At 43.1% G+C, this 72,089-nt stretch overlaps 1 protein-coding gene across 1 annotated transcript; it reads left to right on the forward strand.

The window, feature by feature from the left end:
- Positions 1 to 41,232: 41,232 nt before the first annotated feature.
- Positions 41,233 to 58,351, forward strand: KBTBD8 (kelch repeat and BTB domain containing 8). Its single transcript, XM_089676033.1, has 3 exons — positions 41,233 to 41,489; positions 50,493 to 51,607; positions 57,593 to 58,351. Exons 1-3 carry the CDS (start codon positions 41,233 to 41,235, stop codon positions 58,051 to 58,053), a joined length of 1,833 nt encoding a protein of 610 aa, XP_089532159.1. The 3' UTR covers positions 58,054 to 58,351.
- The last annotated feature ends 13,738 nt before the right edge of the window (positions 58,352 to 72,089 follow it).

A 72,089-nucleotide genomic window follows, 5' to 3' on the forward strand; every position in this document is an offset into this window, starting at 1 on the left:
ACACTCTTTGCCGGCTTGGAATTATTCTTATTTTCATCCTACTTCTTCTTCTTCATCCTCATCCTCATCCTCTTCTTCTTCTTCTGAGGATGAGGATGAAGAAGAAGAAGAAGAAGAAGTAGGATGAAAATAAGATTAATTCCAAGCCGGCAAAAAGTGTATCTGCAGAGCTCCTCTAAGTGTATCTGCAGAGCTCCTCTAAGTGTATCTGCAGAATAGAGGAGCTCTGCAGATACACTTTTTGCCGGCTTGGAATTATTCTTATTTTCATCCTACTTCTTCTTCTTCTTCTTCATCCTCATCCTCAGAAGAAGAAGAAGAGGATGAGGATGAAGAGGAAGAAGAAGAAGAAGTAGGATGAAAATAAGATTAATTCCAAGCCGGCAAAAAGTGTATCTGCAGAGCTCCTCTAAGTGTATCTGCAGAGCTCCTCTAAGTGTATCTGCAGAATAGAGGAGCTCTGCAGATACACTTTTTGCCGGCTTGGAATTATTCTTATTTTCATCATACTTCTTCTTCTTCATCCTCATCCTCATCCTCTTCTTCTTCTTCTGAGGATGAGGATAAGGATGATGAAGAAGAAGAAGTAGGATGAAAATAAGATTAATTCCAAGCCGGCAAAAAGTGTATCTGCAGAGCTCCTCTAAGTGTATCTGCAGAGCTCCTCTAAGTGTATCTGCAGAATAGAGGAGCTCTGCAGATACACTTTTTGCCGGCTTGGAATTATTCTTATTTTCATCCTACTTCTTCTTCTTCTTCTTCATCCTCATCCTCAGAAGAAGAAGAAGAGGATGAGGATGAAGAGGAAGAAGAAGAAGAAGTAGGATGAAAATAAGATTAATTCCAAGCCGGCAAAAAGTGTATCTGCAGAGCTCCTCTAAGTGTATCTGCAGAGCTCCTCTAAGTGTATCTGCAGAATAGAGGAGCTCTGCAGATACACTTTTTGCCGGCTTGGAATTATTCTTATTTTCATCATACTTCTTCTTCTTCATCCTCATCCTCATCCTCTTCTTCTTCTTCTGAGGATGAGGATAAGGATGATGAAGAAGAAGAAGTAGGATGAAAATAAGATTAATTCCAAGCCGGCAAAAAGTGTATCTGCAGAGCTCCTCTAAGTGTATCTGCAGAGCTCCTCTAAGTGTATCTGCAGAATAGAGGAGCTCTGCAGATACACTTTTTGCCGGCTTGGAATTATTCTTATTTTCATCCTACTTCTTCTTCTTCTTCTTCATCCTCATCCTCAGAAGAAGAAGAAGAGGATGAGGATGAAGAGGAAGAAGAAGAAGAAGTAGGATGAAAATAAGATTAATTCCAAGCCGGCAAAAAGTGTATCTGCAGAGCTCCTCTAAGTGTATCTGCAGAGCTCCTCTAAGTGTATCTGCAGAATAGAGGAGCTCTGCAGATACACTTTTTGCCGGCTTGGAATTATTCTTATTTTCATCCTACTTCTTCTTCTTCATCCTCATCCTCATCCTCTTCTTCTTCTTCTGAGGATGAGGATAAGGATGAAGAAGAAGAAGAAGTAGGATGAAAATAAGATTAATTCCAAGCCGGCAAAAAGTGTATCTGCAGAGCTCCTCTATTTCTGACAGTTCTCTGACAGCTTCTTCACATGTACAGCGGTTGAAACATCTGTATCCTAAATGGAAACTAATAGATACAATGTTTCAACCGCTGTACATGTGAAGGAACTGTCAGAGAAATGTCAGAAATAGCGGAGCTCTCTGCAGGGACACTTTTGCCGGCTGATCGGGAAAAATCCGATTCGCGCACCCGAAGTAGGCAAATATTCGGATTCGACGCGAATCGAATTTTTCCTGAAATTCGTATCGAATTCCGGTTCGCCTGGTTCGATTCGCTCATCTCTATTCCTAACGCATTACCCAGTCCATATCAGTATAGATATCCAGCATGATATTTTTCCCCATTGAGATCTGATGCGTTTTCTGTTGGAGATACAACAGCATGTACTATATAGTATTGTGTGTTAATATCACTTGACCAGTAGATGGCACTGTACACTAAGGTTACTAGTTGTGCATATGTGTAAAACTTGTTGGTTCTCTCTCTTCCTTCCCCTCTTCAAAAAACCAAGATGTCTGCTGAAATGTGTTCTGTATGTTTGCAACTTAAGCCACACAAGTAAAACGGAGTTCTGCCTCATCACAAGCTACCAGTGTCTTCTCTAACACATAACCAACATTTTCAAAGTGTTCCTTTAATTTTTTTGAGCAGTATATGTTTGTGTTGATTGAAACCGAAAGTTCAGTTGGATATCAATTTAAATGTCATTTGTGAAATACATACCCCTTATATAGTGTTAGATGAGAAGGCCTTGTTTTGAATTTGTAGTAGGCTCAATACCAAGAATGAAGTGTGTGTTTGCAAGAAACACTACTCTAACCAATAGCATGTACTGAGCTCCTTTAAAATTAAAGGTGACAGATGGTTTGAGAATTGTATATAGATCCCTCTGGTAGGTTTCCCCTAGAAGATGGGCTAGATCAGTCATTCTCACTCAGGGTTCCTCTAAAGGTTGCTAAGGGTTCCTTGAGCTGTGTCTGATTGACGTCCTATTTGATGGTGCCTACATACTTCTGGGGACAATGCCACATGGCAAAGTCAGAAGCATACCAACGATCTTTTTAACTATTTATAAAGGTGGCATTCTGATCACTACTGTGAGGGGGACTTCTTTTTCACTGACCACCAATGTTTTTTCCACTGACCTGCTAATGATTAATTGGTTTTAGCAGGAATTCCACAAAAAATAAATTGTTTTTAGGGTTACTTAGGGCCAAAAAGATGAGAAAGACTGTGCCAGATTCATCAACCCAAAGAAGGGCTAAAGCCTAGTACACACGATCAGACAAATGTACGAAAAATACCACTTTCAAAGCGATCGTCATCGTGCAATAATCTGATCGTTAGTACACAGCTTTCGTCCGAAAGGGACAAGCATGAAAATTTTGCTTGTATGATACCAGATTGTATGATTTTCTTTTAATCAGTACAGTTTTCGTCTGAAAATACAATACAAATACATTACATCACTTTCGAATTTTTATTCTGTCGTACAAGAATTTTCGTAACTTAAGTAACCTCTCATTTTCGATATGAGACTAGCATGCAAAAAGAAAAAACTGACAATCGATCCGATATTCTCATCATGTGTATGGGTTTATTTTTTTGGCAGATCCAGAACATGCTGTTAAAATATTTTTTTCCAGTTGTCCTAGGAATCTTTAGGAATCCAACAGGAAGTTCTCATTCCGAATGGAAGTCTCTACCCAATTGCTGTGCCTGCTGTTCTTGCAACACCTACAGGACTAAGCAGCTTGCAAACAACAGTTGATAATGATGATGATGTGCTAATAAATATAACAATAGACGTGACAACAAAAAGTAGTTATTTTGTGTGTTGGCTACATTAACTATTTTTGCTGCTATGCATGACTCTCTCTCATTTTATTTTTTTATCACCTCTCAGGGCAATTTCACAGCCCACACCAATGCGACTGGGGAAATTGGAAAAGCTGAGAATCGATTACAAGGACCTGATTTCTATTTGATTGTACACGGTCTTCATCAGGGCTCTTATCCTGTATTGTGCTCTGTTATCATGAGCAAAACACCAGAGCTGAGATGATAATTGCTGGAGGGGGCTGAGGCTTTGCTCCTTAACGGCCGAGCAAATCACATGATTGGGCAGATGTTATTAGGCGACTCTCTTTTAAAAATTCAATTACAACCCTATTAAGGTTTCATAGGCATTTGTAAGCGCTACCTGTGCTGATAATAGGCAGAGATTCATCCATACCAAGATATCCAGGAATGCTGGCAATAAGATAAGACAGAGCGAATCTCAATTATAACTGAGATATTTAAACAATGTTGGACTCTTTAAAGTCATTATAGTGTTTAAAAGGAAAAATGCAAATTTAAAAAAATAGGGATATATATATATATATATTGCACATCAAATATGAAATGCTAACAAAAATTAAACATTAACGCTGAACTCCAGACAATTTCCCCTTCCAGCATAAATCCAGTTTGGTAAAAATTGTAATAAAAATTAAAACAAAAAGCAGCTGTGGCTACAATACTCACCTTCCCTTTGGCACTGCCTGTCACAGTGTCAGTGCCCTGTAGTCCAGTCCAAGCGACTTCAACATCCCTCCCACACACACACACTGTTTTAAATCGAAAAATATATTTATTATTTTTTGGCAATAACATGATGTGGGTGGATTTCACAATCTGTGTCACGCCCCCCCCCCCCTCCAGCTGGAGTCTTAGAATAACATGGAGGCGAAGCCTCCATCAATCAATATGTAATATCCCTCCCCCTATTGTGTTTAGCTGGTTAGTGGGCGTGGAGGAGAATGGAGGGAGTGGGCTGCCATTTACTACTGTGTATGCGCCCACATGTGTGACGCTATATTCACATGGGCTACTCAGATGTGATAGGGAGGAAATGCTCAGCACAGAAACTCACTGAAAAGTGAGCATGTGCAATAGCTGCCAACACTGCTCTGCACAATTCCCAGCTGTACTGGGTACATGGACAGAAGGGGGAGACAGAGAACAGCAGGATCAACCAGGTGTTTGCATAATACTGAAATTGAATCCCATAGTGAATGAGTGAGTATGAACACCATGTAATACAGCATTTATTGATAGTGTTTTTATGAAGTGAGTTTAATGACAGTTTAACTCCCCTCCAGACCTGTTTAGGTCATTTTTGTGTCTTTATTTTTAAATACCTTGTGTGGAAATTAATACTCTTCTAAAACCACCCTCCGTGTCCCCTTCCAATGCTGTTTCCCAGTGCAGGGGATAGGAGATCCAGTGCTCCAGATGTGCCCAAGCTGGCCCAAGCCTACTGATGTGCCCAAGCTGATGTCATCATTCCCAGCTGTCTACTGGATTCTGAGAGGACCCCATTGCTGTCTGACCCTGCCTGTGTCTGATAGTGGGGGGGCTCTGTGGACTCTGATGTTGGGGGGGGCTCTGCAGACTCTGATGGTGGGGGGCTCTGTGGACTTTGATGGTGGGGAACTCTGCAGAATCTGATGTTAGGGGGCTCTGCGAGCTCTGATGCTGGGGGTCTCTGCGGGCTCCGATGGTGGGGGTCTCTGTGGACTCTGATGTAAGGGGTGCTTTAGGAACCTTGATTAAAGGGAATTCTGGAACTTTGATGTAAGTGGGGGCTCGTTACCAGAGACCCCTTATATTAGAGTTCCCCTTACACCAGAATCTGCAGCGTTTCTTCTTGCATCAGAATTGCCTCCTTACATCTGAGTGTTCCCTTTAAATTAGAGTTCCCAGAGTTCTCCCTATATATCAGATTTTGCAGATTCGCCCTTTACAGTGAAAGAGAACTCTGAAAGTTCAGATGTAAAGGGGACACTCTGCAGATTCAGCTGTGAAGGGGAAACTGCACATTCAGATGTGAAGGGGGAACTCTGTGGATTTTGATGTAAGGGGGGACTCTTGTGATTAAATACATATGATTACAAATGTTATTTATTCACAAAATATATGTATAGTGTACACTACAAAAAAATTTTCATTCGTCACCAAACTGTTTGGGTTTGGCTTGAATTAAAGGCGGCAACTCTACCCAAGACAGCAGGAAGGGAACCAGCTGCAGAACATGTGAAATAGTCCTGCTGTGGGACCACAATAAAGGGACCACGATTGGAGTAAAGGAAAGGAGGGAGTCAGGGGGCCCTTCATGGTTTCTTGCACTAGGGCCCTGTAGGTTCTAGATACGCCTCTGTGTTGGAGGGAGATGGAGTTGGCAATTTGGCAGTGGCCTGGAGAGTAGACTTAGGGTATATATTAATCAAATGAAGGGTAGGGAAGAAGTGGTGCAAGAAAAGCTGGAGTTGGGCTTTAACCTGACAGAATCCCTTGCAAACAAATATAGTAGAACTTGTATGGGCTTCTGGGTGGGATGAAGCCTGTTATTACAGCCTGTGAGGTGCAATTTCCCTTTCATGTTTCAGCAGGTGTGGAATAGACAGAGAGGTGCTGGAACCAGAGAACACTGGTCTACAATTTCATGGGCTCAGATCCAAGGTTATTCAGAAGGTAAAGATGCTGGAGACTACATGAATTTAGATTGGAGCAGTCAGAAGCATAAGATAAAAAAGGATGAAAATAAAATGCCACTCAGCAAGTAGACAGTGAGGGACATTTACTAAAACGGGAGCACTCAGAATCTGGTGCAGCTGTGCAGGGTAACCAATCAGCTTCAAACTTCAGCTTGTTCAATTATGCTTTGGCAATATAACCTGAAAGCTGATTGGTTTCTGTGCACAGCTGCACCAGATTTTGCACTCTCCAGCTTTAGTAAATAATGCCCAGTGTTCCCTGCTTCAGTTTAAATCTAGAATTTTTTTATTTGTTACTGTTGTGTACCTACAGTATATACAGTACATCTGTAGAACCAAAGGGGTTGATTTACTGAAAGTAAATAGGCTGTTCACTGAATTTTCACTTTGCAAGGGAATTTAAACCCTAGAAGCTTTCCATATGCCACATCCAAATTTTACATATAGAAAGAATAAGACCCTCTACGGAAATTAGGAGGTATAAGGCAGACATTATAGGCACCACATGAGACCACACATGATTATAAAACTGTATATATTTTATTAAAAATATTATAAAATTGGACACATATCAAAATATACTGTATACCTTATTTACAAAATATGAGGATCACCCCCAGAAAATATAACCTCCTCATAACATGTGATTAACATGAACACAATACATAACATTTTCATATTTAATTAATCTTTGCATTTAGCTTCTCCTGGACCGTATATTTATGGAGGTAAAACATTAAAACTGTAGAAGACATAATATACATTCATTTTCAATCCATGAATAGTATACAGATATATAATAAAGAAGCAATGGAAAAGGCTTACATGGGTGGGACACATTGCCAAAGGAGCCTGACGTGGAGAGAAGGCGTCCTCCTACGACTCCTGCAGCGGCAGGTAAGTATGGCACACGTCAGGATGCAAGCCAGGTGCAGGACCGTGAGTGCAGCGGCAGGTAAGTATGGCACACATCAGGATGCAAGCCAGGTGCAGGTGCAGGTAAGTAGACAAGCCGGGTCAGTATTAAGCGGGCAGATCAAATACAACGGAGCAGGCAAGCGGATGGTCAGGGATAGCCGAGGTCGGTGCAAGCGAAGTTCTTTCTTAGTCAGGGTCAGATCAGAATACAAGCAACAGGATCAGGTAATAGTGCAGGGACGTTGTAGACCAGAAGGCATTGATTGTACTGTAATGCAGGTTTAAATAGCCCACCAGCGGTAACGCGGACTCTACTGCGCATGCACGCACTTCCGCGCTTCTGTGCATGCGCACCCACACGCTCCCGCACCTGCGCAATCGCATTGCTGTGACCCGAAGGGATCTGTCGCCGTCACACGGCTGCACGGCTACAGGGTCCCTGACAGTCTTACAGGCGAACATAGGAGAAACCAAAGGAGACTCCTAGTAGCCAGACAGACAGACACTGATACTGAAGCCAGTCAACATCACTTTAAAAATATGAATAATAAACCGACAATGCTATAATAGCTATTTCTCATTCTTACTCCCAGGATTCATGTGCACAGCACAGATCACTATTCAGTTCCAAAGGTACTTATACAGAGTCTTCACACCACACGCTTATAGATTTTTTCAACACGCAATCCTCTTAGGAAAACAAATATTCTATTCATATTGTGAACACTGTGCACCTGGAAGTAATTTATAAAGAATAAAACTACACTGCTCAAAAAAATGAAAGGAACACTTTGAAAATACATCAGATCTCAATGAGTAAAAATCTCATGCTGGATATCTATGCTGATATGGACTGGGTAATGTGTTAGGAACATAAGGATGCCCCATCTTTTGATGGAAATGAAAATTATCAACCTACAGAAAACTGAATTCAAAGACACCCCGAAAACAAAAGTGAAAAAATGATGCAGCAGTCTAATCAATTTTGCTGAAATTTCATTGCAGTAACTCAAAATGATACTCAGTAGTTTGTATGGCCGGGGCATGCTGCTAATGAGACGACAGATGGTGTACTGGGGTATTTCCTCCCAGATGTGGACCAGGGAATCAGTGAGCTCCTGGACAGTCTGAGGTGCAACCTGGAGGCATCGGATGGACCAAAACATGATATCCCAGAGGTGTTCTATCAGATTTAGGTCCAGCGAGGGTGGGGGCCATTCAATGGTATCTATTCCTTCATCCTCCAGGAACTGCATGCATACTCTCGCCACATGAGGCCGGGCATTGTCGTGCACCAGAAGGAACCTAGGACCCATTGTACCAGCGTAGGGTCTGACAATGGGTCCAAGGATTTCCTCCTGATACCTAATGTCAGTCAGGGTGTCATTGTCTAGCCTATAGAGGTCTGTGTGTCCCTCCATGGATATGCCTCCCCAGACCATTACTAACCCACCAACAAAATGGTCATGCTAAACGATGTTACAGGCACCATAACATACTCCATGGCTTCTCCAGACCCTTTCACGTCTGTCATATGTGCTCAGAGTGAACCTGCTCTCATCTATGAAAAGCACAGGGCACCAGTGGCAGACCTGCCAATTCTGGTGTTCAATGGCAAATGACAATTAAGCTCTATGGTGTTGGGCAGTGAGCACAGGGCCCACTAGAGGACATCGGGCCCTCGGGTCACCCTCATGAAGTCTGTTTCTGATTGTTTGGTCAGAGACATTCATACCAGTGGCCTGCTAGAGGTCATTTTGGAAGGCTCTGGCAGTACTCATCCTGTCCCTCCTTGCACAAAGGAGCAGATACCAGTCCTGCTGATGGGTTAATGACTTTCTACGGAACTGTCCAGCTCTCCTAGAGTAACTGCTTGTCTCCTGGAATCTCCTCCATGCTCTTGAGACTGTGCTGGGAAACACAGCAAACCTTCTGGCAATGGCACGTATTGATGTGCCATCCTGCAGGAGTTGGACTGCCAGTGCAACCTCTGTAGGGTCCAGGTATCGCCTCATGCTACCAGTAGTGACACTGACCCTAGCCAAATGCAAAACTAGTGAAAAACAGTCAGAAAAGATGAGTAGGGAAAAAAATGTCAGTGGCTTCCACCTGTAAAACCATTCCTGTTTTTGGGGTCATCTCATTGTTGCCCATCTAGTGCAGCTGTTGTTCATTTTTTTAACACCAAACCAGCTGAAACTGATTAACAACCCCCTCTGCTACTTAACTGACCAGATCAATATCCCAGGAGTTTAATTGACTTGATAGTATACTCTGACTAAAAAGTGGTCCTTTAATTTTTTGAGCAGTGTACTTACTATAGTTTCCCTTATACCTTCTACTCTTAATTCCAACATATATAGATGGGATGGCTTACTTGTATCTATTTAGATGCTGCCAGATGCTGGCATACTCAGCGCCCCCAGAAGTTAGTAGATTTTACCCAAATTGGGTAATTGTCAGCTCCTTATGAAACAACATATCTCTCAACGTATCGGCTTTTTCCTGGTAAATCATCATCCCATCTATCAAATGTGAGGAATATTAAACATCGTTAGCTCCAATATATATGTGGTAGTCCATCCTCATAGGTAGCCCAAAAATGAGGGTCCGACCTAGTAGTTGAGAGGACACAACTGCAAGCCGCGACTCCCTGATGGGGGGTGGGGATTTGCAAGGGAATTGCAAAGCTCTTCTGACTTTCATCATCCAATCATGTGCAAGCAAATTTAATTTACAAAAATACAGCTTTTTTTTTTTTCCTTGCTATTAATTGAATATTATTTCAAAGTGTATTTTTGCCACATTGACTAAGCTAAGTAAAAATCTTCTTCCAAGGTGAACCAAGCATATACTGTAAATTCCTAATATTATCTCTGGATCTACCTCGCTTTCTGCCAGGTGTTGCTTATGCATTGTTCCACCCAGCATCTCTAAAAATTAACATGTAAATTTGGGTGGACTTACCCCACAGGAAAAAAAATAAACACTTCTTATAATTGCATTATAATTTGCAAGCTCAGATCTAGTCTGTGTATTTCAAGAGTCAGTTGGTGAGTGCATTCCAGCATTATCTTGTACGAGAAAACTATGTCTTAGGAGAGATCAATACATAACAAGTAATTGCTTTTCTATTAAATCTGCTTTATTGCTTCATAATCAATTCACAAAGAGTATAATTGCTTTTTAGAAAAATAAGTGATGCATGACAACTTATTGTAGGCTCTTTGGATTTTCTCGAAGCATCCGAGGGAAAAACAGCCAATTATTACGGCGCTATAATACGAAACCCAAACATACGACTCTGTAGAGACATTTTGAAAGAATGTTAACGAATGCTGAGTAGAGGGAATTCCTATGTTCATTGGCAGTGACAGGATACATTTTTATAACAAGTTCAATCCATCGGGTTTTTTTGCTTTATAAACAAGCATTGCGTTCTACAGAGCCACGTCGTCCATTTCAATTTAATTGCAGATTGGAGATTTGTCTTGGAAATACCACTTTGTGAAAAGGGAAGAGGAAAAAATAAAATCATCCTTTCAATTTATATCTAATCAGGCAGACCATAGTTGATAGATCTAAAGGAGATTTTTACAATCATAGTATCAGGTTATGACCAGCTTTAGATTTTTATTAACAGCTAATCTCTGATTTTAGGGCCCATTCATACCTATGAAATCAATGGAAAGAGAATGTCAATGCATGTTATAATACACATTCCAATGCACATCTACGTGTATAAAGAACACATGCCAGGCCACATGGAAGAGAAATATATTTACAATATATTTTGAAAGAAAATTGTATATACATATACATATAATTACAATATATTGGCCTACGCTAATATATTTTAACATGTATTCTAAAAAATGTAAATTTAAATATATTTTCTAAAGTCATATATTTAAAAATATATTTCCTGACAGACTCCATGGCAGCATACGTATGGGCTAGTCCTGCCCTCTCTTCTCCTATAGGACCCCACTCTCATAAATCCTTGTTCCTCGCCACAGGCCATGTTCCTTTTTTGTCCTCCTCCTATAGACCTAGTGCAAGTCTTACCTGGTTCCCGCATACAGAGGTCCGTGACCAAGGCCTGGTGAGCCTCTCCAGGAGATGTGAGGTGACATGCCACCTGTCAGTTCCACAGGTCCCCAGCTAAAGGCGGGGTATTGGACACGGCGGATGGTGTCGGGAGTGGTGGAGCAGGTGTCCCCTCATCAAATTCCAGTGTTCCCCAACTAATAGCAGGGTAGAAATGGGCGAGCAGGAGTCGGCGCCTAGAAGAACTCAGGTCTGCCAATGGCGGGCGAGTGGCACTTGGGCCAGATAGCCTGCTAATAGAAGGTGGCCATGTAGCGCCCCAAACGGACGAGGCGGTCTTCAAGTCAGGCGGTCCTGGCTGTGCGGGGTTGGTAAGCAGTGTCCTTGCCCTTGTTCAGGTCTCATTTTGTGCTCCTTATTGTCTTTATTTTTGTTTTCCTGGTGCTAGTTGGTGCCTGGAACGCAATGCTGCTTCCTGATCCGGAGCAGTCTCCAGCGTACTGCGCATGCGCGAGTTGGCCTCAGAACAAGGCTTGGCTTTGCACATGAGCAGTACGGCAAGATGGCGGCGCTTGCGCATGCTCGTGGATATCCCAGGGTCTGGCGCCTACACAGTATGGTGACATCACTGCTTTGGCGGAAAATTTAAACAGCTGTCAGAGCTGTTTTCCTTGGGGAATCCTGCGGGCTGAATGCGGCAGCTTCCCCAAGCACTGTGGTCCACTGTGAAGGTCAGTACCTGCCCCTCCTAGTGGCCTGCTGGGATTTTGCATGTTATGTTTTTTGTTTTTTACAGCTTGTTTGCCTTCGCAGCTGACCCAGCATGGATGTGTCACTGCCTCCTTGTGTCCAGCCCACAAGGTACGGACGAAAGGCTTTAGCCCCTTTATCCCCCACTGGCACTTTTCTGTATTCCTCATTCTATGTCTTTTTTTGTTTTTCTCTCTCTCAGCCCTTCTAGGTCTGATCGCCACTATACAGCGCACGATGACTGAAGTGCGTCCAGGTCTTGAAGTGCCATCATTTGTCCTCTAAATCCGGATGCCACAGGTCTCCTTCCAGCTCTAGACATCATCGGAGAAGTTCTCACTCCTCCTCCAGGCATCACGTTAAGGGGCACTCCAGCCGCTCCAATAGGAAAACTTGCTGGGGGTGCAATTCTCAGGTTCCTGATGACAGGTCATTATATGACTCCTGTTTTGCATGGGTGACCGGCGAGAGAGAAAGCACCAACCAACAGGTAGAGGCTTTGGTAAGACGGGTCGTTCAAGAGTCCCTGAAAGAAATTGGGACTAGTCACATCCACAGACCAACGATCAGGGTGTGCTTCCCTCCCAAAGATCCTGGGTGGGTCCTAAAGAGGGATTGGAGCCTTCACAACCTAACCACCTGTCAGCCGGAGCCTCAGATAGTGAGGCGGAGAGTGAAGATCTGTATGTGGGCTTCAATTTCGACTTGGTCTCGCCCCTAGTCAAAGTGGTCAAAGAGGCCCTGAAGTGGGAAGAAGCCGTGGAGTCTCCCCCTAAACACAGGAAATTCTTTAAACATCTAAGGAAGGATCATCCAAACTTTCTGTTCCTGGAGGAACGCGGGGAAATTTTCATGGAGGAGTGGAGCAATGTTGATAAGAGGGCCTCCTTAGTGAATAAAGCAGCCAAGCTTTATCTGTTCAAGTCAGAGGACATCAAACATCTAGAATTGGACCCTCTGGTGGATGCAGCCTTGATGAGACTAGCCAAGCACATTACCTTTCAAGGACAACCTGGAAAGGAGAATCGATTTCAATCTCAAGCGAATCTACACTATGGCTGAAGTGGCTTGCAAGCCGGCGCTTGCCTTAGCGGCCTTGTCTAAAGCTATGGAAGTGTGGTCGGGTAACGTGGATGCAGCCATCAGAGGAGTTCCAGAAGAGGTGGCCAGGAATTCAGGTATTTAGGAGCGAGGGTTGGCATTAGCCTTTCTGGGGGAGGCCTCAATCGACCTTACCCGTCTGCTGGCTCGGGTTATGCTGTCCTCGGTGACAGCCAAGCGTGCGTTGTGGCTTCGGCCATGGTTGACTAATCCATTCTCTAAGCAGGCATGGTGCAAGATCCCCTTTGAGGGTTCCTCCCTGTTTGGGAACAAACTGGACAGAGTTAAAGCCCGGGCTACAGGTGGGAGGTCCAATTTATTGTCCCAGGATCGGCGTCTACTAGGCCAGAAGAGGGTTCAGCCCAGAAGTCAAGGCTCAGAACGAGCTAGGGAAGCGCGCCCCTACAAGCTGGGCCGTAAATTCAAGAGAACCTGAGGAGAAGCCGATCATCTTTTCAGAACTCCTCTAAGGGCTCGACCTCTGGAGGTCGTGAGGCCACAAAGTCCTTTTGAGATTGGGCCTGCTCAGGCAGCCAGGAGGGGGCACGTCTTCACCGCATGTCTAGGTGGCTTCAATCTGGGATGCCTGAGCCGCCAACACTGTAACTTTAGGGAATGCTTGGGCATTCAAGAGCCCTCCTCATCTCAGGTTCACCCCTATGGCCCTTTCACATTCCGAAGAAAGGAGGGAAATTCTGCTGTCCTACATGGACTCTCTGCTGATGCAGAGCGCTATCGTGCCGGTTCTGGAGGGCTAAGAATTTCATGGCATGTACTCACCCCTCTTTTTTGGTCCAGAAAAGAAATGGGGCCTGGGGGCCGGTCATAGAGCTCACCCATTTAAATTCATTTATCAGGAAGTCAAAATTCAAGATAGAGACACTGTTCACAATTCAACAAGCAATTCAGCCAGGCAACTGGCTCCTGTCTATAGATCTGAAGGATGCCTACTTTCATGTGCCCATTGCAAGAGATTTCCAGAGATTCCTCCAGTTTGCTGTGGACCATCAGCATCTCCAGTTCGTGTGTCTCCCCTTTGGGCTCTCGACGTCGCCTCGGGTGTTTTCAAATGTTTTGTTGGCGGTCGTGGCCCTGATCAGAACCAGAGGCATTTGCCTGCACCACTACCTAGACAACCTGCTCCTTCCATCCCAGGACAGAGTACAGCTATTACAGCACAGGGCCCACATCATCTCGACCCTTCTCGAGTTCGGGTGGTTGCTGAATTTGGAGAAGAGCTAGATGGAGCCCACGCAGTCTCTAATATTCCTCGGGGCTCATTTTGACACGATCAGCGCCACCATCTCCCTGCCCATAGAGAAGATTCCGGTGATCTGGAGCCGAGTACTACCTACCCTGTCTTCCTCACACCTTTGGGCCCTCCAATGCCTGAAGATCATTGGCACCATGGTGTCCACAGCGCTGATGGTGAAGTGGGCACAGTGGAGAATGCAATCTTTACAGAAGGGCTTCCTTCAACAGTGGATTCCAGACAGCATGGGCCAGGTCATTTACATATCTTGCTCCATGAAGGAGAACCTTCCTTAGTGGCTACAGTGGAAGAACCTGCTCAATTGCGATTTGATTGCCCCCATCTCCTGGGTCACAATCACTACAGATGCCAGCGATTTCGAATGGGGTGCTCTCTGCCAGTCAGAGATAGCTCAGGGCAGATGGAGCTTTCCCTCCCACAGGTTGAGGGTCGAACGCCCTGGAAGTATGAGCGGCGCTCTGTGCCCTACAGGCCTTCCAGCACCTAACACAGGGGAAATCAGTCTTCCTGAGGTCCAACAATATGACGGCAGTGTCCTACATGAGGAGACAAGGAGGGACCCACAGCCTGTCCTTCTTGCTAGAGGTAGAGCCAATCATGGGTTGGGCTCAGAGAAACCTGTCCAACATATTGGCAGTATACGTCTCCAGAGTCCAGAACTCGCAAGCAGACTTCCTTTCCAGGGTTCAATTGGACAATGGCGAGTGGTCTCTCAGCACAAAAGTTTTCAAGTGGATACTGACCATCAGGATCAGTCCGGAAGTCGACCTGTTTGCCTCCCTGTGCAACAGCAAACTGGGAATATTCTACACCAGGAATTGCTGTCCCCAGGCCTTCGTGGTAGATGCTCTGACGGATCATCTACCCCGATGATCCGTCAGAGCATCAACCCCCGATGGGGGCTTCACACGGCCTAGGCAATTCCCCCAGTCCCTGTCATCTTCAGGTTTCTTCGGAGGCTCAGGGCACAAGGTGGAGTTAGTGGCTGTAATTCCATACTGGCTGAATAGACCATGGTATCCTTTACTGATGAAGCTCAGCTTTTGGGATCCGGTTCCTCTTCCTCTCAGGCCAGACCTGCTGTCCCAGGGGGCCATTCTTCACTCTTGCCCAGCCCGGCTTCATCTAATGGTCTGGTTCTTGAGAGGGGGAGGTTTGAGGCCTTAGGCTGTCCTACTGAAGTCACCCCTACCCTAATGAATGCCAGAAGACCAAGTACCAACAGGGTCTATGGAAGTATCTGGTCTAAGTTCATAGACTATATCTCAACCGTGGATGGATCCTTTAGTAATCCGAGGGTTTAGGATGTCCTGGGATTCCTGCAATAATGCATGGACCTGCCCCTGTTGGTCAACACCCTCAGGGTTTAAGTGTCAGCCATATTGGCCTTCACTGGAGTATCATGGGCCAACCACTCTCTGGTTCGGCAGTTCTTCAAAGGGACAGTAAGGTTGAGGCCCCAAAGGAAACCGAGGTTCACAAAATGGGACCTGACGTTTGTCCTCAACTTCTCTGGGAGCATGCCAAAATCAGTTGGGCCTCCCATAGTGAAGGAGCTCTCCATCAAGGTGACCTTTCTGGTGGCAGTTATGTCAGCAAAAAGAGTCTCCAAAATTGGGAACCTTGACTGTAAAGAGCCGTTTTTGACATTCTTCCCAGACCGAGTGGTCCTCATCCATATTCTAGGTTCTAATCCTCCACGAGAACCAAGAGATTGTCCTGCCAACATTTAGAGCCTCGGGAGTCGATGACACTCACCCCCTGGACGTAGGTGAGACCTTAAGGCTATACTTGCGGGTCACAGCATCCTTCCACAGGTTGGACCGTCTATTCATCTTTTTCCATGCGAAGCGTAAAGGACATCGGGCGTCTCCCAGGTCCTCCCATCCAAATGGCCCATAGAGCTAAGGGCTTGGCACCTCCTGAGGCGGTGCCCACACATTCAACCAGAAGTGTGGCTATGTCCTGGGCTGTCGCCCCTGAGATGATCTGTAGAGCAGCCTCATGGTCCTCAATCAACACTTTTTTGGCTCATTACTATGTAGAGCCTGCCTCCTTATCCTCTGTTAATTTTGGTTTGAAAGTCCTGTTGGTTGACGGGGCAAATTAAACTCTTTATTTGAGTAACTGCCCACCCTTGTGTATGGCTAGTTATTTCCCATGCATATGCTGCCATGGAGCATGTCAGGAAAACGGAAAATTTCCTATCGAATTCTTACCGTAATTTTTCTTTCCTGATGGACTCTCCCTCCCAATGCCATGAGTAGGCTAGTTATGCAACACGGCCTCTGGCGGGAGCAAAGATTTATGAGAGTAGAGTCCTATAGGAGAAGAGAGGATGGGACTAACCCATACGTATGCTGCCATGGAGTCCATCAGGAAAGGAAAATTGCGGTAAGAATTTGATAGGAAATTTTCTGGTCTTTTTTTAAAATATATTCTTCAGATTTTTTTGAATATATAAAAAAGTCGTTTTAACATATATTTTTACATATATTTGTAAATGCATTCCAAAAATGTAGATTAAATATGTTTTCAAAGACAAATATTTGAAAATGTGTTTTAAAAAAAATTTCATATATCGTTTAATATATAAAAAATACATTTCTCATATGTTCTGCTTTTTCTTTCTGAATAAAAGATGATTGTTTAAAAAAAATGCATTTCAACATACAGTATATATATATATATATATATATATATATATAAATATTGGAAATATATTGAATATGGCCAAAATTGTAGTATTTCAAATATATGTCAATATATTTGGGAAGAATATTTTTAAACTATGTTTAAAATATATTTTTCTTTCATGTGGGAGCGTATATACAAAACACATATCAGCATACTTGGACTGGTAGTCTATGTGCTGACATGCAATGCAAATACAATGGAGAATTTGCCTTCAATTTGGGAGGTGTCAGTTGGGCTCTTAAGTGTTTAAAGGGACCCTGTCACGTTATTACATGTAATAATCCAAGCACATGCCTGTAATGTACATACTTTTTTTCAGATGTTCTTTATTGTTTTTACATCATATGGTGGCACATACAAGTGAACAGAAGGAGACATAGCATAGGATACAGAAGGCATGCTTACAACCAGAAATCAGAAAAGTATACAGGTAGTACACAAGTGTGATTCTTTTCATTATGAATCAAAATGTGGAAAATTTCTCATTATTCAGAGATTCGGATGTATCTGAATTTCTGAATCACAATAGATATTATAACAAAACGAATCGTCCAATTTTGAATTTGGACAATTCTAATTCTAATAAATACAGTAAGGTATAAAAGTGAAATAAGATGATTTCTACTTAGTCTGCTTTATAGAATTGAATAGAACAGAATAGAATACAATGGAAAAAAACAAAATAGAATAGAATATAAAGGAATAGAACAGACTATAAAATAATAGAATAAAATAAAACAGAATAGAATAGAACCGAATACAAACTAAAGGAATAAAATAAAAATAGAAAATAATATAATAAAACAAAATAGAAAATAATAGAATAGAAAATATTGGAATTGAATAGAAAATAAAAGAATAGAATAAAAAAGAATAAGATAGAATAGAGTAGAATTGAAGAGAAAATAATAGAATAGTATGGAATAGGAAAAAAATAGAATAGATTAGAATAGTGTAGAATAAAATATAACAAATATAACCATCTTCTGAAAATTGAATTTTGACATTTATAGAATAGAATATAATAAAACAGAATAGAATAAAAAAGAATAGAATGAAACAGAATAGAAAATAAATGGATATAATAAAAGAGAAAAGAATAGAGTAAAACAAAAAAAGAAAATAAAAGAATAAAATAGAATAGAATTGAATTGAATAGAATTACATCTCTAACAGGTACTTTGGGTACCAGTAAATGAAACAATACCATATATAGAATATAGGCATTGGGGCAGACACTGGGGTAAAGAAAGGAAAAAAATGAAAGGGTGAGGGGGAAGGGACTGTGAAGGGCAGGAGGTTGAAGGGAGGAGAGGGGAGTAATGAAACTGGTCTTTTGAAGTCTGTTGGGAAACTGACACTTCCTGGAGTGTCAATATTTGTGGTTCCCCACAGCTCTCAGTCCTCCTTTCTATGACTTTACTTCACTGCAGGATGCAGTAGTGAGGTCAGAGGGAGGATCCAGTGAGAGCTGCTGGAGAACATGAATGTGTTGGCTTTCCAGTGGACTTTGGGGCACCAGTTCTTCACAATGGAGTAACAGGGGCACCAGGAAATATATTTTACACTTACTTTAGAGCTTTGTGCTTGGATTAATAAATTTCATAACTTGACATTGGCTATTTAAGTTGATGTTAATCAAAGCTAAGTTTTAAAAATGCAGAAGTATTTATATTTTAGTTTACTACACTTATCATTTGTGTATATACTGTAGCGTTCAGCAGTCCCACATCATGTACACTGTATTTATTACAGGTATTTATTTGGGACCAACAATTTACACAGCACTGTACATGTTGTACATGTAGCACTCTCTTAGGCTGCTAGTTAGGTTTGGTAAATGTAGTTTCTGTAGCTCTCAGTCAGTTGAGCAGCTTGTGAATATTTTGGGATGTTCTGTGTATCATGGGTTGCACATATGACTGCTTCCCCCTGCCTTCTGGAGGGTTCTTGAATGTAGTTTGCTGAGAGAGGTAAATAGGCAAACTGAATATTTATATGGTCTCAGACAATCCCTGAAGGAGTGTGCCCAGTAGGTGGATGGGGAGTGCATAAATAACACGAGGCTTGGAACAGCAGGGTTCTTGTCCAGGAGGAAAGGTTCCCAGCCTGTCCTAGGCAATCCAGCTGCACTCCTACATTTGTTCATCGAGGTCACAGCTAAGCTTGGGGGCCTGCTCTAGTATTTATCAGAAACTGAGGAATTCCACTAAAGATCTGGTCTGGTGTTTTCACAGGAGAAATGTCTGGATATTGGAAGGAGGCATCCAAGTATCCAGGGACATTTGTGAGTACAGACCGGTGTGAGAGATCTTAGCCACAATATGTTTAAATATATGTTGCGGCTTGCAAGCAGATTCCAGCGGGTTATAGCTGAAGTTATCAGCCATATCCCAGTATTTTTTTTCAGCTAGCAGTTCTCTTTCTTATGAAAGCGGTCCAAGCGGCTAATTAGCTGCTGGAACACTTTCAATATCAGTGGGAAGGGTCGTTTTCCCCCTTGCCGGTGTTTCTTGAGCTTATGGCTTTTCCTACTGAGCCCAGGAAATAATCGGACAGTTCACACAGTTGGCCATATAGGTGACCAGGTCATCTCTGATCTCCCCTATGATCTTGAGGACCAGAGTGACATCATGTCACTTCCATTCTAGGGTGGAAGTAAACTATTTTTTTTTTTTTAAAGCAAAAGGTCAAAAATTGTTTTTAATCTTTTGCTTTTAAAGGTACAGGAGAGACTTGAGGTCTTATAGACCCCAGATCTCTTCATAAAGAGGACCTGTCATCCCTTATTTCTATTACAAGGGATGCTAACATTTCTTATAATAGGAATAAAAGTGATAAAAAAAAATTAGAGACAGTGTAAAAATAAATAAATAAATAAAATAAATAAGAAAAAAAATTAAAACGCCTCCATCCCTCTGTGCTTGCATGCAGAAGTGAACGTGTACGCAAGTCAAGCACACATACGTAAATGGTGTTCACACCACACATGTGAGGTATCCCTGTGAACATTAGAGTGAGAGCAATAATTCTAGCACTAGAACTCCTCTGTAACTCTAAGCAGGTAACCAGTAAAAATGTTTAAAGCATCACCTATGGAGCTTTTTAAATATCGCAGTTTGTCACCATTCCATGAGTGTGCAATTTTAAAGCTTGACATGTTAGGTATCTATTTAATCGGCGTAACATCTTCATTCATATTTTACAAAAGAATTGGGTTATATATTGTGTTTTGCCTTTTTATTCATTAAAGTGTATTTTTTAAAAAAAAAATTACATCTGAGAAAATGCTGCGCAAATACCATGTGACATAAAAAAAATCACCATTTTATTCTCTAGGGTCTCTGGTAAAAAATATATATATATATATATATATATATAATGTTTGGGTGTTCAAAATCATTTTCTAGCAAATAATACTGATTTTTAGTTGTAAACAAAAAGTGCCAGAAAAGGTTTGGGCTTCAAATGGCTATTGATTGTGTGCTGCTACTATTCTTCCCGAGTCAGTGTCAGCTCTTGCTCAAAATGTGGACATTTCCTATGGTGTCCCATTGTAGCTCAGTTCCCTAGTTGCTACTGCAAAGACCGCGCTAACAAGCTTTACGAAGCTTGAGAAGTGTTCTCGTGTTACTGTTTTTATGTGCTACTGGAGTAGATTCCCTATGTCCTGTCCAAGTTTAACTTTAATAAAGCAAAAAATGATACCCCTAGACCACGGGTGTCAAACTGGTGGCCCTCCAGCTGTTGCCAAACTACAAGTCCCATAAGGCATTGCAAGATTGACAGTTACAAGCATGACTCCCAAAGGCAGAGGCATGATGGGACTTGTAGTTTCGCAACAGCTGGAGGGCCACCAGTGTGATATCCCTGACCTAGACTGTTCACTGAGCCAGAAAAGTGACTGTTACTGTGTGCAGTTTTCTGTTTACAAACATACACTATCATCTTTTGCCAACAGACCTCAATTTGTAAATTAAGCGTTTCTGAGGAATTGTATGAAATGTTTTGGCGAAATCCAGATACACCATTTCCACAGACCTTCCTTTATCCAGATTACAGCTCACCTCCTCATAGAATGTTAACAGATTGGTCTGGCAGGAATGGTCTTTCATAACTCCATGCTGGTTACTACTGATGAAATTTTTTTGTCCGCAGATTATTGGATATGGTTCAGTTATCATCTCCTCCAATAGTTTACATACTATTGATGTTAGGCTGACTGGTCTGTAGCAGGGGCGGACTGACCATTTGGAAACTCGGCACTGCCCGAGGGCCTGGGGTCAGTAGGGGGCCCCCTGAGATGCCCCTGGTACCTTTTTCATAGGCTTTTTGGAGTGTGGGCAAGGATACAGGGGCCCCATGATCCCCTATTGCCCGGGGGCCCCATGAGTTGTCAGTCCGCCCCTTGTCTGTAGTTTCCAGGTGTATATCTCAGCCCTTTTTAGAATATTGGTATTTCGTTGGCTTTTCACCAATCAGCTGGTACCATTCCAGATCTCCTTAAAGATTAGGAATATCGGCCTGGCTATAACATGGGTAAGTTCGTTGAGGACTCTAAGGTGCAAGCTATCCGGTCCTGGTGATTTATTCACATTAAGTTTTTCAAGTCTTCTTTGCACACTGTTTTCCGTTATCCACAAGGGTACATTCCCTGCTGTGCTATTATCAGTACAGTCCTGTTTATTATACCCCCTCGTTTTCCTTTGTAAAAACTGAGAAGAAGAATGTATTTAATTCAGTTGTCTTCTCCTTGTCATTTTTAACCAACTTCCCATGGTTATCCTTTATGGGGCCAATATTCTACGACCTTGTGTTTTTGTATTAAAATATTTAAAAAATTTGGAGGAAGTTTTTTACTCTCCTCCTTGTGTCCCACCAAGTTTTTTTAGTGTGCGCTGAAGGGAAAGGTGCAGCATCCAGTCCTTGCAGCCTGACAAAGTCTATGAGAGGCTGGGGCTAGATGGGGCTGAATGCTGTACCAGATGGTGCTCATGTGTAGATGCTTGTACAATGATTAGGAACAGGGGCAGACTGACCATTTGGAAACTCGGGCACTACCCGAGGTCCCGGGGTCAGTAGGGGGCCCCATGAGATGCCCCTGGTACCTTTTTCATAGGCTTTTTTGAGTTTGGGAAAGGACACAGGGGCCCCATGATCCTCTATTGCCTGGGGGCCCCATGAGCTGTCAGTCCGCCCCTGATTAGGAACACAGGTCTTCTAGGGCCCTAAACATACCACTTGGCACAGCGTTCAGCCCTGTCCAGGCCCAGGCTGTCATACACATTGAAAGGCTCAGCGCTCCACCTTTCCCTCTTGGGCACACTAAAACACTGGGAGAGACAAACTGGTTATAGATGACCCCATGTGCAAGAAGCCTCCTGACCCTTTAAGGGTTCCAGAAGCTGGGAGGCGGGGCGGGGTTTTAGGGTCACGTGACCACCGTGATTTGCTGTCATGGCGGTCACATGATCGGGAAAGGTCCGGATCGAAAGAGGAGATCGGGACCTTTCCGTGAGTACTGAACGTGTGTACTGGGAGCGCGCAGGGCACGCACTCTCAGCACATTTTTTTTAATAGAACGAAAATGTGCGGCCGCTCGCCCAGATGCCGGGAGGCCGCACATTTGTGTTCGTCCGGCACCAAGAGGTTAAAAGGGAAAACAGAAGTGTGTGCTTGTAGGCAGGTGCAGTCTACTGTCTCCACTGCAGCTGATGAAGCAGCATGGCAGAGGGAGAGGAAGTCAGGAAGAACATTCTCCTCTATGGTTAGCTGGGTCACTGGGAAAGCTTGGGTTTGATGTTGCCACCCCGTGTGACTTGGACGGCCATCTTGGGTCAGGCAGAGTCTATTTAAGAACCAGCAAACACAAATGCTCCTGCTCTTGGGGGTGGACTCGATGCAGGCTACAACCACATTAAGAATGTCCTGGAACATGCACACCTTGCTGCCCTCAAATAGACCGGGGGAATCCAAATATACTGAATGAGGAAAGAACAAACAGAGGGCGCACAGGCCTAGTGCATTACCAAAAAAAAATGTTTAATAAAAAATAAAGTAGGTGTTGTACTCACAAACGACAATATAGTCAAGAGCAACGAGGAAGAGGCAAGTCCTCGAAACGCGTCAGCCTATTAGATGTCTACACTCCCTATTGCGGACTGTTACTCAGCGCAGTGTTGATCCAGCTGTTCTTTATGATGTGCCTTGACTATATTGTCGTTTGTGAGTACAACACCTACTTTATTTTTTTTGGTAATGCACTAGGCCTGTGCGACCTCTGGTTGTTCTTTCCTCATTCAGAGTCTATTTAAGACACTGCCTCCCAGACTTGGTGCCCATTTCTGAGAATGGGTAGTGCAGGGACAGATCTTCTGTCTGATGGGGAAAGTAGTGGTTGGGAAAGGTTCCAGACGAGTAGGGAAAGGATAGGGACATGCCATCTTTCCTGGAATCCTCCCATTTGGGTACGTAACGCCCTCTAGTTTTAGGCAGGATTTTTTCTGTTAGTCAGAGGCTTGGTTGATGCCTGGGATGAGTCAGCCTGGAATTGAGGTTACCTCAATGCTGGGAGGCTCTACAGGTCAGGGCTTCTGGAGCCCTCCCACCCTTCTAGAAAAATGCTGGAACTTTCTGGAAGAGGGGCAGAGGAGGAGAGGAAGCCTGGATTTGCATGTTTAGGGAAACCTAGCCCATCCCTAGGCAGGAGGCCTGGCATGGTGACCAGGGAAACCCTTAAATGTGAAACAGCCTGAACAGTAGAGTAGTGTGTTGGAGTCGGTTGGAAGTTGGACTATGCAAGGTGCTGGAGCGTGAAGCCTGGGAGGTGGCCCCAGGGAAGAGGGCCTACCTACAGGCTGGAGCAGACAGAAGGATCTCCACTGCTGTACAGTCTCCTATGGAAGAAAGCCCATCAGCAAAGAAGGAACCAGTCCAGCCTAAGGCCTGAAAGCAGCTGCAACCCACTAAGCTATAGGACAGGACAGTGTGAGTAGTTCTACACCTCTTGGGCCACAGAAGGGATAGGGCGGGTGTAATACCCAACTAGTTCTCATCTGGGACTGCCCTGCAGTAGGTCTTGGAAACCCTTGCCCACGGATACCCTCAGGATAGCCAGGTGGATGGTGAGAGTTTCATCTGGGGTCTGAGGAGGTACACAGAAAGGGGACTCCTTGATAAGACTGTTGCTGATTTTTGGTCTCCATTTTTTTGTACATAAGGTTTCCTCAAGTTTTACAGTTCCTTGGGCATCCCATATACCCCTAGACCCCATCCAAGTGGTTAACTCTTAATTAAAACACCAAAAACAAGCTCAAGGACTGTTATACTGACTTTGAGAGAAAGTATGGAACATGCACGTTACCTGGCTGCGCAGAGCTTAGGGGGACCCAGTAAAATCCAGTAGCCCTCAAGGAGGTAACACTACAGGTATAGACTGGCCAGGCCACATTCCGCCCTCTGATTCAGACTCTGATGATGCATCTGAGACCTGCTCTGTTCTACATTGTTGTTACATCTGTGAGTTTCCTGGTCGGTTGCCCGCTGGGTTGTTTGTGAAGTTTGAACTTTGAATTTAACCCCTTTCCGCAGACGCCTCCTGACCCTTTAAGACAGTGGTTCTCAACCTTTCTAGCGCCGCGACCCCTTAATACAGTTCCTCATGTTGTGGTGACCCCCAACCATAAAATTATTTTCGTTGCTACTTCATAACTGTATTTTTGCAGTAGGAGGAATAGTGCCACGTCATTGGTGTCATTGGGAGGAATAGTGCCCCATCATTGGTATCAGTGGGAGGAATAGTGCCCCGTCATTGGTGTCAGTGGGAGGAATAGTGCCCCCTTCATTGGTGTCAGTGGGAGGAATAGTGCCCCGTCATTGGTGTCAGTGGGAGGAATAGTGCCCCGTCATTGGTGTCAGTGGGAGGAATAGTGCCCCGTCATTGGTGTCAGTGGGAGGAATAGTGCCTCGTCATTGGTGTCAGTGGGAGGAATAGTGCCCCGTCATTGGTGTCAGTGGGAGGAATAGTGCCCCGTCATTGGTGTCAGTGGGAGGAATAGTGCCCCGTCATTGGTATCAGTGGTAGGAATAGTGCCCCGTCATTGGTGTCAGTGGGAGGAATAGTGCCTCGTCATTGGTGTCAGTGGGAGGAATAGTGCCCCGTCATTGGTATCAGTGGGAGGAATAGTGCCCCATCATTGGTATCAGTGGGAGGAATAGTGCCTCATCATTGGTATCAGTGGGAGGAATAGTGCCCCATCATTGGTGTCAGTGGGGGGGAATAGTGCCCCATCATTGGTATCAGTGGGAGGAATAGTGCCCGATCATTGGTGTCAGTGGGAGGAATAGTGCCCCATCATTGGTATCAGTGGGAGGAATAGTGCCCCGTCATTGGTATCAGTGGGAGGAATAGTGCCCCGTCATTGGTGTCAGTGGGAGGAATAGTGCCTCGTCATCGGTGTCAGTGGGAGGAATAGTGCCTCGTCATCGGTATCAGTGTGAGGAATAGTGCCCCGTCATCGGTATCAGTGGGAGGAATAGTGCCCCATCATCGGTGTCAGTGGGAGGAATAGTGCCCCATCATCGGTGTCAGTGGGAGGAATAGTGCCCCATCATCGGTGTCAGTGGGAGGAATAGTGCCCCATCATCGGTATCAGTGGGAGGAATAGTGCCCCATCATCGGTATCAGTGGGAGGAATAGTGCCCCATCATCGGTGTCAGTGGGAGGAATAGTGCCCCATCATCGGTGTCAGTGGGAGGAATAGTGCCCCATCGTTGGTATCAGTGGGAGGAATAGTGCCCCATCATTGCTGTCAGTGGGAGGAATAGTGCCCCATCATTGGTGTCAGTGGGAGGAGGAATAGTGCCCCATCATTGGTGTCAGTGGGGGGAGGAATAGTGCCCCATCATAGGTGTCAGTGGGGGGAATAGTGCCCCATCATTGGTGTCAGTGGGGGGAATAGTGCCCCATCATAGGTGTCAGTGGGGGGAATAGTGCCCCATCATAGGTGTCAGTGGGGGGAGGAATAGTGCCCCATCCTTGGTGTCAGTGGGGGGAGGAATAGTGCCCCATCCTTGGTGTCAGTGGGGGGAGGAATCGTGCCCCATCCTTGGTGTCAGTGGGGGAGGAATAGTGCCCCATCGTTGGTGTCATTTGGGGGAGGAATAGTGCCCCATCGTTGGTGTCAGTGGGAGGAATAGTGCCCCATCATTAGTGTCAGTGGGAGGAATAGTGTCCCATCGTTGGTGTCAGTGGGAGGAATAGTGCCCCATCATTGGTATTAGTGACACCAATGATGGGGCACTATTCCCACTGACACCAATGATACTTACCTTGCAGACCCTTGCTCCAGCCTGGGCTCGCTCGCTCCCTCCCTCTCCCATGGTACCGACACTTACCTGTCAGATGTCTTCCTTCTCTGGCCGCTCTCCTCCTCTTCACTCGCTCGATCTTCGCGGTGCCGCTCGGCTCCTCCTCTCCAAGCTCCACCTCCTTGCCGGTGCCTCTCCTGAGCTACAGTGCCGGCGGCCAATCACAGGCGAGGATTGATCTCGAGGTGTGTCCAGATGACAGGGGCGGCATGTCATCCCGCCCACACCTGGAGACGGCGGTGGCGGTGGCGGCGGCGGCGGCGAGGAGTGGTGTCTCGGTTCCTAAGACCATCGGAAATATGTGTTTTCCGATGGTCTTAGGCGACCCCTGTGGAAGCGTCGTTCGACCCCCAAAGGGGTCGCGACCCCCAGGTTGAGAACCGCTGCTTTAAGAGGTTCTAAGGTTCCATGCACACTAGCGTTTTTTTACGCTCCTAGAAGCTGTTATCAGCATATTCTTTCTGCTACTAGAAGCTAAATAGTGTCATCCTATGCGTCCGTTCACATTGCTTTAGGCTGTTAGCATTTTTTGAACTCCATGGTCTAGGAGCAGAAAAAAATAGTTTTTGTAGAGTTTTTTGGAGCGTTTTTCCAGCAGAAAAAAATGCAACATGCTACTAATATACTCCTAACAGCTTTTTTTCTAGCTTTTTTACCCTCTACATGTTCTGTACAAACACTAATAAAACGCTAATGCTCCTAAATGCTTCTGACCCAGGGGTGGACTGACCATTTGGAAACTCGGGCACTGCCCGAGGCCCCGGGGTCAGGAGGGGGCCCCATGAGATGCCCCTGGTACCTTTTTTATAGGCTTTTGTGAGTTTGCGCAAGGACACAGGGGCCCCATGATCTCCTATTGCCCGGGGGCCCCATGAGTTGTCAGTCCGCCCCTGTTCTGAACGCTACAAAAAATGCTATTACTAGCATTTTATGAGTTTAAAAAAACCTCTGGTGTGCATGGAGCCTAAGGCTAGGTTCACACCTATGCAGTTTGTGTTTGATCCTTTCTGCAGTGTGTCTTGCATTTTTGCACTTGCGATTTTGATGCATTTTGCAGCGTTTCTGATGCGTTTTGCGTTTGTTTCTTGTTGCTAGGCAGATTTAAAACTCAAAACGCATTAAAAAATGCATAAAAAATGTGGCAAAAATACAGCAAAAATGCACTACATGCTTCACTACAGCGTTTGCATTGACGTTTATAGAACTAAAAACGCAACTTTTTTCATTCAAAATAGTCCCTGAGCCTTTCCAAAAAAACGCACTCGGTGAAAATGCGCAGCTGTGAACGTGTCCCTTACAAAAACATGTTAAATGGACTGCTGTGCGTTTCTGCAAAATGCTGTGGAAAACACTTAGGTGTGAACTTGCTGGGTGGCAGAGGCAGGCAAATCGGTCGTGTGACTGCTGTGATTGGCTGTCACATTGGTCACATGATCAGAAAGCTCCAGATCACTAGAAGACATCGGAAGCTTTCCGCCTGTAACTGTGCTGGGAATGGCAGGACGCGTGCTTTCAGTGCAGAAATGTTTACATTTGGGATGCATCTATGCGGCCTCTCGCCGTTAAAGCCCACCTGCTGAGAGGATGCTGTCACGATATAGGGGCCCGGCCAACTAATAATTCCTGCTTAATATCCCCAATTATTAATTCCCTCATTAATCCCTCCTGGCCATAGGAAGAGCATCCTCCAATTAGTATTCTACTCCTGTGTGCCAAAGGCCCCTAGCTGTAATTAACGCGCCCCCTCCACAAAAGGTCCCAAATTCAATTAGTGTATTCTCCCCATTGTTATCCTGTTTACAGCTACAAATTCAATTATTGTGTTTCCTTCCCTGTCCATCTTGCCCATCCTGGTTTGTGTCCAAATGTATATTCTTCCCCACTGTTATCCAGTTTACAGCTGCAAATCTAATTACTGTGTTTCCTTTCCTGTCCATCCCCTCCATTGTCATCCAAATGTCCACAAACTTAATTAAGGCCTTCCCCCATTGTCACCCTGCTAATGACCCCCCTCCACCTCTTGTCCTGCCCTGGGGGTTTAAGAGGTCAGTGCTGGTCTGTCCTGATCAGCCATTCTGCTGTGCAGCCACTGAGGGATCCAGCTGCAGCTGGACTCTAGTGGCCCATACTCTGCCTGAGCCCCATTGGAGGGAGGGGGACCCCAGAAGCCACATCAGCTCTGCGTGAGTGTATGCTTCTCCTGTGTTATCTGACCTGTTTATGAACTGCTTCTTACCTCCCTGTTGGATTACAAAGTGCTGTAGAGACTTTAACTTTGCCCACCGGGGCTGAATTACAAAGTATTTTGGGTTCTCTCTCTGCACTACTCCCCATTGAGTGACTGTTGTCTGTTTCAATAAAGCTTTAAGTGTTTGACATCTGCCTTGTGTGTTCTGTCCCGCTTACCCTCCTTCACAGACGCATATATGTGTACAGCTGGCAGGAACTGGTTAATACGAGTACGGTTTACTGCCGCCGCCACCGCCGCCGCCACACCACGCGGCACCTCCCCACCAGCTTTCTCTGAATGTGTACTTGTCCTTTAAAAATTCCAATACTTTGGGGTCAGTTTTCACACAACATTCACTCAGGACCAGGGGCGGACTGACCATTTGGAAACTCGGGCACTGCCCGAGGGCCCGAGGTCAGTAGGGGGCCCCATGAGATGCCCCTGGTACCTTTTTCATAGGCTTTTTTGAGTTTGGGCAAGGACGCAGGGGCCCCATGATCTCCTATTGCCCAGGGGCCCCATGAGTTAACCTAACCTAACTGACAACAACCTCCTTGATCCACTACAGTCCGGCTTCCGTCCCCTACACTCCACCGAAACCGCCCTCCTCAAAATCACCAACGACCTACTAACCGCCAAAGCTAAAGGCGACTACTCTGTCCTCCTCCTCCTGGACCTCTCCGCGGCCTTCGACACAGTTGACCACCCCCTCCTCCTTAATAAACTACTCTCCCTTGGCATCAGAGACACCGCTCTCTCCTGGTTCTCCTCGTACCTATCCCGACGCTCCTTCAGTGTCACCTACAATGGTGCCACCTCCCCCTCACTCCCCCTCTCTGTTGGGGTCCCCCAGGGCTCTGTCCTTGGACCCCTTCTCTTCTCCATCTACACCTCCTCCCTTGGCAAACTCATACACTCCCACGGCTTCAACTACCATCTCTATGCTGATGACACTCAAATTTACCTCTCCACCCCTCACCTCACCTCCACTTTCTCCGCCCGCATCACTCACCTCCTAAACGACATCTCTGACTGGATGTCGCTCCATTTCCTCAAACTCAACCTCTCCAAAACCGAGCTTCTCGTCTTCCCTCCTGCCCGCGCCCCCCCCCCCCCCCCCATCCTATCCATCACTACTAACATCACCACCATCAATCCCGCCCCGCAAGCCAAAGTCCTTGGGGTCATTCTGGACTCTAACCTCTCCTTCCAACCTCATGTCAAATCACTTACAAACACATGCAGACTCCACCTCCGCAATATCGCCGAAATACGCTCCTTCCTTACCCCAGACACCACTAAACTACTTGTGCACTCCCTGATTATCTCACGCCTTGACTACTGCAACTCCCTCCTCACCGGCCTACCCCAGTGCAGGCTCTCCCAGCTTCAGACCATCCTCAACTCAGCGGCTAGACTCATCCACCTCACCACCCGCTCCACCTCTGCCACCCCCCTCTGCCTCTCCCTCCACTGGCTCCCTATCGCCCAACGCATCAAATTCAAACTACTCACTCTGACCTACAAAGCCATTCACAACACTGCCCCTAACTACCTCACCAACCTGATTCCCAAGTACCACCCTACCCGTACCCTTCGCTCTTCACAGGACCTCCTTCTATCTTGCTCCCTGGTCTCCTCCTCACACGCACGTCTGCAAGACTTCTCCAGGTCCTCCCCCATCCTCTGGAACTCACTACCCCAATCCATCAGACTGTCACCTTCCCTCCTCACCTTCAGGCGCTCCCTGAAAACCCACCTCTTCAGGGAAGCCTACCCCACCCTCACCTAACTGCTGCTCTCCTTCATTCCTCCTACCACTCCATCCCCCACAGCCACTTCCTCCTGTACCACTACCCCCTCCCTCCTAGATTGTAAGCTCGAAAGAGTAGGGCCCTCTTACCCCTCGTGTGCTGCTTGTAGTTGCTGTACTGTTTCATGTATTGTCCCCCCCTCTATTGTACAGCGCTGAGCAAACCCTTTGGCGCTATATAAACTCGATGTAATGTAACGTAATGTAATGAGTTGTCAGTCTGCCCCGGCTCAGGACTCATTTTAAAGTTCAATATGTATTAATCTCTCGTGAAAGTTGAGTGAATCTTAGGTGAAAACACTTATAGACTGTCTCTTTTATTTCCATTTAATGAATAGTTGAGTTTATTTGAACTGAAGTGATATATGTGCGTCCAGCACTGGGTGACAAGTCCCTGTCGTCCCTCTCCCCACCCCAGCATGGTCTTATAGGTGACCACTCTGCCTGTGTCATCTCCCCTCACAGCTGATTCCCACTTCCCCTTGAACTACACTTCCCAGTATCTCCCTCCCAGCTGATGACACGTCATGGCAAGCAAGCCGGACGCGGCCCCGCCCCTCTCACCGCGCCGAACTACACTCCCTGGCATGCTCGACGGCTGCCTAGCCAATGAGATGCCGGCGGCGCACAGCTGCGAGGGCGGTGATTGGTTGGCGGGTGACATCCGGGCTCTGTAAAGGAAGTAAGTGACGTTTTGTGCTCAGGCTGGAGCCGGAGGAGGAGAATGGCTGCGCAGGGAGGTGGGTAGGGTGTTGGGGGCTCCGGGTGTCAGGGAGGAGATGGTGGGGGGGACCGGTGTATGGGAATGGCAGCTGCCTGTGGTTAATACATTGTACCAGTCAGAAGCCTTGAAGGCTCTTCAGCTGTTGGGAGAACTACAAGTCCCAGCATGCTCTGCCTGTTTCTGGCACAGACCCTGGGATGTTTGTGGTCCTTGCTCTGGTGTGAGGTGATGGTTGCCTGACGTGGCCAATGTAATCCCAATGTCTGTGGGCAGCAGCAGGTCTCCTCAGCCAAGTGATCTCTGGAAACAGCAGTGTGCTCTGGATAGCCCAGAGATCAGCCAATGCTGTCTCCTTGTCCTCCATAGACCTAAACATGCCTGTCCCGGGGGAGGCCGGTGGGTACATTATCAGGTTGTCAGGCCACACACACACCTCCAACTGGTGTCTGCCCATCCTAGATAAGGACTTGCAGGCGTGAGATCATCTGTACATGTCTGAGATATGTTGTTGCATGTTCCAGATCTATAGCGTGACGAAGGGCTCAGCCTCCAGCGCAAATGTCCTCTAGCGTACAATTCCCTGCACTCCGGGAAGCCACAGGTGCTATGTACACCGGGCATAGGAGTGAATGACTGGTCCCTGTGTAAAAGGTTGGTGCTCCTGGCATCCGCATTGACCCGAGTAGGACATATATCCCCTGAACGCCTAAGGCAGGGGTCTCCAATCTTTCCAAACAAAGGGCCAATTTACTGCCATTCAAACTTTTGGGGAGGCCAGACTGGCCAGTGGGAGAAGAAAATTGCCTGGTATCAGTGGGAGTAAACAATGCCCCGTCGTTGGTGTCAGTGGGAAGAGTAGCGCCCCGTCGTTGGTGTCAGTGGGAAGAGTAGCGCCCCGTCGTTGGTGTCAGTGGGAAGAGTAGCGCCCCGTCGTTGGTGTCAGTGGGAAGAGTAGCGCCCCGTCGTTGGTGTCAGTGGGAAGAGTAGCGCCCCGTCGTTGGTGTCAGTGGGAAGAGTAGCGCCCCGTCGTTGGTGTCAGTGGGGGGGGAAGTAGCGCCCCGTCGTTGGTGTCAGTGGGGGGGGAAGTAGCGCCCCGTCGTTGGTGTCAGTGGGGGGGGGGGAGTAATAATGCCCCAAAATCAACCAAAGGGCCACATCCAGGCCGCAGTTTGGAGAGCACTGGTATAAGGCCTCATTCAGGGGAGTGCTGTGAATAGAGGATGTTTGCTACAGCAAACATTCCTATCTTATATTCATGCCCTAGGTGGAGATGGGCACGGGGTCTGCACTCCTCTCTGCAGACAGTATCAGCCTGCCAGTGATTTTGTTTAGGCTTCCTGTTTGTGGCTGGTTGGCCATCACCAAAATACACTGATCTGGGCAATGCAAGACCCTAATCCACTGTGTGCATGACTGCTTTGGGTTAAAGAATAAGTTCATCTCTGGAACATGTTTCATGATCTATCTTTATTTAGGGTGACGCATGTAACCTGTTTCAGCTCCTGCCTCTTCTCCCTATGACAGCGGGTGAGGAATCTTCTCCCCGTACTAGCTGTCAGCATTTAAAAACAGAACGGCCTCGTGGGGCTCCACCCATGCCCACGTGGGGCTCCACCCACGGCCACATCATTCAGAGTTCTGTGAATGAATGAACTACATCTACTGTTGGCCTCTGCTGCCAATGACTTGTAGTTCTCAGTGAACTGTGAAGGTTCTGGTGAGTGCTCTCTTGGCTCATTGATTCTTCCTGCAATTCAGTAACTGTCTTCTCATGTGGGAGGTACGAGCAGACAGCTGGCTTAGAGTCTGTAGTAGCCTGACGTTGCACCCGTGGTCTGCTGATCACTGGGGTAAAGCCTTACAGGCTGCAGAGTAAAAAAAAAAAAAAAAAATGCACCTTTTTTTTTTTTTTTTTATTTACCTACAAAAAAAGTGCTAGTAATAATAAAAAAAAATACATACATATTTGAACTTTTCCTTTCACGATGAGCTCTGAATTCATCTCTAGCCAAACTCAGAACTCAATATTTTTTGTTTTACTCCAATCAGCTGTGGGCCTGGTCACTTCCACAGCTTGGCTCATGTAAACAAAGCATTGGGAATGACCCAGCCCACAGCTCATTGGATTAACCCATTGACGCCGATGTAACACAAATATACGGCCTCACAGAACTGGGCTTTTTTTTCCATGGGGCCGCATAGCATATTTGCGTACCTGTCTGTGCTGGGAGTGCGCTGCACAGCGCGCTCCCAGCGCAAAGACCACAGTGTCATTGAGAGCTCCAGGTCCTGTTTTTATGATCGGGGACCTGGAACTACCAATTCCAGGTCACATGATTGCTGTGATAGCCTCTGATTGGCTTTCACAGTGATCAGTCATTGTACAGCCCAGCCCCCTTGTGTGTTTTTTTTTTTTTTTTTTTTTTTTTTTTTTTTTTCCCCTCTTAAGAATGGAGGAGGGAGATACAGTGTATCTCTCTAACTTCTGGCATAGAGAGAAAAAAAAATTGTTTGTAAAAAAAAATTGTTTGTAAAAAAAAAAAAAAAAAAAAAAAAAAAGATAAAGAAATAACTAGGTCAAGGTTTAATCTAGTTCAGTGCCAGGGTTAGTGTTTGGGTCAAGGTCAGGGTCAAAGGTGAAGGTCAGGATTTTTTTAAAAAAATTTGGTATCCCTATCAGTGTCAGTGTGTTTTTAGGTAAAAAAAAAAAGACAAAAACAAAATGTGCACTATTGATTCTGGGCTGTACTACAGGTACAAATAACACACACATATGATATCGCAGCGATCGTCAAGAACTGGAGAATTTATTTTGGGTTGTTCTTTGGTGGTAGGTTATAGTAGTAACAAGAAACACACAGCTAAATAAAAAAAAAAAATATTTTTTTTTTACTATTTTGGGCCAGTTTTCCTTTGATAAAAAAAAAAACTCATTTACCACCAAATGAAAGCCCAATTTGTCCTGAAAAAAAACAAGGTATAATCCACCTGGATGTACAAAGTAGTTGCGATGATATGTCTGGTTTTACTAACACATGTCAACGTTGCAAAATTGTGCTTAGGCATTTAGATTTGTTTTAACCTTAGACGTGAAGGGGGTTATAAAAAAGAACTAGTTCAGCTAGAGATGAGCTCAGAGGATGCCCAAACTCACCGCTAAAACTTGGTGGATTCGGGTCTCGCATCGCATTCAGATCAGCATATTTTGATGTTACTGGTCAGAAGTAGACAAGAAGCCTGATATTGACCACATGTAATCACACATGAAGCGGTTAGCTGCAGTTAAGTACAGATGACAGTTCGCATCCAGGGGTGCACATCATTGACTATTTGGAACCCTCTGACTGTAGAATTGCACTGATCTGGCGGCCGTAATCACCTGTGTTCACAAGCCCTACATAAGACATTGTGACTGTTCCTGAGACATTGCTGCACAGTTGGTTGAGTGCTCCCTGATTATGTATGACTGTTTCTCTAGCTTTGGAAAAAGTATGAAAGGGTTATCTGTGAGATTACCCTTCATTTCCTGGCACACACAGCAGGAAGTAATAAGAAATCTCCCAAAGTGCGCGTGTGTGTATTTGTTGTGGCTAATTTGTCAACATTGCAAGATTTCCCCTCACCTCTTTTTCTGGGGACAGCTCTAAAGTTGGGTTTGCTCCTCACATTGTTCTCAGTGACCAGTCCAAAAAAGGGATGAATCTCTCCAATGGAGACGTAAATGGCAAAAATAACTTGACATGGTCTTAACCCATCCCCATAGTGTGAACCAATGTTTTTGGTGTTGTGTGTTTTTTTTTTTTTTTTTTTGTTTTTTTTTTCCCTCTGTGTCCCAGGTGGAAGATTTGTCTTCAATTCCTTTCCCAAAAATGCAGAGGAATGTAAAGAGATCTTTAACCAAAGCAGGTTTCCCCATTGAATGAATTTCCCCCACCATCTGTTCTGAGAACGTAAATTTGGATTTCTCATCACTTTCTGGTGACAGTGGTTGCCGGAACGAACTGTGAGGGTAAATCTTTCCAATTAGGACATGGCAAGAAAAAAAAAAAACCAGACATTTCCACAGTTTCTTCACAACTTAATAAAACGTTCTGGCTTTACCCTTTTAGGCCTCATACACACTGGGTGTTTAGCCCCCATGCATGAAATCCCAGCTCTTTTGTGTGGGCAAAAAGCACAGCCCCACTGTTGGCAGTCTGTAAAACTCTGAGAGGCTAGATGGTGCACCAAGAGGTGCAGATGTTTAGGGCTGTATGTGCCCAGAGATGAATGCCCGGAATGCATCCCTGACCATAGTTACATAGAATACTTTCACCTTTTGATAAAAAATAATAAATGCACATATTTTTGCAGGTAAAAAAATATGCATATATTTGTTGCAGGAGCCTGTAAAGCATTGCACCGGTGATCAGCAAATCACTGGTGCCATGTAGGTCTGCAGATCTGTCAGTATATCTGCTTGCCTGTATGGGATGTATGGGCAAGCAGATCTTCTGATGGGAAGAATCAATGAACGGCGCTGTGGAGCATTGTGGTAGTTCATTGAGAACTACAAGCCGACAGCTGCTAAGGTTGTCAGAACTTGTAGTTAATTCATTCACAGAACACTGAATGGATGACGCGGCCGTGTGGGGGACGGAGCCCTGCACGGCCGCACTGCTTTTAAAAAGTGACAGCTAGTACAGGGAATTTTCTCCTTGTTCTGCTGTCACAGGGAGAGGGAGGGGAATCTGGCAGTGACTGTAATATTGGGAACATGTTACATAGAAGGCTTCTTATAAAATGTTGCTAAGGCAGAACTTGCACTTGAAACACAGACCATAATGATTGTGCTGACTGTCACTTTAAAAAGCTGCTAGCTGGCTTTAGTAGGATATAGCACTACGTGCAGCCTAGCAGCTTGTTTAAAGTGACAGTAATCCCTGTTAACACCTGCACGCCGGTGCCTCCCGGCCCTTTAGGGGTTTCAGAAGCCGGGAAGCGGGGTGGGTTTTAGGGTCATGTGACACGCTGTCACATGATCGGGAAAGGTCCCGATTCAAAGAGTAGATCGGGACCTTTCCGTGAGTACCGGACATGTGTCCTGGGGGCGCGCGCTTTCAGCACATATGTTCTTTTTTAATAGAAAGCAAATGTGCGGCCGCTCAGCATCTAGGCCCAGATGCCAGGAGGCCGCACATTTGCGTTTGGCCAGTGTGAAGAGATCAAGATCTGTTTTTGATCTGGTCAAACTGCAACTGCAGAAATCTTTACCACTTGAATACCGGCCTGTAATACCCCTTCGTTACTGGGCACATTTTTCAGTGTGCTGTGATAGTTTGGCTGACAGTTAGTCATGCAATGCCGTACCCAAAATAATTTTATATAATTTTTTAACAGCACTTTCTTTTGTTAGTATTTAATAATCACTTTTTTACTTCAAAATTGGCGTGCTTTACACCACTGCTTCCGACGCTTTGCATTGCACTTGGTGATGTAAGGCTTGGATGCAGCTGCTCTGCCATGGAATCCCATTCCATGAAGCTCTCTACGCATTGTTGTGCTAATCTGAAGGCCACACCAAGTTTGGAGGTCTGTAGCTATTGACTCTGCAGAGTGTTGGCAACTTCTGTGCGCTTCAGCATGCGCTAACTCCGCTCTGTCATTTTACGTGGCCTACCACTTTGTGGCTGAGTTGCTGTTGTTCCCAGTTGCTTCCACTTTGTTATAATACCACTAACAGTTGAATGGGGAATATTTAGTAGCAAGGAAATTTCAGGGAAGGACTCTTGGTGTGTGTGAGAGATATACAGTTGGGTCCATATATATTTGGACACAGGCACAACATATTCCAGCTATAGTTATATAATGGATATGTGCTGAAAGTGCACACTCTCAGGTTTAATTTGAGGGTTTGTACATCCAAATTGGGTTTAGGAATTACAACTCTTAAGAGTAACCTTTTTATGTTGCTGGGCTCACCATGCGTTCTTTCCTCAGAATTTACCAAACTGTTGATGTGGCCACTCCTAATGTTGCTGCTATCTCTCTGATGGATTTGTTTCGTATTTGAAGCTTTACAATGGCCTGTTTCACTTGCATGGACAGTTCCTTTTGAACGCATGATGTAGGTTCCCAGCAGTAGATTGCAAATACCGCACTTAGAATCAACTCCAGACCTTTTACCTGCTTAATTGATGAAGAAATAATGAAGGATTAGCCCACACCTGGCCAGGGAACAGCTTTTGATTCAATTGTCCAATTACTTTTGGTCCCTTGAATAAAGGGGGGATGGCTACTCTTAAGAGCTGTTATTTCTAAACCCTGAGTGTGCACTTTCAGCACATATCCATTATAGAACTGTGTGTGTTGCTCAAAACAATTAAAGGAACACTTTGAAAACACATCAGATCTCATTGGGGAAAAATCTCATGCTGGATATCTATACTGATATGGACTGGGTAATGTGTTAGGAACGTAAAGATTCCCCATCGTTTGATGAAAATTAACAACATACAGAGGACTGAATTCAAAGACACCCCAAAAATCAAAGTGAAAAAATTATGAAGCAGGCTAGTCCATTTTGCTGAAATTTCATTGCAGCAACTCAAATGGTACTCAATAGTTTGTATGACCCCCACGTGCTTGTATGCATGCCTGACAATGTTGGAGCATGCGCCTAATGAGACGACGGATGATGTCCTGGGGTATTTTTTTCCCAGATCTAGACCAGGGCATCACTGAGCTCCTGCACAGTCTGAGGTGCAACTTGGCGGCATTGAATGGACTAAAACATGACATCCCAGAGGTGTTCTATTGGATTTAGGTTAGGTGAGTGTGGGGGTCATTCAATGGTATCAATTCCTTCATCCTCCAGGAACTGCCTGCATACTCTCACCACATGAGGCCAGGCATTGTCGTGTACCAGGAGGAACGCAGGACCCACTGCACCAGCGTAGGGTCAGACAATGGGTCCAAGGATTTCATCCTGATAACTAATGGCAGTCAGGGTGCCATTGTCTAGCCTGTAGAGGTCTGTGCGTCCCTCCATGGATATGCCTCCCCAGACCATCACTGACCCACCACCAAAAGGGACATGTGGAACAATGTTACAAGCAGCATAACATTCTCCACGGCTTCTCCAGACCCTTTCACGTCTGTCGTGCTCAGGGTGAACCTGCTCTCATCTGTGAAAAGCACAGGGTGCCAGTGGTGGACCTACCAATTCCGGTGTTCGATGGAAAATGCCAATTGAGCTCTATGGTGCCGGGCAGTGAGCACAGGGCCCACTAGAGAATGTTGGGCCCTCAGGCCACCCTCATGAAGTCTTACTGATTGTTTGGTCAGAGACATTCATACCAGTGGCCTGCTGGAGGTCATTTTGTAGGGTTCTGGCAGTGCTCATCCTGTTCCTCCTTGCACAAAGGAGCAGATATGGGTCCTGCTGATGAGTTAAGGACCTTCTACGGCCCTGTCCAGCTCTTCTAGAGTTACTGCCTGTCTCCTCCTCTCCACCTCATGCTACCAGTAGTGACACGGACTCTAGCCAAATTCAAAACTAGTGAAAAACACTCAGAAAAGATGAGTAGGGAATACAATGTCAGTGGCCTCCACCTGTAAACCCATTTCTGCTTTGGGGGTCATCTCATTGTTGCCCATCTAGTGCACCTGTTAATTTCATTAACACCAAAGTAGCTGAAACTGATTAATAACCCTCTCTGCTACTTAAATGAGATAGATAGATAGATAGATATATATATATATATATATATATATATATATATATATATTATATATTCAATCACACACATATAGGCTACAACATTCCTAATAACTACTGTACTCTTATTTGCTTTATATCTCGAGCTGTACATCTGCCATTGTTCTGTCTCATTTTATTTGCTGCATCCAAGTGCCCCATCGTGGAATAAAGTCCGTGTGTTCCATCAGTTTCTGTGAATCCTTTTGCATGAGTCTGGTAGTAGTGGAGTGTACTAATAGGAGACCCCGCTGTGTATGGCAGGGGCAGCTGGAAAGCACATTTACTTGTTAGTGAAGGCTGTATGCAGTGCAGTTTATGGAGGACTGAGGACAAAAGCAGGGAAGTCTATGTTAGATACCCTGTCACTAGTCCATTCATTGAAACAATCTCCCTACATATTTACAGTATGTGTATTTCATGTAGCTTTAAAAGCCAACCATCCAAATACGCGGAGACTGCTGTTGGTTGTCATAATCTTGAATGCAATAGCAGCAGACTCAGAGCTGTTGGACACCTGAATAATATTTCCTTTCCTCCTCCCCTGACTGTTACATGTAGTGAGGTGAGAGCAGGCAGAGCTGGACCAGCACAGACAGTAATTACACTTCCAGAATGAAGAGCTACAACACATGCTGCATTTTCTTTTACCTGCAATCTTTTGTGATTTTTTTTTTTTTTTTGAAGCCTCCCCCATCTACATGAGACCAAATTTAGCTACATGTGCAAACTGTTGTAATTCCTACACCGTTCACCTGATTTGGATGTAAATACCCTCAAATTAAAGCTGACAGTCTGCAGTGAAAGCACATCTTGTTTGTTTCATTTCAAATCCATTGTGGTGGTGTATAGAGCCAGAAATGTTAGAATTGTGTCGATGTCCCAATATTTATGGACCTGACTGTACATGTGGGTTTGTGGTTTTTTTTTTTTTTTTTTTTTTTTTTCCCGGTAAATGATTTAAGACCACGTTCAGCCACCAGGCAGTAAGTTATAGATAGCCGTTCAAAACTTCTGGCTTTCATAAAACAGTTCTACACAAGAGATCAGATTACACACACAGCTGTCAAAGGTGTGACACCCCTATCTCTCCTTTCCTAGCAGAGATTGAAGTATCTTGGGTTGCCAACAAGCAAGTAGGAGATTTTTGGAATGCCTGCATGAGGTTTATGGATGTACCCTGTGTTCACATTATACTTGGAAAAAGTAATTTAAAGCGGAGCTCCAGGCTCCCCCTCCCAAAAAAAATTAAAAGTCAGCAGCTACAAATACCATAGCTTCTGACTTTAACCACCGCCCGCCATATAGTCCAATGACGGGCGCAAGGTGGTTCTCCCATTCTCACTGCGCATGCGCGGCTCAGGGAGAGCGCGGCGATCATCGGTGCGCTGTGTTCCTCGAACACAGCGGATCACCGATCCACGGAAAGAGCCAAAGATGTTGGCTCTGTCATGTGATCAGCTGTGTTTAATCACATGTAAACAGGGAAATGCCGGTTATCAGCATTTCTCTCCTCTCGAGCTGACACGCTGACAGCTGGAGAGGAGAGCCGGTAATCGGCATTCCGCGGTGGGGACAAGTGCCCTGATGATCAGTGTGGCCCCAGCAGTGCCACATCAGTGCCCATCTGAGCTGCCTTTCAGTGTCGCCTATCAGTGCCCATCAGCGATGCCTGTCAATGCCCATCACTGCAGCGTCATTAGTGCATATCAGTGCAGGAGAAAAATCACTTGTTTACAAAATTTTATAACAAAAACTAAACTTTTTTTCAAAATTTTCAGTGGTTTTTGGCTTAAGAAAAAAATAAAACAGAGTTGATTAAACACCACCAAAATAAAGCTATATCTGTTGCAAAAAGATAAAAATGGCATATGGGTACAGTGTTGCATGACCGCGCAATTGTCATTTAAAGTGTGAGCGCGCTGGAAATTGGCCTGGGCAGGAAGGGGGTAAAAGTGCCCTGTAGGCTAGCGGTTAAAATAAGCACCCTTGACTGTCTAGGGATTCGGCGATATCCCCACCTGAGCCAATTCTTCAATCGGCTTAATTTGCAGGTGCCGGCATCTTCAGTAAGGGAAATTGGAAGTGAAGCCTTGCAGCTTCACAACCGGTTTCCTACTGTGGATGCGCAGAACGCGCTGCACTTTGTGAATGGTCCTGCAGTCTTATGTCCCAGAGGAAGAAAATTTCCTTTGCAGATTACCGCGGTGCATCTGACTGGAAGTGGGAGCTGGTACCAGCTCCCTTCCCAAAATGTGGCAATGGAGGGGGGGGGGGGGGGGGGAGGTGAACAAACAGATCTTCCACTTTTGGGTGAACTCCCACTTTAATTTCCATGTAAGAAATGATTGAAAACCCATTACAACCTTTAAATGTTATATGTAAATGACAAGTAAGAGCACATCTTTGACATTTGTATTCATCAGTTCTGTTCCTTAGGGAATATGCAAATATTGCTTTTTTTTAACCTATTGAAATTGTTTTCTATAGAAGTAGCCAAATTTTCACAAACACAGAATGGCACTCCTTCACCTAGTCCAGTCATCAGTGCTGTGGACCCTTACCATGCCTGCAGCATCCTCCAGCAGCTTAAAGCAATGTACGATGAAGGCAAGCTGACGGATATTGTCGTACAGGTGGAAACCGGCAAACGTTTTTCTTGTCACAGAAATGTTCTTGCAGCAATCAGTCCATACTTCAGGTATGTTCTATGGAGATTTCATCTGATTTTTGTTGTGAGGTCTGTTTAATGCATATCTAAAGCTGAAACCTTTTTGCCTTTTTAGTTATACTTTTAAGATCCTGTTCAGTAATCCTGAAACTTAAGATGCTTACAAAGAACAAGGCCTACCCACTGAGTAGTTTAATCTGGTGATCCTGAAACTCATCTACTGGTGATGCTGGAACTTCCTCCTTGATGATTCTCACATTCAGATCTTAACAAAAGAAAAAAAAAAAGCCGGCCACCAATCGTAATTAAACCTGCCTTGGAATCTTAAAGTGTGCAGCATACACCTTAATAATGAACTTCTCTTATTTGCTCCCCTTTGGTCTGGTAAATATACCATTGGAAGCTTTTTCTGTTTGAGAAGTGCAATAAAAAATCACAGAAATTTAAAGCTGTCCTGCGATTTAGGCTGTCAAGAATCTTCTGATTTTCTGCTGCGTCTGTGATCGGCTAGGTGCGGCTGACGGCCCCCATTCACTATGACGGGTCACTGACAGATGCAGAAATTTGCGGCTCTCTGCACAGGCAGGAATAACCTGTGGTGATCACTGCAGGACCCACTGTGTCCACCAGCGATCACCGCTGGTTGTGCGAAGAACCGCAAACGGCTGTGTCTGCTGGCAACCTGTCATTTATAGTGAAAGGGACCAGTGGTTTCACCTAGGCAATCACAACCACAGCAGGAGTTAGATTCTTGCTACTACAATTTTCACCAGCCTAAATCGCCAATGTGATTGTAGCCTAATGAAAAAAGGTAAAGATAGGAGCTGATTGAGGCAGCTGTGCATGGTAACCATTTTCTGTCTGCTCCAGTTTTGGTGGTTATCAATTAGAGATATATATATATATATATATATATATATATATATATATATATATATATATATATATATATATATATATATATATATATATATATAATTTTTTTTTTTTTTTTTTTTTTTTTTTTTTTTATGTGCCTAATGAATACACAGTATTAGGGATGCACCGAAATTTTGGCCGCCGAAATAGCTCTATCAGCATTCTGCCGATAGGGGACTGTGTGTACTGCAGATGTGAGGTGGCGGAGAAAGCAGGAGAGGAGTAGTGTATACAGTGACTGGCTGTCACTATGTCAGTGCTGGTTTTTAAATGCAATTGCCAGCTTTATTTTTTTATTTTTTTTCTTCACTGTAGCTCACAGAATTAGCTGTCACTTCCAGCTAAAAGAAACAATGTTTCCTTTTTAGTTTCTTTCCTGAGATAAAAAAGTTCCGTTAGTTCCAGGGAAAGTGACAGCTAATTCTGTGAGCTATAGTGAAGAAAAAAAAAGCTGATAATTGCATTTAAAAATTGGCACCAACATATAGTGACAGCCAGTGAGGGAGCCTCTCTGTATACACTGCTACCTCACTGTATACACTGCTCGTCTCCCCACCCCCTCCCCCCTACAAAGAAGACCTGTCACTCATATGCTGTCACATAGGAGACTAATGGTCCCCCATGTGATAGCAATAAAATCATAAGTTTAAAAAAAAAATTTTGAGCCTCCCCACCCCACATACGCAGTCGGTCCAGTTTTCGGCCACATGCATTCTGAATTTTTGGTATCGGTGCATCACTACAGAGTATGAGGGGAAAATCTGTGCCTTAATGCTATAAGTAACGCACTCAGTCACCAGTTTTTTTTTTTTTTTGGTTTTTTTTTGTGTTTTTTTTCCTTTTTAAAAATCCAAGGTTTGCATGTAGGAGTGTAAACTATCTGGCATAGTTTTAAGTTCTTGGCTGTGGAACTACAATCATAAAGGCGTTTTTGTGTGGCTAGGAGCGGCTGCCAGCAAGGATTACATTCATGCCAGCGGTTGTGAACACTGTTGCACACACTGTGCGCAACAAACAGCTGCAGATGTTGGCTACTCCCAGGTAGAAGTTGGCATCTGATGGTGCACAACGTGTCCCGTTCCCAGCTCTCTGATCCTGGAGGTAGAGGGAATCTTGGAATGTAAAAGCATTCTGCGTATGAGGTATGAATGCATTGTATGGACGGGGCTTTGAGAGTTTTTAAGGGGAAGAGGACAACCGCGTTTATTCTCTGAACATGGGGATATTCCTGTACAATGCCTTAATATCAATGGGTTCCAGGAAAGCCCTGGAGGGTATAGTGATTCCTAAATTATCTTTAGGAGTTCAATTGCATCTAACATGTGAGGGTAGGTTTGTGGTGATTTTAAAGTGCTACTAAACCCGGGACCCTGCATTCACTCTTTCTGGTCTCCCACAGTACACAGAACATGGAAATGCAATTATTTTAGTAAATATAAACTGCTGAATACTTTCTCATTAGCAGTTAGAGCAGTCTTGTGACTTCTATCAGTGTCCAGCAGAGCACTGGTTAAAGCTTTTAGTAGGAGTTTTTGTTCCGCTCTAAGAGTATGCGGAACCCCTGACCTCTATCTGGACAGTGCTAATTGCCCTTGTGCTGATCTTATTCACTCTCCCAATAATAAAACCTCTAGCAATACACACCAAACTGAGCATTTGCAGAGTGTCTCCACATGATATGTCTTATCAGGAGATAAGGGGGGGCAGCGGCACAGGAAGAAGGGGGGGATCAGAGAAGTAAGGACCAAACAACCTTTTTACACAATGCAGAGGATTAAACCCTTAGGACCCACAGTGAGTATATCAAGCATGCTTTACTGCATATACAGACTGTTTACTGTTGTGGGTTTAGGAACACTTTAAATGATATAGGAGCCTACTTGCATTTTAACATTTCACATCTGAGATGAGCCTGCCTGATGACGATGTAAATTGTATGCATTTGATGAGATTAGCCATGTGTTTTGCTATGATTTTTTCAGATATTTACATTGGAAATCATAAATGCTTTCCAAAGAAATCTTGACAATACCATTCCTTGTTCTTTAAAATCTCATGGCACATAATTTATACTGGCTATTGTCCATATCTGCAAAGTTTTCTACTTTTTTATGTGGTGGTTTAATCACTATCTCTAGATTGTTCTGAACAGCTAATCTGTGCCTGTTCCTGATGCCAAGGTAAATTAAAGGGCCATTTTGTCTTCAAAGACAATTGTTCAATTTCCTTGGTTACTTGTACAAGTGCACAAATATTGGCATTGGTATGTTGGGCTGAAAACGCCCTAGATTTAATTCTAGACTTCTTTTGTAACGTAGTGGTGCCACTATACAGATCATTATCGCCTTCCTGATTTCCTTGCACACTGGTAGAACCAAGGTGGAGCAATGCCTCGCCTATTTTTCCATCATCATCTACACTGTTTCTGTTCCCTATTAATTCTTGGGTCCTTCAAAACATTAAAATCCCTCTTACTCCATATTTGCATTCAGTTGCATTTAGGATTTCACCTCCTGTCATATAAACACTTTCAGCACCGAATACCAATACTGTGGCTTGGTCTTAGATTTGTCTAACAGTTTATTTCTTGCAGTAGCATTGTATATTGATCCCATGACAATGGATGTTTTGGCAATCTCACTGCTTAGTTGTTTGTGTGTTGGTGGTTGTTTTTGTGTGGTGTTTTCTTTTCTTTTCTTTGGTGCAGGCTTTGGAGCTGTCATTTCTTCATTCCTGTCTTAACTTCACTACCTACGTTTATCGCTTACCTGAAACAAACATACTAGACAGAAGTACAGATAATTATTATTTTTTTTTTTTCCCATATTTTCATTGGATGCATGCCTGTTTCAAGTCAGCGACCATTTGGGAAAGCATGCAAAGGTGGGAATGACCTAAAGCTAGTTGGCACTGGCAGCTTCCCTATTTCAGTTCTCACAAGCTCATTCAAAAGTGTTTAAAACAAACTTTTTTTTTTTTTTTTTTTTTTTTTTAATCTACTATATTCTCAAGCACCAGGATAACATTCCACTAGGGATGCACCTATACCGTTTTTTTGATTGGCAAGTACTAGTATCAATGTTTTTGGTCAAGTACACGCCGATACCAAGTATTGATACTTTGCGGTGTGATTTGTGTCAATACAAAACTGCACCACAAACAATAGCATGCAATTTGAACAAGAGTGCGATTCCTGTCCAAACTGCATGTGGCTTTCCCACTGCTCCTGTGTGAACCCCGGCTTGTCATAGCTCACACAGGAGTTGTTCAGGAAACCTCCCTGCACTGATCCCTTGCTGTGCAGAGAGTGGGAGAGAAGGGTGTGTGGGGGTGTTTTTACCTTGGTGTTGGCTATCAGGCAGAGGATGGTGGCAGATTAAAGGATAAGTTCTTTTTTTTTTTTTTTTTACCAAAAATAATAAATGCACAGTTTTGTGCAGGTAAAAAAAATGTGCATTTATTATTTTTGGTTGCAGTAACCTGTAAAGCATTGCATCAGCAGATTGCTGGTGCCTTGCAGGTTTCCCACTGACCTGTTGGTATATCTGCTTGCCCATACGGGTAAGTAGATATACTGACAGGAAGAATCAATTAACTGCTACAGCGCTTCACAGTGCTCTGGTAGTTCATTGAGAACTACAAGCCAACAGCCGCTAAAGCTGTTAGGACTTGCAGTTCATTCATTCACAGAACTCTGTGAATCAATGACGCGGCCGTGTGAGTGGAGCCCCGCACGGCTGCAATCTATTAAAGTGGGAACTTCTCCCCGTACTGCTGTCTTAGTGAGCATGGGGGGGATTGGGTGATGGCTGCAGCATTTGGAGCTTGTATCATGTTCCCAAAGGTGAACTTATCCTTTTAAACAGCAATGACCAGCCTGGGTTAACACAGGAGCAGTGGGGAAACCGCATGCGATTTGGACAAGAATCGCATTTCTGTTCAAATCACATGCTATTCTTTTGTGGTGCACTTTGAGTCCATTACATATGGACGCAAATTGCAAAGTTTTGGGAGCATGTTCACAAGTACTCATGAAAATACTCTGAACTAAATAACGTACCATGGAATGTAGGGATGCACCGATACAAATATGTTCCAATTGCTTGTTTAAGACTCCACTGGCATTGGCTGCCAATTCTGAGTGTGGATTCACACATGTGCGGTGCAAACTGAAGCTCCGTTTTCACAGGTAATTGACAAAATAGTTGTTAGACACTTTCAGGTTAGGATTTTATCCTATCAAAACCAAAAAAATGTGAATATGGTATATCTCACAAAGGCCCAATCACTCTCTGGATTCAAATTAGAAAAAACTTTCAACCCCTGAAAGTACAAAATTCAAAAATGATTCTAAAAAGAATCAAATGTCCCCCTCGTTAAACAAATCCCTAATTGGAATACATAAATAATTAATTCACACCCCTTATAAGTGATGATAAATAATGGTCCAATCAAAAATACCCCTAACAATGTCCAGTGTTTCAATAGTCCAAACCAATATTAGAATGATGAATGTAATCAACTTGAAATTCCATATAGTGTTGATTCCTTCTGGTGACTTTTAAGAAAACCTCAAAAATAAAAAATAAACTAAAATAGTGCATTACCATAATACTAAGGAGAAAAAAATAAATATAAATATATCACAAAAATAGTGAGACTCGTGAAAAATTACAAACAGCACTCGTGCCAATTAGTGATGTTTCATACAGTGAAAACCACTCAAAGTGTGACACTTCTCATAAGTAAGGCATATATATACCCTTACCAAAGATAAAAGAGAACGCCTTAAGATGACAGTTGTAGAAATCACCCAACAAATTTCTTTCTCCTCCTTTACTATTGCAGAGTAGCACTATATAATCATCCCTCCATTATTATCCATCAGCCTTGATCCAAGTATTCCAGGCTCCAAACATATACTGTATAATAAGAAATGATAGTGTAACTCCGTATATTACAAGACCATATTGCTTTAATGAATCTGCTTACATGTAAATAGAATAAAAGATGCACAAAATATATATCCCCCAGTTCCTGGGGATTACCAGGCAGTTCCCATGTGGAGAGTACAGCGATTTCCAAAAGTAAAGATGGCCGCCGTATCACTTCCGGTTCCTGCTCCTTGCGTCCGTTACTTCCCCTGACGCCTTTCGTCACATCCGGGACTTAATCATAAGGGATCAACACTATAAGTAATTTCAAGTTGATTACATTCATCTTTATACAGTTGCAAGAAACAGTATGTGAACCCCTTGGGATTACATGGAGTTTTGCATGAATTGGGCATAAAATGTGCTCTGAACGTCATCTAAGTCACAACAATAGAAGAACACAGTCTGCTGAACATAATACCACACAAACATTAGATGTTGCCATGGTTTAATTGCACATAACATGTAAACATTCACAGTGCAGGGAGGAAAAAGTATGTGAGGCCCTAGCTTAATGACTTCTCCCAGAGCTAATTGGAGCCAGGAGTGAGCCAACCTTGACTCCAATCAGTGTGGTGATATTGGATGTGTTGCTGACAGCTGTCCTGCCCTTAAAAAAACACACACCTGTTTTGGGTTTACTGGTTTCAAAAAGCACTGTCTGATGTAAACCATGCCTCGCAGAAAAGAGCTCTCAGAAGACCTACGATCAAGAATTGTTGACTTGCATGAAGCTGGAAAGGGTTACAAAAGTATCTCCAAAACCCTTGATGTTCATGTGTCCACGGTAAGACAGACTGTCTACAAATGGAGAAAGTTTAGCACTGTTGCTACTCCTCCTAGGCGTGGTCGTCCTGTAAAAATGACTGCAAGAGCACAGCGCAGAATGCTGCATGAGGTAAAGAAGAATCCCAGAGTGTCAGCTAAAGACCTACAGAAATCTCTGGCACATGCTAACATTTTTGTTGACACATCTACAATAAGGAAAACATTAAACAAGAATGGAGTACATGGGAGGACACGACGGAGGAAGCCATTGCTGACCAAAAAGAATATTGCAGCACGTTTGAAGTTTGCAAAAGAGCACCTGGATGTTCCACAGCACTACTGGCAAAATATACTGTGGACAGATGAAACCAAGATTGAGTTGTTGGGAAGAACACACAACACTATGTGTGGAGAAAAAAAGGCACAGCACACCAACATCAAAACCTCATCCCCACTGTAAAACATGGCGGAGGAAGCATCATGGTTTGGGGCTGCTTTGCTGCCTCAGGACCTGGACGGATTGTTGTCATTGATGGGAAAATGAATTCCAGAGTTTATCAAGACATTTTGCAGGAAAACGTATGATCATCTGTCCGCCAACTGAAGCTCCGCAGAGGATGGGTGATGCAACAGGACAATGACCCAAAGCATACAAGTAATTCAACAAAACAATGGCTGCAACAGCACAGAATACGCCTTCTGGAGTGGCCCAGTCAGAGTCCTGACCTCAACCCGATTGAAATGCTGTGGCATGACCTTAAGAGAGCAATTCACACCAGATATCCCAAGAATATTGCTACACTGAAACAGTTTTGTGAAGAGGAGTGGTCCAAAATTACTCCAGATCATTTTGCAGGTCTGATCTGCAACTACAGGAAACGTTTGGTTGAGGTTATTGCTGCCAAAGGAGGGTCAACCTGTTATTAAGTCCAAAGGTTCACATACTTTTTCCTCCCTGCACTGTGAATGTTTACATGTTATGTGCAATGAAACCATGGCAACATCTAATGTTTGTGTAGTATTATGTTCAGCAGACTGTGTTCTTCTATTGTTGTGACTTAGATGACGTTCAGAGCACATTTTATGCCCAATTCATGCAAAACTCCACGTAATCCCAAGGGGTTCACATACTTTTTCTTGCAACTGTAATATTGGTTCGGCCTATTGAGACACTGGACATTGTTAGGGGTATTTTTGATTGTACTATTATTTATTATCACTTATAAGGGGTGTGAATTAATTATTTATGTATTCCAATTAGGGATTTGTTTAATGAGGGGGACATTTGATTCTTTTTAGAATAATTTTAGGATTTTATCCTGTTCACGACTGAATGACTGACTTGTGCGATTCAGAAGCGTTCCTATAGAAGTCAACAAGCCTGAATTCGCAACTGGGCAGGACTGTCAGTAGTGATTGCTGTTGTCTGTGTCCCCATTAGGGGGAGTCACTCTCTGTTTGTCCTATTTACCCGTATTATTGAAAGTGGAAGTAAAATAGAATCCCAAATTTCAGGTTGTCCTCAGAAAAGTAATAGAGGGGAAATCTTCCAATGGGGACACTAGTTCTGGTGACCTGGGACTCCCCTAAGAATTCTCTCAATATGCACAGATTTCCTCTCTCCCTGATTTGGCTATGGGACAGGAAGTGAAGGTAAATCTCCCCAATGACAGATGAACAAAAAACGAAAAAAGGGCGCGCACTCATCATGCATTACCGTGGTGTACCACGTATTTATTGTATAATCAAAAAGATATGTACTCACAAACCAAAAGATGATAAAAGCAGTGTGAATGGTCTGCAATGGTAGTCAATGCAATGCTGTGCCCCAATTGGGGATAAGCTAACACGTTTTGGAAGCCGAACCCCCTTGCTCAGAGGAAGAGGGTTCGTCTCCCGAAACGTGTCAGCTTATCCCCAATTGGGGCACAGCATTGCATCGACTACCATTGCGGACTAATCGTACTGCTTTTTATTCTTTGGTTTGTGAGTATATATCTATTTGATTGTTTTTCCCCAATGACAGATAGCAAAAAATAAACTGACTGGTTATAATCCTCCCTTACTCTGAAATGGAAAAATAAGTTTTGCCTATAGTTCTACTACAGTATAAGCACAGACTCCTCAAACTTTCTGATCAGGAGAGTGCACTCTATGTACCAAGGCAGCAGATGTCCATCTTATGGCATAGAGGAGACCGGATCAAGGGAATAGCTTGCTGTCCTAAGACTATGTGTTTGCATTTTGATATACACAGCCCCAGGTCAGGAGCACACACAAGGATACCTATGTAGGTCCCTGAATCCAGAGGATAGAGCAGCTCTGATAAAGCATGGCATATAATGTAACCTCCGCTTTAGAAATTGCTAAAAAATAAAGTATCCCTTTTTTAAATGTTTTTGTTGCTCCCCAGATCTATGTTCACCAGTGGCCTTACAGAGAGCACACAGAAAGAAGTCCGACTAGTAGGCATTGAAGAGGAGTCCATGGAGCTTGTCCTGAACTACGCCTATACCTCCAGAGTTCAGCTGACTGAGGCCAACGTCCAAGCTTTGTTCACTGCAGCTAGCATCTTCCAGATCCATCCACTCCAGGACCAGTGCGCCCAGTACATGATCAGCCGCCTGGACCCTCAGAACTGTATAGGAGTATTTGTTTTTGCAGATCACTACGATAACCAAGAACTGAAAGACAAGTCTCAAGAATACATACGTAAAAAGTTTTTGTGTGTCACCAAAGAGCAGGAGTTTCTGCAACTGGAGAAAGATCAGCTTATAAGTATCCTCAACAGTGACGACCTGGAAGTAGATAAGGAGGAGTACGTCTACGCCAGCATCATCTCTTGGTTTGAACATGACCAGGCTGAGAGGGAGGAGCACCTCCCGGAGATCTTTGCCAAATGTATCCGTATTCCTCTTATGGAAGAACAATTCGTGGAAAAGATCCCTCCCATGTTTGCACGGGCGATGCCTAAAAACCATGTCCAAAAGGGAATGCTTAGTGCCAATTACTGTAATAGGCGTCTTGGCATGACCGCTTCAGAAATGATAATCTGCTTTGAAGCCGCTAGTAAACACTCAGGGAAGAAACAAACTGTGCCTTGTGTGGATACTGTCACAGGGAAAGTCTATAAACTATGCAAACCCCCAGGGGACCTGCGCGAGGTTGGCATTCTCGTAACACCAGATAACGAACTCTTCATTGCGGGGGGTTACAAGCCTAGCAACAATGACGTTTGCATAGACCACAAAGCGGAAAGTGACTTCTGGTTGTACGACCATTCAAACAATAGGTGGGTAGCCAAAGCCCCCTTGCTCAGAGCACGTATAGGTTGTAAATTGGTTCACTGCTGTGGTAAGCATTTCGCAATAGGTGGGCGAGTTTACGAAGGAGATGGTCGCAACCCACTCAAGTCCGTCGAGTGCTATGATGTAAGAGACAATTGTTGGACGGCTGTGAGTTTAATGCCAGTGGCGATGGAGTTTCATAGCGCTGTAGAATATAAAGACAAGATATACATTTTACAAGGTGAGACATGTTTTTATAGCATTTTTGCCAAGTAATATGCAAAGTTGAATGTGGACCCTCTATCGTTTTTATTTTAGATAAATAGCTAGCTGTTGTACTGGAATAAGTGACAATAATAATAATAATAATAAAAAAAAAAAAATGGTGGGGAATAGGACTGTTCATGTGTATTGGTCATGGAGTTTATGCTGGAGGATCTTCAGGGGATGATGTTCAGAGAGCTTACTAATTGGCAGCGTCTGAATTGCGACCTTCCTCTTCAGCAGTATCGGTCATTTTTATTACAATGTGGGGATGTATATTTGGACCCGAACTCCAGACAAAAAAATGCGTAAATGGGAATGGTTTTACCTGCCAAAGAATTTGCATATCTGTCCATCCATTTCTGAGATTTAAGCAACTCTGAGCAGAAGATCTAGTGCCAGCACTTTCTTCGTTCAGGGGCACGGCAAGTGTTTACCTTCAATTTTATACTGGCAAACAAAACTGTAGGCCACCACAAAAAACCCTCCCATTACCAGCATGTTCTAAAATTAACAAACCTAGTATACTTGCCTGCTGTGTGCAGTGGTTTTGCACACAGCAGCCTGGATCCTCCTCTTCTTGGGTCCCCCTCAGGCTTACCTTGCCCCCCTTTCCTTTAGGGTGCCCCCACAGTAAGCAGCTTGCTATGGGGTCACCCTTTGCTCCGTGTGTCCACACACACACCTCATTGGCTTACTGGCTGTGACTGATAGCGGGAGCCAATGGCTTCTGTTGCTGTCTCAGCCAATGGGAGGGAGTCCTGGGATAGCTCAGACTCCAATGCATATCGCTGGTTCGAGAAGGGGCTTAGGTGAGTGTTTGGGGGGGCTGCTGCACAGAGAAGGTTTTTACCTTCATGCATAGAATGCATGAAGATAAAAAGACTTTAGCCGTTTGCAAACACTTTTAACACCTTCCTGCTTCTAATATGTTTTTTTTTTCTTTCTTCTTAGGGTCCCTGCACCCTGCTAGACTGTATGTTCAAGGATAGCCTATAAGAGACCTTCAGTTGCAAGTTCTGCATGGAGCATCTTCCAGACTCCATTCTAGTAAAATAACTTGGCTGGCAAATAATCCAGTTGACTGGGAGCTACCTCAGTTACTTAGGTCGTTTGGCATCTTTATTCCTTGTGGTTTTTGCTGTGAAAGGGGATAACTCTGTGGGACAAAGTGCCCTTGGCATCCGTTGGGTGGAGTGTTATGCACACCACACTCTTTCCTGTCCTACAGCATTGAGGAAGCAACTTCTGCTCCTGCTTCAAAACAGCTGTATGGAACTTTAATCCTTGATCTGTTACTGCTGCCTGCCTACAGTGATTTTGGCTACCTCTGGCCATTTGCTTCCAGCTGTCCATGTTCATTGGTACCTGGAGGGTTGCCTTTTGAGCCTTTAAGTTGCCCTACTGCTTTGTGATCACATGTCTAATTGTAGACACATGGCTGCTGGACAGTCCCAGTGTACTGGGGCTCCCTGCTCATCTTCTACTAACCGTTCTGAAGAGGCTCGCAATGTGTCTTCCAATGGTGCCAACATCTGCAGCCTGAAATCATGTTATCTTCTAATCTAAGAGTCTGGTCTGTCAGGTGTGGCCGGGCCCTCTCCCCTTTCAGCTAAGATTTTTACCACAGTCATGAGAGATTAATTACCCAAGTTTTCCAATTGTTTGCTGGCTTTGATTGCAGAGATCTCTCCAGGAGATCTTCTTATATCTGGTTTGCTCACTGCCTTAGCGGCTTTCAAACCATTATCTACTCTGATTCTGAGTTGCTCCAGTTCTTGACTGAGGAACTTGCCCCTGAAGGGTCATTGTCTATCACAATTCCCAAATAAGCCAAAGTATTTCTTCCACAGGAGGAAATTCTGACATTCTGTCCCAAATGTGAACATTTCAGGTAGCCCCTTTTTAAGGGGTGTCCCATTTGCCCATTTTCACTCCAGACCTCAACAATAAAACATTCTGTCATGGGATGACAATCTGTTCTCTTGGCAGACCATTACTTCTCCCACCAAGGACCAAGTGTTTACATGGCCTGGTGGCTTTGGAATCTGGCTTTTTGAGTCTGAGTTCTTTCCTTCCTGTCTTTTTGGAGGATCCTCATGACAGACACAAGCCTGTTAGGCTTGGGAGGAGTTCTGGGTTCCTTGTCAATGCAGGGGACTTGGTCATTGGAGTAGACTCTCTAGTGGCTCTACCAGATGGTCAAGATCTTTTCGTCCAAGGACTATCGGGATCAGAATTCTGTCCCATCTTTTCTGTTTTTGATATTTGTCTCACTCTCTGGTTAAGACCGTTTTATCCACTTCCAGACCAGGGCAATTTTCAGCTTTTCAGCGCTATCACACTGACAATTGTGCGGTCATGCAACACTGTACCCAAATGAATTTTTTTACCATTTTTTTTGAGACAGATAAAGCTTTATTTTGGTGGTATTCATTCACCGCTGGGATTTTTTTTTTATAAAATTTTGCAAATAAATATTTCAAATCTTTGCCAAAATTCCGTTATCTTTTTAGTAAAAAAAAATACAAATTAGTTTATAACCAAAAATTTATAATTTTTAAACTTTTTTTACATACTGTCACCCTAGCAGTACAGTGTCACCATGGTACCCATATAGGATGTAAAAGCAATCATTTCTCTTTCCTATATGAGTATAAAAGCAACCAGTGTAAAAAAAAAAAAAAAAAAAAAAAAAAAAAAAACCACAGCTCACTCAGTACTTCTCAATGAGTGTGCGTTCTTGCACTCATTGAGAAGTACTGAGCGAGCTGTGATTGGTCACAGCTTGTCACATGGTACAAGGCTGTTGTGAATAGCCTTGTACCATGTGACCTCTGTGATCATTCAGATTTCACATGTAGTAAGCAATGATGTCACAAGTGACATCTTGTTTACTACTTTGCATGTGATCACTGATTGGCCAAAGAGGGATCACATGATCGGGACCTCGTACAGAGGTCCCGTCCAACCGGTGTTTCACTGTGTCCGGAGGACACAGCGGGCACTGGATCGCGGTGCTGCGCGCTCCGAGGGAGCGCACACAAGCATGGGGGCGGGGAGGCCGTTTATAAACGGCCACCCTACCCTGCACTGCCACAGTCTGGCTGTTTATATGCAACAGCTGGTCGGGAAGTGGTTAATATAAGGTAGGTTTTCCCCACCAGTTGCTCCGTGGGATCTTAATCTGGTTCAGTCTGCACTGCAAAAACTGGTTTTTGAATCTATTAGAAACATTCCTTTCTCTACTCTCACCTATAAGGTGGTGTTTCTTGTACCAATCTCCTTTGTAAAGCTAGTGTCTGAGCTGACAGACTTACCATTTTTTTTCCTTTACAGAACCAAAAGGGTTCTTTTCTGGGTGTTGAGGCCCAGGACCTGCTTCTTGCCTAGGGTCATTTTAGGGTAGTTTCTGCTTTTCACCTCATCAAAGGACGTAGTTCTCCTATCCATCTGCATGGCTCCGGGTCACACACAGAAGATTTTATCTTCACTGTGTGCTGTCAAGAATTAATACCACCCCTGCATGTCTAAGGAGTAGGACATTGCTGCACGTGTTGGGAACCTGCATGTTTATGCATGTGTTTCCGACCTGCATTTACCGTATTTATTCGAGTATAACGCGCAAAATTTTCTACCAAAAAAAGAAATCAAAGTTTGGGTGCGCGTTATAAACGAGGGCTGGGGTGGGGTGACGCAGTGGCGGCCGATCCATTGAGGGCGCAGGCGATCACTGTACACGAGGGCGAAGAAAAAAAAATGTCCCCTGTGCCGGCCCCGCCCCTTTAAGGGGCGGCGAAAACAGGGGATCGTTTTTTTTTTTTTTTTTTTCTACGTCCCCTCGTCGCGTACAGTGGGTGGCCCGAACTGGCGAGATGCACTGGTGGGGTGACGCAGTGGCGGCCGGTCCATTGAGGGCGCAGGCGCTCACTCTACACGAGGGCGAAGAAAAAAAAAACGTCCCCTGTGCCGGCCCCGCCCCTTTAAGGGGCGGCGAAAACAGGGGATCGTTTTTTTTTTTTTCTATGTTCCCTCGTCGCGTACAGTGGGCGGCCCGAACTGACGAGATACACTGGGGGTGAGAATCCTTATCCGCTGTAACATATGGTCGCCTCTTCATTTCCTTTCCTCGCCTCGCCCACACGTTACGGTAAGCATTGCTGTTTTGCTGTTTTGCACAATTCAGTGTTCTTCATATTTTTGGTTCTTCAAAAAGTGAAACAAAATTTTATACCGATTTTTAATCGAAAATTAGGGGTGCGCATTATACACGTGTGCGCGTTATACTCGAATAAATACGGTATGTGAGCCTAGCTTAAATGTGAACAAGGTTTTTTATATTTTATGGTTGCTTGAACTGTAAGTGAGCCTGCATCAAGGGGCATGTATATGTGCAGCTGCTGAACAGGGAGTGCTTTGGCCGCTGATGCTTTACCCAGTACAATCACTATTTCCTAGCGGGCTCACTTATGTAAGTTCGGGACTATGCTTGAACACGGCTGAGCTCATCCCTAGTTAGGAGTCGGCTATTTAAATAAAATATGCATTCAATATGTAGCCTCCCTGACTGTATTCCCGAGTGTAGCTCGGGGTAAAGTTTCAGTACCAAAAGCGGTAACCCCGAGCTACACTCGGGCTTACCATGCGGCGCTGCTCTGGCATCTGTTCACTTACGTTGTCCTGTGCTCCGCTGCCCCTCCTGCAGTGTCCCCGGCAATGTAATCTGGCGGATGCCGTCACCTGGGTTCCATCCCCTGCGAGTGTGGAGACGTACGGGGACAGAACGGCGGGAAATTGACAAAAAAGGGACTTTCACTAAAATCACATAGTAAAACATTACTGTATCAACCCATTTCACATACATTTTGTCCCGAGTGCTTTGTCCTGTGCCCTGCCTGCACTTTTACTGTTCTTTCTGCCTGGAAACTGAGAAATGTCCATGGTGTCCAAAAAGCATCCCTTTAGGTCAAAATCGGTTTTAGACCGGCTAGAGAACAGCGATAGTAAATCAGAACCACTTGCAGAATTGAGTGATAATGATTCGTGGGGAAATTCGTCATCAGACACTGAAAACGATTTTGCGACTTTGCTCAGCGATGTGTGAACTTGGCGCTATATTTCAAGTTTCAGTGTTTTTAGTTTGATTATATTATTGAATTAAATTTATTATATTTTTATGATTATTACATTCTAATTTATGATTTCGTGTTTTCAAATTTTATCCTACCCGGGATGTTTACTAGACTCTTGTTCGGACAGATTTCAGTGCATTATTCATAAAATTTACAGGCCTACAATAAAAAAATACATATTTCCATGCAAAAAAATGTACCGCTTTGAGCACAGATATATGGACATAATCAGAGGGAGGTTAAAGATGGTTTCATTACTCAGAGAGGTGATATAACTTGCAGACTGACCTAGCCAGTGAGGCAGCTGTAGACATCTAACTTTTTTTTTTTTTTTTTTTCCCCTCCTTTCCTTCCTTCCTTTCCTCTTTCTTTTTCGCTTTTTCTTTTCTTTTCTTTTCTTTTTTTTTTCTTTCCTGAGCTCTGAAGGAATGGCATGAGTATGCCATGCATTTAGAGCGCATGCTTCGGTGATGTCACTGGCTACAACAGAATTGACTATTTCCTAAACACTGCATGTTTGGGAGGTATTAACTGTACCTACATGTAAGCCGTATTTCAGGCTTACCTGTAGGTACAACTGAAAAGGCGAAGTTTACTACTGCTTTAGGAGTGAGTGTTTAACATGATTAGGAGTATTCCTATCCATAGGTCTGCAGTAACCAACTGTGAATAACTTTGAACTTGCTCAATTTCTATGCACACTAATTGTTTTTTTGAACTTCCAGCCACTCCATCATACAGCAGGTGAAACTGCCTTTTAAAAGTATATGGGGGATAGTAGGTGATCGGTTTGTTTCTAAAATATTGCTTTGCTTCCATTTTCTATACAGGAGATGTTTTTCTGTGCTATGATCCTCCAAAAGATTATTGGTGTTACTTGACTCCCATGAGTGTGCCGAGAGTCCAAGGCATGGCAGCTGTGTACAAAGATAACATATACTATATAGCTGGAATCCGAGGCAACCAGCGGGTGCTCACTGTGGAGGCATATGATGTTGAGCAGAACCTGTGGACTCGAAAGAATGATCTTCCATGTGAACAGTCTTCAAACCCATACATTAAACTTTTGATCCTGAAGGGTACACCCCACTTATTTGTCCGTGCAACCCAGGTCAGCGTAGAGGAGTTTGTTTTCCGAACCAGTCGAAAAAATTCCGTGTACGCATATGAAGAGGAGACTGACAGTTGGAACAAATACTATGAAACGCCAGAGAGGCTATGGGACTTGGGCCGTCACTTTGAATGTGCAGTTGCTAAACTTTATCCCCAGTGTCTTCAAAAAGTTTTGTAGACTATAAATGGCTTTTCTATTATGCCATTGGAAATAGGAAGAAAAAAACGAGAAAAACAAACAAAAAATTGTCAGTATTTAATGTTTAAAAAGTGGACTTTTTTTTTTTTTCTTTCTGTATTTGTGAATGGGTGCTTTACAAGGTTGCAGTATAAGTTGGTGAAGGGGTACAGCTACTCTTTTTAAGTTTTCTCACCAATGTTCTTTATTCAGTATAACCTGAGTTTACAAAGTGCAATTATCAGCATCGTTTTCATGGCGTACATTTTTAATCAAGTTGCTCCCAGATTTTTTTTTTTTTTTTGTAGGTACATATTGTTTTTAAAGTAAGTTATTGATTTGCTTTAGAGGAACCAAGATATCTATGCACTAGAATGAGCAAAGCTACTAGTAATGATAAAAACTAATCTGAGAACTTCAGTTGGCTCCCACATTTTAACACCAGAGATTTATTTGTTTTTTTTTTTTTTTGTGTTTTTTTAGAGCGGTTGTTCTTTCATTCTAGTATTCGATTAGGCCAACCAAAACTGCTGCATTAGGTTTAACTGATACTTGCTGGTTGAATTGACCAGCTTACTTTTATTGGATTCCTGTTGCCTAGATTAGTACATTAGTTCCATTGACGTGGTGGTCTAAATTTTTAAATGGTTTTTTAAAGTTCTATTTAACTTGTGAAGCTAGGAAATAGGCTTTTGTGTCCTGGAGCAGCAGATTCAAGGGCTCCCCCCTGCCATAATTCCTTATAGAAAAGTTAAAAACAACTGTTGCTGGGTTAACAAAATGAAGCAAAGCACCACCTGCAATAGAGGCTTTATACTTGCCTATTCTGCAGTTGTTTCTCTGTTCTGTTCATGAGCTACGGCTACCTGCAGAAATTTTTCATATTTAACTTTTTGAAAGGGTGTGCAGGAACCTGTACCCGCTTGTACTGTGGTTTCTTCTTCTCACAAACCAAAAATTGACAAGGCTCCTCAGTCTCTCCACTATTCACACAGTATACTACATACACTCCTGAAACTGGGAGAACTGCACCTAGATTTACCTGGCTTACACAAGGGAAGCACCCTTTTCTTCAGAGACAGACCTTTTGGATCCTTACTGTACATAGTGGGAGGGGCAAAGGAACCTTACTCTAACAGGCAAGCAGTAAGGATCCAGATGGTTTGGCTCTGAAGAAGGGGGTGCCTCCCTTGAAATGCGTTAGGCAGTTGGCTCAACTTGTATGTCTCCCAGGTTCAAGAGCGCATGGAGTGGACTGAACAGTAGCAAGACTGTAATGTGCTTTGTCAATTTTTGGTTTGTGAATAGATTTATTTACACTTTTTAAAAATTATTACTGGGGTAATACGCTAAGATGGCGCGCCCTCTTCTGTTTGTTTTTTCAGTAGGGCAGCAAAGTGTGGCGTGTTTGCATCTGCAATCAAAATAAGATGTGCTACATGTATTGTTAGACCACCACACTCATGTGCCGCAGGTGCTTGGTATTTTGGTTCCTTCCATTGACATCCTACATCAGTGCTTTGTCCTAATAGTGAAGTGGAGGTTGGCAGACGTTACCACCGCCATGTGGTGGGGAACCAGGCATTGGACACAGTATCAGATGTGAGGAGGCCCTTACTCTGCAACAGAAGGAACAAGGGAGCAGGATAGACAAGTAGAGCTTTCCTTTCAGGTTTGATCCATATATTTTCTATTTCTTAACCCAGTGACATTCGTTTGAAGCAGTAGGTGACTTTGTCCACCTGCGTCTGCTAAAAACTAATTGGTGGTTTTGGGAGGACTTCACTGTTTACATAGCGTGAGGAATATAGTTTTGGAGTTTTTGGTGATAATGTGCTATCTTTGTCAACTTTTTGACTTGACCACAAAAGTTGGTGGAAATCTTTGCTGGCTCATAATCCTGGCAGGTTTGCTGTTAAATAAAAGCAGTAAACACTGTCTCCTACATCATATTTTAAAAATCTTGTATGATGTTGGAGATGGGTTTTATCTCGGAGTGCCTTCATTGCTACACCATGGCACAATGCGTCAAAGTGGTACTGCATCTTTTAAAGTTTGAAGAATTAATACGGGTAATATCTGAGGCAATATCACTAGGCTTTTGTGTCTTTTCCTTCCCTCTTGGTTTTATTTAGAGAATGACTGAATTTATTGCAAAACACTAGCGATAACTGGGTTTTATCTGTCTACTGTTGTCACTCCCTTGAAGTTCACAACGTACTGTAATCTTCCATCGTCATAGAGGCTGCAATACACAATATATACATTTTTGTAGGGTTTCTCATTTTGGCCTGTTTTAATGCTTCCTTCAGTATTGATTTTATCTTGTATTGATTATTATATATTTCATTTTAATTTGTTGAGAGAAAAAACCCACGTTTTTAGAGCGGGTTTTTATTTGTTCACATGCTTTAATTTTTGTATTTCAATGGTGCTAACTTTGTAACAAAAACTAGAAGACCAAATCTAGGATATTGGACCCCCAAATTTTTTTTTCTTTTTGTAAAATATATTCAAATAGTGGTCTATTGGTGGAATAGGTTTAAGGCTGCATGTGCACACTTGGAAAAACTTAAAAAAAAAAAACAACAAACTGCTTGTGCTCCAATATTTAAGTATTGTAAATTCTAAACCTACGTAGTTCTCTCATCCTCCCCTGCACTCCTAAAATATTTGTGTGGTTCAATCGGCACACATGTAGCTGCTCGAACGAGAAGAGTAACAAGCCATTTGGAAAAGGGAGTTCAGTTTATGGGCTCGTTCACACCCATACGTGCATGGAAACTGACTCACAGATTTCACTTGAAGAGACGTCGGTTTTCATGAACGCTTTAATGAGTTGTATCCATGTTGCAAATTCCTGCGCAGAATAAATCTGTACATATTCGTGTTGTGAACAGGGCACATAGAGAACAATTGATTTTTGTTGTGCCCTTGCAGAATGTGTGCAGAAAAACTGACATCTCTGCATTATGGTGTGAATGAGCCCTAAATGTTTTACTGTTCTGCCATTCAGACCATCTGCAATGGTGGTTTATCCAACTGGTTAGGTAGTTCAGGTCTGTTTTTGATATTCTGTTCATTTTTTATGGAGTAAATGTGAAAGATTACTATATTTTAAAAGTTTTCATAGCAGTTGGTTTCTCTTTTCTGTAGAAAAAATTACTTTCCAGTGTTGTGTTGTCATACATACAAGCCTATCCTGTCCTATTGGATGCTATAGTATGTTTGACATTGCCACCCATGCTATGCCACAGTAGGCCATGTAGCTCAAATAATTTAGACCATTCTGGTTCCGTATTATAAGATCAACACTTTTAGAACTACTCATAGGAGACTTATTCTTCCAAATTGATGCATTTTTGTATTTCATTAATATTCGTATTGTACCTACTGAATCTTTAAAACAAACAATCCTTCATTTTAAATCTTTCACACATGGCCTTAAAAATCACTTTAAATAGGTTATTACAATCTTTGTACGTGGCACAATTATAGTGTCTTGGTTCTGCATACCAGTTTTAAGATGTAAAAATTATATTTTTTGTTTTTTTTTATTTGTTTCAGATTCTTAGATTTATATCCATATATTTTGCTGGAAAATATATAACACTAACTTGGTTGGTAGTGCTTTTATTTTAAATCATTGCACTCCGTTTAGTGTCTTTGATAGTTTATAGCCCATATCTTACAGAAAAATGTAAAGGGTTTCTCTGTAAATATCGTATGTGCATAGCATGTAGCAGTTTATAAAAATAATTGCAAAAAAAAAAATTAAACAAAAAACACCCAGGCTTTGTTCTTCTAGGCCATGGTCTTTGTATTGCCTTGTTCAAATGGGCTTCAGCTTATACCAGAGCAGTGTACAGCAAGCTCTTGCAAAGTTTTCAGCAAGCCTTGAGCAGCTTTGTTATAGTGGGTTTTATTTTTTGTTTTGTGGTTTGTTTTGTTTTTTTATCATGAAGGGACCGCTGGAGTAGTTTTTCAGTTCACAGGGGTAAAGTACTAAAAGTATTAGACCAACAGCTCTTGGTACATTACCATGCCCAGTAGGTTGTAGAGTTTTAGATACAAGAATAAACCTAATAATTGAATATTTACAAATGGGGGGGGTCACTAAAAATGACCCCTTACATTGATGGTCAGTGTAAAAATGACCCCTTTACATTGAAAGTCTGTGTAGGCAGAAGACCAATCTGCTACTGCTCTCAAGGATCTCTGAACAACCTCTGGAGGAGCCCCAGGGATCCATAAAACCATGGTTGAGTAGTTGGCTTCTGTAGGCTTTAGCACTACTTGAAGCTTGTTGAAAACCACCTGAAGCCTACTAGCAGCTTGTTAGAAGTGTTGTTTATTAGTGCTTTAAAAGTGACCCCGTCAGTAAATGGTCACTCTTACCCAATAGGCCACCTGTAAAAGAAGAGTGGATATTCATTCCAGCAGCTCGTGTTTTACCAAGCCACCACTTCTCTGCTCTCTAGCCACTGCCAGTATTTGGCTGGTGGGATAGGTGGAATACTATCTTCTGGCCAAGGTCTTTCCTCTTTCTGGCTTGTACGCCTTGTAGTGATGTATGGGCCGGCAGGAGGAACTGCAGTGGCCAAGCAAATCTTCCACACATCAGAAGTATAGAATACATGCAGCGACTGGAGAAGCAACCACTTTTTAGTACACGGCCAGGCAGCAAGATGAGTAAATCCACGCCTTACAGGTGAGATATTGGGTTAAAGTGATCCTGAGCTGTTAACAAAGCCTGCCTAAGCTTGCTGAAACCATTCCTGTTCTACAAGCTGAAGCCCATGTGGACAAGGGTTGTAAGATTTGTGTGAAGAACACTGGGAATTTTCCTTAAAAGGCAGTTTTAAACTGAAAAAAAATTTAATTGACTGACTGGAATAGGAGATTTTGACAGATTAGAAGCTCACTACAGACATTTCTCTTTTGTTAAACAAAACTGGAATTTTTTGAATAGTTTGTAAACGGCAATATTAACGTTAGATGTTCAGTAATTGAAGATTTTATTTTTATTATACTGTTTTTTTTTTTTTTGTTTTTTTTTTTTGTTTTTCTGTTGCATCTGTTATTTCATTGATCTCAGTCCAGACGAAAGTCCAACTCCAGAAATCTTTCTTTTCAGTTTTGACTGGGGAAGGCTTCGAACTTCTGTCAGGTGTGTTTGTGTGACCCTATTAGGAATTTTTTTGTAAATTGGAAGGATTTTCCCATTACTTTTTTTTTCTTTTTTACCCCCTGTTGGTGGGAGAGGACGTGAGGGGGAAATCTTACCCAGTCTTCAAAAAAAAAAAAAAGTCTGGGTTTGGACTTTAAGCTGACTCTGTTGCTATTCAAAGGATAGCCAGCAAAATGCACCGCCTGTAAAACCAGGATAAAGTAAATACCTTTTCCACTTCTGCACCAAGAAAGTTTGATTCTGTTGAGTCAACCCTGAAGTCTGCTGTAAAACAAACTTTTGGAAATGTAGATCTCCTAGGTTCCCCTGCAGCTCCCACTGGTTCCCCTCTTTAACTGTCTCTCATTCCAGGATATAGAAATTACATGGGGGGTCAGCAGGAGGAATGAATGCATGAAAGTTGTAGGTGGTTCCAGGAGACTGATTATGTTTCCATCAGACTTTGAGAGACCACTTCAGCGCAGTGGAGCAGTATACAGCAGTACAGCTAGTGGGAAAGGGGAGTATTTAAAGTGTTCTTTTTACAGTAAGAACTTTTTATTGAGATCCTTTGTCTAGCAACAGGGTCACTTTAAAAATGAGATCCATGAACATTTTAGTGCAGCCTCTTCTCGGGCATTCATATCCAAAAATTAAGTCAATAAACAAATCCGACCGGCTTTAAGAAAGCTGATTTCCAGTGAGGGTAGTAGTAATTACTAATTTTAGTTTTCATAGTATGTACATAACATATTTTTATTGCCCAAATCTTGCACAAATAATACTGTGAAAATGAAAAAAAAAAGCCTTGACAAATCACATACCTCATCGCTTTATTTTATCTTTTGAACATTGTATATGCATATTGAATTCTCCTGAATTTGTTGTGTAAAAATGCCTGGATTTTTTTTTTTTTTTTCTTTGCTCTGTTTAGTGGCACCTGCATAGTTAGCTACTAGTTCTTAGAAGCAACCCTCAGCATTTCCCTTGAAACAAAGTAGATGTAGTGCTTGTAAGATATGCCTTGTCATTTTTTTTTTTTTTTTTTTTTTTCTGTGCTTGGTCAGTTTTCGCAGAAAATGTTTTGCTTCTGGACAATCTCATTTATCCACTCTCTACTCCCATCTGCAAGTTCTCTCCAGTCATACTTGAATTTTGTGGTTTATCATCTGAGACTACTTTTGTAACAAATAACATACTTTTAAGTGTGGTTTTTGCTTTTTTTCATTCTAATTTTGTTTCACAGCATGAGGTTTAAACAAGCAAAGGGGCTTTAACTGTTAATCAGTGGTCTGGTGTGTTTGTAATCAGTTATCCTAGAATTGTTGGCCATACATATGCGGGTGTTATAACACTGGACTTGAGAGTGGCTTGGTCTAAAAAAAAAAAAATTGCCCCCAAGCATCTATTACAATTGCCGCTTTTCACTTTTAAAAAAAAAAAAAAAAAAAATTTACCTTTTCACAATTTTTCATGAGCAGTGTCTGAAATTTTCCCTTTTTGGATAGGCAAGTGAAAATGTTCTTATGGCAGAATTTGTTGTCCTTTTTTTATGATATCTTTGAACAGTCATGTTTTTATATGCACTGCATGGCTATCATTTGTTAAAAGGTGTAGCATAATTCGTTAAAAATCCATTATTGGAATGATGTTTGACTTCCTTCGGTAAACACTAAATTGTCAGGCTTCGGTAACAATCTTTTGTCTGTAGGGACAGTAGTTGCAATGAACATCATCAGGCATGTTGAACTGCTACATTTACCATAAGGTAAATCAAGACTCGGTTATCAACATGCTCATGATCTTCTATGCAGCTTTTCTAACAAAAAGGTAGATTTTAATCTTGTATAGACAGCTATTTGGCAATAATGATTTGTCTTTAAAAAAAAAAAAAAAAAATATTGGGGGGGGGAAAGTAGGCTTGGATGTGTGGACAGTCACTACTCTACAGTATAGCAGGCCAACCCTATAATTTTTTTTTTCCAGACGGGGCACCCTTTTTAAAAGTAAGCAAAATCTTGAGGCACCCTTGTCTAACATGTAAAAAAAAATACATATTTCCTATGACTGGGAAACATGAGCCTGGGTTGATGTACACAATCACCTTGATGAAGTTAACTTCACACCAGAGGCCCCCCATCACATCAGTTGACCCCTATGTCCGAGTCCGCCATCACATCAGTTAACTCCCTATACACGAGTCTTCTTCACATGGGCGTCTCCCATCACCACAGAGTCCTCTCAGTCTTTGATCCTGGGCAAAGTAGATGCTCATGACACCATGGTGGAGAAATGCTGACCTGCACTACAGTGTTATGCCAAGTGTTTTGACACCTGACCATCACACCTATAGGAGCTTGTTGGAGATCCCATTCAAAACCATGGGATAGGATTACTATGAAAATGCCCTCTTTGTTGCTCCTCCATGCTTTTAGGATGGCTCCCTACAAGCTTTTGGAGCGTCTACAAGAACTCTTACTCTTTAAGCCAAAAGCATATTTGTGAGATCAGGTACTGATGTCAGACAAGAAAACATGCCTTTTGCAGTCAGCGCTCCAGTTAATCCCAAAGGTGCTCAGTAGAGTTGAGGTCAGGGTTGTTTGCAGGCCACTTAAGTTCCTCCACACCTTACCTGGCTTTATGCACAAGGCGCAGTCATGGTGGTAGAGAAAAGGATATTCCTCAAAGTTGCTTCAAATTAAAAGACCACAATTTGTCTCAATGTATGTTGTAGCATTAATAGAGCCCTTCACCGCATACACAAACATTTTAAAACGGTGTCCACATTTGTATGGCCATGTAGTGTGGGCTACAGGTGTGATGGTCAAGTGTTTAATATGGCTACAAGTAGTATAGGTGAGAGAGGGAATTTTTAAAAAGCAAAACAATTAAGATGAAGGAACATGGCTGTTGCTCATGACCAATGTTAAAGAAGAGTGAGCACAGAAAAAAATATTATACGGAGACAAAAGTAGGTTCTCTATATACGGAGACAAAAGTAGGTTCTCTATAGAGATCTAATGGCTCTGCTCTTAGAAAATACAATGGCAAATAATTCTTTACTATAGAAAACTCAGTAATGTTTCATGTGACTGTCAGGAATTTTTTCATTCAGCTGTTATCACTCTTTTAGGCTGCTCGACGCTACAAAAACTTCCAAACTTAAAAATCAATTCTCTATGGTGCCTGTTCACTCTTGATTGAAGATTGTTTTTCAAGTTTGAGTATTTTTATAGTTTCAAGCTGATAAATGCTCAAGTGTGAATGCAGCCTCTGTCAATAGTGCCTGGTTGTCATACTGCCCTCTTGCTAATATTTTGAAGTAACTGACCTGACAGATCAAAAATCACTATCTGCATTCAGTTGGAGATTTAAATATTAAAAGACACAGGTCAGCATAACAGCCAGGTTAGCAGGATTTTTAAAATGAGGTCAGCAGTTGCAGCCCCTGAATTTTTCTTTAACAGGCCTGCTTTTAATGTAAATTTAAACCCTAAATCTGTTGCTCAGTATGTTTTGGTATCATGCTATGTACAGTTTGTGTGTTTTTTGTTTTTTTTTAAATCTGTTGCAAAATTTGTTACCTAGAGGTCCAACCAGTAATGGCACTTACCGTTTTTGAGGATAACCGCGCTCAACCACTGTCTTGTAAGTGTTATCGGCTTTCTGTTTTGCTATCACTCTATCGGTTGGCTGTTGGATTCTCATCGGGTAGAGCTGATAGAGAGCCCATTGGCCAACTGAATGTGTACGGCAGGCTGTCAACACTGCTGCTAATTGCCAGGCAATGGTTTAGTGGCGTTTGATCTCCAGGTAATAAATGATTAGCTTACAAAAACTGTTCAATGGACATGTCAAACATACTGAAAAATTGATTTTAGGGTTTACGTACAATGTAGATTAACATTTTGCTTGCTTTTGAGAAACTGCTCCATTATTTTGTTTCAGGATTCAATAATTTGCCCTCCAGTTCCATGGACTTTTCTACCACCATGTCCCTGCAACTGAAAGAAACGTGATAGGATGTTGATGATATCACAGGTGGTGTTGCCCCCCTATAGTGATTGCACACTCCTAGATATACTGAAATTGACCATGCACCTTTTCAGTCCAGTTGCTAGAAAACCTGATTTTATGTACAGAAAAATTATCAAAGTGGGCATTTGAGATTTTGGTAGATGCTGGGTAGTTTAACACCCTGAAGGTTTCTTATATCTCTTGGGTTCTACATTGGTGAGATCTATGTGCTGAGTTCTGGGTTTGCATGCATGCTGTTATTTATGAAGGGTTCCACTCCCTGCCCACCTTTTGTGTTCCGATTTCTGGTACAGAGGAACACCTAAAATGCCCAAGTAGAAAGCAATATAGGTGGGAATTATGGCAGGATCGTAGGAATATCCAAGATCTATAAGAAGCCAGGGGCTGACATGTCTTTAACTGTACCAAAAATATGGATGGGGTGGGATATAAATTTGCCATACAGGTCTTTCCTCAGTGCCCATGATGAGATGTCATCCCTGTTTTGTCTCTACCATCTATTACCCTGAGTGAGAGTTCAAATTCATAAAATGTATGTCATTCTTCAATATCTGCTCTCAGACTCCTTTTGTATTCCTAAAAAGTAAATATCTCCTGAATTGCTTGTGAACTGTTCTATGTACAGTAGATGACTTTGCTTCTTTTTGCATTACTGTATATATTTTTGTTTTGTAACTTTGATCTTTTAGTTTTTACACTCCCAGAATTCTTTTTATTGCAGTTTAACAAGTTGTGTGTACTGTTCTGTGCTCAGGTATGTTGAAAAGTACTGTAGTACAGGTACATTTTGTTAATTTTTGGGCTGTTTTTAACTTATTTTTACAATGTTTTGCCATCCTTGCACACATTAGCATTTTACTTGACTTTTTTTTTTTCAGTAATAAAATTTGTTTTGACCTTTTCTACTTTGTGTACTAAAGTGTGTGGTTTTTTAAATAATAATTAAAAAAAGTGTGGTATGTATGTGTATATATAGGTGAAACTAGAAAAAATTAGAATATTGTGCAAAAGTTCATTTATTTCAGTAATTCAACTTAAAAGGTGAAACTGAGATATTCATTACATGCAAAGCAAGATAGTTCAAGTTGTGATTTGTCATAGTTGTGGTGATTATGGCTTACAGCTCATGAAAACCCCAAATCCACAATCTCAGAAAATTAGAATATTGTGAAAAGGTGCAATATTCTCGGCTCAAAGTGTCCCACTCTAATCAGCTAATTTTAAGCCAGAACACCTGCAAAGGGTTTCTGAGCCTTTAAATGGTCTCTGTCTGGTTCAGTAGGAATCACAATCATGGGAAAGACTGCTGACCTGACAGTTGTGCAGAAAACCATCATTGACACCCTCCATAAGGAGGGAAAGCCTCAAAAGGTAATTGCAAAAGAAGTTGGATGTTCCCAAAGTGCTGTATCAAAGCACAGTAATAGAAATTTATGTGGAAGGTAAAAGTATAGAAGAAAAAGGTGCAGCAGGGATGACCGTAGCCTGGAGAGGTCTGTCAGGAAAAGGCCATTCAAAAGTGTTTGGACTTTCACAAGGAGTGGACTGAGGCTGGAGTCAGTGCATCAAGAGCCACTACACACAGATGGATCCTGGACATGGGCTTCAAATGTCGTATTCCTCTTGTCAAGCCGCTCCTGAACAAACAACGTCAGAAGCGTCTTACCTGGGCTAAAGAAAAACAGACCTGGTCTGTTGCACAGTGGTGAAAAGTCCTCTTTTCTGATGAGAGCAACTTTTGCATCTCATTTGGAAACCAAGGACCCGGAGTATGGAGGAAGAATGGAGAGACACACACTGCAAGATGCTTGAAGTCCAGTGTGAAGTTTCCACAGTCTGTGTTGATTTGGGGAGCCATGTCATCTGCTGGTGTTGGTCCACTGTGCTTCATTAAGTCCAGGGTCAACGCTGCCGTCTACCAGGAGATTTTGGAGCACTTCATGCTTCCTTCTGCAGATGAGCTTTATGGGGATGCTGACTTTATTTTCCAGCAGGACTTGGCACCTGCCCACACTGCCAAAAGCACCAAAACCTGGTTCAATGACCGTGGGATTACTGTGCTTGATTGGCCAGCAAACTCGCCTGACCTGAACCCCATAGAGAATCTATGGGGCATTGCCAAGAGAAAGATGAGACATGAGATCGAACAATGCAGAAGACCTGAAGGCCGCTATTTAAGTATCCTGGTCTTCCATAACACCTCAGCAGTGCCACAGGCTGATGCCTTCCATGCCAAGCCGCATTGAGGCAATAATTGTTGCAAAAGGGGCCCAAACCAAGTACTGAGTACATATGGATGCTTATACTTTTCAGGGGTCCGATATTGTTCTATGTACAATCCTTGTTTTATTGATTGCATGTAATATTCTAATTTTCTGAGATTGTGGATTTGGGGTTTTCATGAGCTGTAAGCCATAATCATCACAATGATGACCAATCACGGCTTGAACCATCTTGCTTTGCATGTAATGAGTCTCATTCTCATATATATTTCACCTTTTTAAGTTGCATTACTGAAATTAACTTCTGCACGATATTCTAACTTTTCGAGTTTCACCTGTATATAACCTTTTCACACACATTTCATGGAGTGCAACAAATGTTCTATTTGAATCATGCACATGGATGCAAAACATGCTGCGCTCAGATGCATAATCAATACATGTGGTTGGTGGGGTTTTTTTTTTTTTTAAAATCAAGCTGTATTTAAAATGTCTGTTAACTCTAAGGTTGTTTTTTTCTTTTTCCTTAATGCATTCCTTGCATTAATGTGGAAAAACAAAAAGGCCCCTTTAACTAGTCCCCCCTACCCCCTCTAATTTTTAGTAGCTTAAAGTGTACTCCAGTCATGTTTTTACACAGCAGGAAGTAAAGCAGGGGAATATCCCCCACCACTTTCAGTCAGCAATAAAATCCTACAGGTTGAAACCCTTCTACACTCTAGGAATTACAAATTTGTGAAATGCTGAAAAACCATGGCAAGGCCCTGGTTCAAAGCATCCTGTTTTATCCATATCAGATATATAGCCGCTAGCAGTAATCAATGGGATTGATCTACTGAAACTGTAGAGTGCAAAATCTGGTGCAGCGTTACACAGTAGCCAATCTGCTTCTAACTTCAGTTTGTTCAATTAGGCTTTGACCAAAAAAACCTGGAAGTTAATTGGTTTCTGTGCAGAGGTGCACCAGATTTTGCACTCTCCAGTTTTAGTAAATCAACCCCATTGTGTTCTGCCGGCTGGGAAGACTAAACTCCCTGCTGGCAGAATACAATAGTGCTGCAGGAGGCATTTAGTGCTGATAGGGGGAATTGCGTGAGAATGAAAATTAAATATAATCTCATTCGTTTTTTTTTTTTCTTTTAACGTAAAGAGAAAAAAAAAATCTCTATAGACTGCCTAAGCCATTCTAGTAGCTGATCTATAGCTCTCTGCATTTTAATACAGTCACAAATAAGGAAGAGCAAATGTAAAAATATGAAAGTTGCATCAAAAATTACTTTGAGCTCAGTACTGTCAAAATGAAATATTGTTTTTCTGTAAGTACACTTTACCTCTAAATATCAAAAAGGTGCTGAGCGTACACAGACATCCTGTACTGCAGCCAAGAATTGGAGGACGGTTTCTGCATGTGATCCAGATGAAATTAGAAGGTCAGCAAGTGAATACATTGCAGATTCTTTGCTGATAACAGTAACCTCAACAGAATCTCCGAGTCTTTCACACTGAAATCTGTCCTAATTACTACACTGAGCAGAAGTGGAGATGGAGCCAATATACTAAAGGTATAGAGACCCCTCTACTCTAACCTAGTAAACCAGGTAAAGCTGTGTCCACTATAATCAACCAATCATGTACTAGAAAGTCCTTTTTTTTCCTTTCCTAAAGTTTTATTGTAATTTTTTTGCAAAGTGAACATATGCTTTCATATTCTATGTACTTGGGTTCAGAGTGAAAAGATAACACTCAGGGATATCCACAGAAAATAGAGAAAGAGAAGATGAGAGAGACCTATGGTGCAGTGCAAGATTGTTACAAATGGCAAGAAAAAAAATTAGGCGCATGTAGGTGAAATTAAAATGTGTGACTTGCATCTGACAAGGCTACGGACAATCATAGGTTAAAGTGTTCTTAAACACAAAACAAAAAATGTAATATATTGCAGCTTACCAATCATTAGATGTGATGGCTGCATTAGTTTTAATTTCTCTGCCTTTTTCTTTCTGTTTTCACCTGGTGATCTGGCCAGTAACACCTCCTGTATTTGTGAGACACTACTCTGGAGGAATAGGCACAGCTGCATTGCGTGTCTAGGGGGGAGAGGCGTAATAAATAGATTGGCAGATTTGAATACAAATAAAAAAATATTAAAGCCAACTCCAGTTAACACTTTTTATAAGCCGTTTATAGCAAATATTTTTCTTTTTAAATACAGGCTTTACATGAATAAATAGAAGCCAATAATTTTAATCACCCCTGCCAGTGGTAAATGGATGACTACATCCATGTAAGCTTCTACATTCTGAGGGCGAGCTTAAAGCCGAGTTCTGGCCTTGCCACAAAAAAGAAAATTTAAAAAGTAAAACGTTTAAATCAGGGCCCTTTACCTGTCCAGGGATCTTGCCGTGTCCTCATCCCAAGCCAATTCCTCAATTGGCTGTCGAGTGCTGGCGCTGCCATCTTGACTAAGGGAGACAAGCAGCTGGTTTCCTACTGCGCATGTGTGAAGTGTGCTGCACTTTTTGAATGTGCTGCATTCCTCTGGGACCTGTGGGAGGGGGGTGAACCTTTGACTCAGTTTACTGCAAGAGTAGGTACCTGTAAGCCCC

Source organism: Staurois parvus, unplaced genomic scaffold (genome assembly GCF_062004578.1).
Source record: "Staurois parvus isolate SC_StPar_1 unplaced genomic scaffold, SC_StPar_1.0 ptg000162l, whole genome shotgun sequence".
Lineage (NCBI taxonomy): Eukaryota > Metazoa > Chordata > Amphibia > Anura > Ranidae > Staurois > Staurois parvus.

What these genes read in the sequence shown, in the direction of transcription:
- KBTBD8 (XM_089676033.1), top strand. Translation starts at nt 41,233, where the DNA reads ATGCAAATATTGCTTTTTTTTAACCTATTGAAATTGTTTTCTATAGAA. An exon ending in GCAATCAGTCCATACTTCAG is followed by an intron (nt 41,490 to 50,492) that starts GTATGTTCTATG and finishes GTTGCTCCCCAG; the next exon opens with ATCTATGTTCACCAGTGGCC. An exon ending in CAAGATATACATTTTACAAG is followed by an intron (nt 51,608 to 57,592) that starts GTGAGACATGTT and finishes TTTTCTATACAG; the next exon opens with GAGATGTTTTTCTGTGCTAT.